The 72,089-nt window shown below is 44.9% G+C and overlaps 2 protein-coding genes and 1 pseudogene across 2 annotated transcripts; 2 read left to right on the top strand and 1 right to left on the bottom strand.

Moving 5' to 3' along the window:
* Positions 1–36,756: 36,756 nt before the first annotated feature.
* LOC123102373 (OVARIAN TUMOR DOMAIN-containing deubiquitinating enzyme 5) lies at positions 36,757–40,459 on the top strand. The gene is made up of 2 exons (XM_044523703.1): positions 36,757–37,097; positions 39,414–40,459. The coding sequence occupies exons 1-2, from the start codon at positions 36,979–36,981 to the stop codon at positions 40,276–40,278; spliced, it is 984 nt and encodes a 327-aa protein (XP_044379638.1). The 5' UTR covers positions 36,757–36,978; the 3' UTR covers positions 40,279–40,459.
* Positions 40,460–51,948: 11,489 nt separating this feature from the next.
* LOC123102370 (uncharacterized) lies at positions 51,949–54,733 on the bottom strand. Its single transcript, XM_044523702.1, has 2 exons — positions 54,370–54,733; positions 51,949–54,053 (listed from the first exon to the last, which is right to left on the bottom strand). Exon 2 carries the CDS (start codon positions 53,824–53,826, stop codon positions 52,294–52,296), a length of 1,533 nt encoding a protein of 510 aa, XP_044379637.1. The 5' UTR covers positions 53,827–54,053; positions 54,370–54,733; the 3' UTR covers positions 51,949–52,293.
* A 72-nt stretch (positions 54,734–54,805) lies between these two features.
* LOC123102371 (kinesin-like protein KIN-12F) lies at positions 54,806–68,271 on the top strand (annotated as a pseudogene).
* The last annotated feature ends 3,818 nt before the right edge of the window (positions 68,272–72,089 follow it).

Genomic DNA, 72,089 nt, shown 5'->3' with positions numbered 1-72,089 from the left:
GCTGGTTTGCGAGGAACTGGTTGAGGGTAGCAAACTGAGTTCGATTGTTGCCATTGCCTTGATTTCCTTGGTTGCGCTGTTGCAAGAGTTGCATAATCAGCTGCGTGTTGGCGTTGGTAGCGGCCATCACAGATTGCCATGCCTCCGGAGGTGGAGGTGGTGGCGGTGGTTCCGGATTCTGACGCGTTGGAGGAGCCATCCTGAAGAGGGTGACATCCGTTAGCATCTTGAAAGACATATATTCAAGCTGAATCAAATGGATCGAAATTGCAAAATATACCCTTAACATTCGAACAAGAATGAACAAATGAATTCCAAATTAAATGGTCACACTTCCATAAATTGAGAAGCCACTTAGATAGAGGTAGATGAATAAAACAACAAGGTACGTATATGAACAAATACTTGGTAAGGATTACCCAATCACAAACCAAATATCTGCGGAAGAAATACTAGAGCTACATGAATTCCCACCTATGAAACTCCCGAGACTTTCCGGTTATCCAATCAGGTGTTGGGGATACAGGGGAAGCATAATATCTCACCCAAAACTAGCAAATCCTACATCCAGCTATATCCATCCTTCAACACATAACCAAGAAACCTTCGGAAATCATTTACCTCAACCTTCGAAAAGCATCCGTTATACGAGTTATGGAAATACTCCCGAACTCCCGCCCCAGTACTGGGTGGCGTTGAGGTTATCTCACCAACAACTGCATAAAAGAGATTTTCGATGGTGGTGAAACTCAGGTATTCCAGAACTGCAATGATAAAATTGTGACGACAACACCTCAGGGCTCAACTCCCCGGGACACTGCCACAACCCCTAAATGTCAGGAGGCACCAAGAACAATGTTCTCGTCACAAAACCATCGGAACGATTCCAAGATACCCGCGTGATCCTAAAAACAATTAGTGGAATTTGAGAAGAGAAGAGTCAAAACTCTATGTTAGGAGGCCTCACCAGAGCGACGAAGGGACTGGGCAGTAAAAAGAATCCTACTCTCCGATATATATAATCCTATAAGACTCAAAACATTTTTCTAGACTCAACAACGCCAACAATTCGATCAAGCAGGGGGCTCCTAAGTCGGGGAAGGCTCTAATTACCAACTTGTAACACCCACGATGCGGCTATATCGCCCACATGTCGGAGCATGACTTAGAGGCATAACCACATTGTAGGCATGTCGCAAGAGGGTAATCTTTACACATCCCATGTACTGAATAAGAAAGAGGTACAGAGTTGGCTTACAATCGCCACTTCACACAATACATAAATATAGCATTACATCATCCAGATACAATCAAGGTCCGACTATGGAACCAAAATAAAGACAACCCCAAATGCATAAGATCCCCGATCGCCCCAACTGGGCTCCACTATTGATCGTCTAGAAAGGAAACGTAGTAACATCCTGAGTCCTCATCGAACTCCCACTTGAGTTCAGTCGCATCTCCTGGAATGACATCATCGACACTTGCATCTGGTTTTGGAAGTAATTTGTGAGTCACGGGGACTCAGCAATCTCACACCCTCGCGATCAAGACTATTTAAGCTTATGGGTAGGTCAAAGGTATGAGGTGGAGCTGCAGCAAGTACTAGCATATATGGTGGCTAAATTACGCAAAAGAGAGTGAGAAGAGAAGGCAAAGCACGTTCGAGAATCTATGATCAAGAAGTGATCCTAGAACTACTTATGTTCAAGTATAACACGAGGCCGTGTTCTCTTCCTGGACTTCGCCGAAAAGAGACCATCACGGCTACACACGCGGTTGATCAATTTTAATTAAGTAAAGTTTCAAGTTTTCTACAACCGGACATTAACAAATTCCCATCTGCCCATAATCGCGGGCACATCTTTCGAAAGTTCAAAACCCTGCAGGGGTGTCCCAACTTAGCCCATCACAAGCTCTCACGGTCAACGAAGGATATTCCTTCTCCTAGGACGGCCCGATCAGACTCGGAATCCTGGTTACAAGACATCTCGACAATGGTAAAACAAGACCAGCAAAGCCACCCGAATGTGCCGACAAATCCCGATAGGAGCTGCACATATCTCGTTCTCAAGGCACACTGGATAAGCAATCCGTACAACTAAAACCAACCCTCGAGTTTCCCCGAGGTGGCGCTGCAAGGGGCTCTAGTTTGGACCAACACTCAGAGGAGCACTTGCCCGGGGGTTTAAAATAAAGATGACCCTTGAGTCCGCGGAACCCAAGGGAAAAAAGGCTAGGTGGCAAATGGTAAAACCAAGGTTGGGCCTTGCTGGAGGAGTTTTATTCAAGGCGAACTTTCAAGGGGTTCCCATTATAACCCAACCGCGTAAGGAACGCAAAATCAAGGAACATAACACCGGTATGACGAAAACTAGGGCGGCAAGAGTGGAACAAAACACCAGGCATAAGGCCGAGCCTTCCACCCTTTACCAAGTATATAGGTGCATTAAAGTAAACAAGATATAATAATGATATCCCAACAATAAACAAGTTCCAACAAGGAACAAACTCCAATCTTCACCTGCAACTAGCAACGCTATAAGAAGGGTTGAGCAAAGCGGTAACATAGCCAAACAATGGTTTGCTAGGACAAGGTGGGTTAGAGGTTTGACATGGCAATATAGGAGGCATGATAAAGCGTGTGGTAGGTATCATGGCATAGGCATAGCAATAGAGCGAGCAACTAGCAAGCAAAGATAGAAGTGATTTCGAGGGTATGGTCATCTTGCCTGCAAAGTTCTCCGAGTTGACGTAAGCTTGATCCTCGTAAGCGTACTCAATGGGTTCCTCGATCATGTACTCGTCTCCTGTCTCTACCCAAAGCAAGAACACAAGCAAAGGGAACCACGATCAACCACGGTGCAATGCGCAAGCAACATGATGCAAAACATGGCATGATATGCGGGATGTGATATGCAATGCATATGCGTGCTCCGGGAGGAAAAGATTTAACCAGGCCTCAACTTGGAAAACTAAGAGTGCCGCTGGAAAGATGAGTTGATTTCGGTCAAAATCGATATAAAGATCATCGGAATCGGATGCACGGTTTGCAAATGGCAAGCAAAACAATAATGGCACTATTCTGCGATTAACAGCACGATGCCATCTAAAATGCATCAAGAAAATAAGCTACTGCACTCTAACATAGCAACAAAGCACATGGCAATGATCCACTCAAGAAGCTTGACAAAAGATGAACACTGAGCTACGGCTAAATCACACAATAGCAGGTTCAAACAAGCATGGCAAAAGTGCAAAAGATATCAGGTTCACAGACTTAGTGAAAATAACATGTCAGGAATTAACATCAGGAAGCAATGTTTAGAGCAAGATAACAACATGCTACAGGAACATATCATGGCAAATCAAGGCATGGCATGAAACTACTCAAAGCATATAACAAAAGTCCCTTAAAGAACATAAGTCAAAAGGGATTAGAAGACATGATGGCACCCATGTAAACATAGCAAGTATCGTTAACAGATTCAGACTTAGCAGAAAACTGGACATGGCAAAAACAGAGTTACGTAGGCATGTTTGCGAACTCGATGCACTCACCACAAGGCATTGCATGACAAACTAAGCATACGCCTAGCAAGAAGACATGTTCAAGTAGCTAACCATGGCAAGAACCAACTCCTAGCATGCATGGATCAACTACAACAACCTCGGCAAAATTGATTAGCACGTAAACAATCTGCCAGGAATATTTTATAGCAAACATACAGCAAGATTGAGTCATGCTAGGGTACTCCATAATTGCAAACAAAGACACAGATGGATAGAACATAACAATATCTCAAAATCATCCTTACTGAACATGCTCAAAAGAGGCACAGATCACTCTGTAGCAACACGAATACATGGCATAAAAATAACATCAGGGAAATGACTTAAAAGAATTCTAAGTCCCTGAAATCAGCAACATCACGAGAGATACTTTGCATGCTTGTGCTAGTCACCACATTGATCACAAAAATACATGGCATACACACCTGTAAAGATGGCATGGCATAGCCCAAAACACATGTAGGGCTCAAGTTCATAGGCAGCACACATTAAACATGGCAAAAATGACAAATGCCCATAATCTGTTAAGAAACAGACACTAACATTATATAGCACTCTTGCAACAGCATTTTAGGCATCAAGATGGACTCAAACAAGCATGGTGCAATGGGATGAAATGAAGAGGACATCCTAACGAACAATTTGATATATCACACGCGTAAAACGGAGCTATAGATGATGAGATATGGCCTGATGAACAGAGCAACATAATGCAAAAGTTTTGGGACTTGGAGAAATTCAACCTCTGGGAAAAAGTCAACGGGGCACGGGAACCGAGGCTCGCCAGCGCGGGGCTCGCCGGAGATGGCGGGGAAGGAGGTGGGGCTCGCCGGAGATGGCGGATCCGGCCGGATCTCACCGGATTCGGGCGCGGACGGCGAGGGCGGCGAGGTACGTGGCGGCGGGCGGTGGCGGCGGCCGGCGAGGAGGCGCGGCGGCCGGTGAGGAGGAGGTGTGGCGGCGCGGCAAGGGAGGCGGTGGCGACCGGGCGGAGGAGCGGGGCGGCGGCGACTGGGCCGCGGGGGCCGGCGGCGGGCCCGAGCGGGCCACGGCGGGGCGCGGGAGGTGTGGGACACGTGGCGGCATGGGATTCGGCTGAGGGTCGGTGCGGACACGTCCGGCCGGAGCGGACGTGTCCGGCGGCGCGGAGGAGCGGGGCTAGGGTTTCTGGACCGCGAATTTCGGAGGGGTGCACCTATTTATAGATAGAGGGAGCTAGGAGAGTCCAAATTAGGTGCGGTTTTCAGCCACGCAATCGTGATTGAACGACCGAGAGGATAGAGGGGGTTTAGCTAGGTTTTGGTCCACTTTGGAGGGGTGTTGGGCTGCAACACACATGAGGCCTTTATGGTTCCTCGGTTAACCGTTGGAGTATCGAACGAAGTCCAAATGGCACAAAACTTGACAGGCAGTCTACCGGTAGTATACCAAGGCCGCTTGGCAAGTCTCGGTCCAATCCGAGAATGTTTAACACCCACACATGAAAATAGGCAAAAGGGGACACCGGAGGACGTAGGAGTGCCGGAATGCAAAACGGACAACGGGGAAAATGCTCGGATGCATGAGACGAACACGTATGCAAATGCGATGCACATGATGACATGATATGAGATGCATGACATGGACAAAATGCAAAACGAAGACAAAACCCAACCACGAGGGAATATCATAACTTAGTGCCGAAAATGGCAAGAGTTGGAATACAAATTTGGCAAGTTACATACAGGGTGTTACACTTAGGCAAGGTGACCCCATCTCCCCGCTTTTGTTTAATTTAGTAGTGGACGTTCTTACTAAAATGCTGAGCAAAGCTGCTGATCATAGTCTGATTGCAGGGCTCTGTCCTGAGGTCTGCCCTGGTGGCATCATCTGCCTTCAATATGCAGATGATACCATCCTTTTCTTAGACAATGACTCCACACATGTTAGCAATCTGAAAATTGTTCTAACCTATTTTGAACAAGTCTCAGGCATGAGAATCAACTACTCTAAAAGTGAACTCATCCCTATCAACATGGATGATCAGGAGTTAGCTGACTTCCTCTCTATTCTAGTCTGTAATAAAGGTAACTTCCCCATTAAGTACCTAGGTATCCCTCTCCACTATGATAAACTGAGGAGAGAGGATATCCAACCCCTTCTGGATAAAATCATTAAAAGGATTGCCGGGTGGAGGGGCAAACTTCTCTCTTACAGAGGTAGATTGATCCTCATACAAGCTTGTTTGGCTAGCTAGCGTTCCCGTGTATCTCCTCTCCTTCTTCAAGTTCCCTACATGGGAAGTGAACCTCATCAATTCTCAGATGTCTCATTGCTTGTGGAATGATTTTGAGGGAAATAGGAAGCTACACCTTGCTAATTGGGCCCTGGTATCTATGAAAAAAGATTTTGGAGGCCTAGGCATACTTAACCTTCAAGAAATTAACATCTGTCTTCTAGGGTCTTGGATTAAAAGATTCTATGAGGAAGACCTGAAACCCTGGAAGCTTCTTATTGCCCATAAATATCTAGGAAATAAACCTAATATTTTTGTCCCTTCCTCCAACCCTAAGACCTCTAGATTTTGGAAAGGATTAAAATATATTATGCATGCTGTGAAATTTAGCTACAGATGGAACATAGGGGATGGGAGCAGAACTAGGTTCTGGGAAGATACTTGGTTTGGCACATTCCCCCTAGCAGTCCAATTTTGGCCTATTTACTCTGTCTGCAATGAGCTTAACAAAAGTGTCAATGAAGTTTGGGACGGTCAATGCCTAAAACTCTCTTTTAGAAGGAACTTTAGTGATAGTCTCATGGAACAATGGTTCCAGTTGGAGGAAATTTCCAAAAGCATTACCTTTACTGCCGAGCCAGATGCCTTGATTTGGCAGCTGGACAATAAGGGGAAGTATTCCTCCAGGTCCCTCTATCATGTTATCAACTTTAGAGGGGTTCAACCCGTGTTTATCCCTGCTGTCTCGAAACTGAGAGTTCCCCCTAAAATTCATGTATTTCTCTGGCTTCTCTCCAAAAACAAATTGATGACTAGGGATAACCTTAGGAAGAGACACATCATCAAACCCCTTGATTGTGTTTACTGCTTGGAACAAGAGTCTTGTTCTCACCTATTTTTTGAATGTATAGTTGCTAAACATCTCTGGCCCACATTGAGGAATATTTCTCTAGTCAGATTGGCTCATCCTTCGAATCTGTCACCAGATTCTGGATTGCTACCAAAAAGTGCTCGGTTTTAAATGCTATTAGCTCAGCTGTCCTTTGGTGCCTCTCGAAATATAGAAATGCTATGATTTTCAGTAACACCTCCTGGATTTCCATTCTGCGGGTCTTGAGGTTGATCAGGAACATGGTGAGGAACTGGGCGATTCTCTCCTCCGGATCGGACAAGGACAAGTTGATGAGCTTCGTGGAAACCCTAACAAGATCCCTCCAAAAACCGTTGGCGATCATGTGTGGCTGAACAAGGCTCGACCTGCTCTGGGGCTGGACCCGTGGGCTCGTCTCAAGATCTCTGATGAAGATGATGGGCACCTGGCACTGAGAAAGAGGGGCATCCACCATGCTACGCCTTCCAGCCCGGTGTCTCCGCTTGCTTACTGGTCGCCGCAGGCTGACACGGCCCCTCGGCTGAAGACCATGAAGGCTTCGCTGGACCCTCCTTGTGTTATTTGAGTGCTCTATCTGCTCTGCCTTTGGCACCGCTCGGGTGATTTGTGTTATTCAGAGAACTTGTTCATCCACCCCCCTAGTTTGTAGCTTTTCTACCTTTGCTTTCGAAATGCTCTTTGAGCTGCTGTATCAGAATATGTTGTGGTTTCGTTCTCAGCAATGGATCCGGGGAGATGCTCCCTGTTTTTCTAAAAAAATATTTTATATGTTATTTTATATTATTTTTATTGTCATCATATATTTAACAGATACTTACATATGTAAGAAAACAATATCCCACATCTTATTAACTTATAAAAATAATTTCTTAACAAATAAAATCTTGGGTTGTTTTGGCACGAAAATCCTAGTGATTGTGTACAAAAGCTTGGTAAGATTTAAGGACGAATGTAATAATATCACTTATTATTTAAATATATTTATAACAAAATGCTCAGCCCTTTTTTATTTTTTGATAACATTGCTGGCCCAACCCAACATTATAATTAGAATCAGCCCAGCAAAATCGTGTATTTCGAGAAAGTGCAAATGGCCTGTAATTTTTTAGGAAATAAAATAAATGGGCCGCATGGACACTACATTACTTGTTCACCCATCCCAGCTAATGGCTGTAACTCAAAAAAAGATCAAATTGACTGTAAATTCTACCACGCAAAAAAAGACTATAAATTCTGAAAAATGGGTTGAATACGTGCCACATTTTTGGAGGCTAAAATGTGGGCCAATAGATCGAAGCCAACATAAGTCGTTGTCAATTTAGTCAACAAATGATTCTGACATGTTAGCCGTTGGATTTACATCCAACGACCGGCATCCATCTTCAATCTCTCGTCTTCTTCCTCCAGCACCACCGGGACCACCTCCCGCCTCCTGCAGCTAGCAGCTCTGCTTAGCACGCTTCGCTATGAAGCGCTACTCCACCGTTGGCCAGGCCATCCCTCCACACCTCCTGTTCTTCTCCACCGACTACTGAACCACACCGCACTAGAACTAGTTAACCCTCGTACACCTCTCCGTCTGCACGGCATGTTCAACATGGTGAACGAACGACACCATCGGAAGTAGACTATGCGTGGAGAGGCTGATAGCTGGGTCCACGGCCGCACACAAGGAAATGCCTCCTTATTACGCGCAAAATAATGATTCCTGCACCTGACATCTGGGACCCACCGGAAGGGCCTTTGTATTTCGTGAAAATAACGTGCCCCCCGCTGACATGTCGGACCCACTAGCTATCTTCGCACGCAAGGAAGTGCCTCCTTATTACGCACAAAAAAATGAATATTCCCCCTACCAGCTGGAACCCAGCATAGTGGGAGGCTGACTTGTGGGCCTACCAAGTTGACAGGGACGGAGGGCTTTGTCAACTTAGTCAATATGAACGATTCTAGCTCTTGTTACCGTACGATGTTCATCCAACGGCAGTAGTGCTTCTTCAACCTCTGGTCTTCTTGCTCCAGCCGCCCAAACCAGCGCCGGTCGTGTCGTGTGCTCTTGCCTCCCGTGGCCGGCTGTGATGCCGCGGAGGCCTCACCGCCCCCTACTACTCCCACCGCTGGCCAGGCCATCCCTCTACTCACCCACACCCCCTCTTATTCTGCGGCGACAGCAGCCTCACACCGCAGCCAAACCAGTGAACCCTCGTACTCCTCTTCGCGTGGGCATCCACTGATGCGTCTTCCCCGGCTCCGAGTCGTCCCCTTCCTAGTCCTCGCCGTCGCCCATCGCCGTGGTGCTCTCGGTGCGGCGTGGTCAACGTGGTCAAGGAACGACTTCCATCGCACGTGGACTGTACGTGGAGAGGCTGACAGCTGGGTCCACGGCCGCAACAAGGAAGTGTCTCCTTATTACGCGCAATATAATGATTCCTCCACCTAACAGCGGAGACCCACCGGACGGGCCACCATATTTCGCGAAAAAAATATTTCCCCCTGACTGCTGGGACCCACCAGCTACATCATCGCACGCAAGGAAGTGCGTCCGGGCAAAAAAAATGATTCGCCCCCCCCCCCCCGACTGCTGGGAGCCACCAGCTACATCTTCGCACGCAAGGAAGTGCGTCCGGGCAAAAAAAAACGATTCGCCCCCTGACTGCTGGGACCCACGAGCTACATCTTCGCACGCAAGGAAGTGCCTGACAGTTGGGACCCACCTGGTCGAAGCGTACGTAGCGTTGTCATTCTGGTCGCGAACGTGTACGTACATATATATTGGTGGATGTAGAGGCGCGCACGTGTCGTAGTAGAGGCGCGTACGTGTCATAGTAGAGGCGCGCACGTAGCATGTACACGTACGTACAGCGGCCAGGGTGCAAGAAAGAAAATACGGCCACGTATGTGTACATACGGGCGAGGTCTCGAACGCCTACTCGCGCATACGTACGGCCAGCGCTCGTGTACATGGCTGGGTCGGAACGGAGAAACAGCGTCGTCGTCGTGTTCATGGGGAGGCAACGGAATGCGTCGTGTTCTTCGGGAGGCAACAGAATGCGTTGTGTTCATCGGGAGGCAACAGAATGCGTTGTGTTCATCGGGAGGCAACGGAACGCGTGGGAGCCAACCGTCTGGGTCGGAACAGAATGTGTGGTCGTGTTCATCGGGAGGGCTTGGACGGAACAGGCGATGGAAACGAGGCCTGAACGGGGTCCTGTTGATCAGGAGGGGTCTGGCGTACCGCAAAACGGAGGAAACTGACCTCCTATGGTCGAAACGGGGGTCCTGTTGATCGGGAGGGGTGTGGCGTACCGCAAAACGGACGAAACGGACCTCCTACGGTCTAAGCGGGGGTCCTGTTCATCGGGAGGGGTGTGGCGTACCGCAAAACGAACGAAACTGATGGGGAACGTAGTAATTTCAAAAAACTTCCTACGGACATGCAAGATCATGGTGATGCATAGCAACGAGAGGGGAGAGTGTGATCTACGTACCCTTGTAGATCGACAACGGAAGCGTTAACTTGGTTGATGTAGTCGTACGTCTCCACGGCTCAACCGATCAAGCACCGAAACTACGGCACCTCCGAGTTCTAGCACACGTTCAGCTCGATGACGATCCCCGGACTCCGATCCAGCAAAGTGTCGGGGAAGAGTTCCGTCAGCACGACGGCGTGGTGACGATCTTGATGTACTACTGTCGCAGGGCTTCGCCTAAGCACCGCTACAATATTATCGAGGACTATGGTGGAAGGGGGCACCGCACATGGCTAAGAATATGATCACGTGGATCAACTTGTCTCTCTAGGGGGTGCCCCTTCCTCCGTATATAAAGGCTCAAGGGGGGAGTGCGGCCGGCCAGGAGAGGCGCGCCAGGAGGAGTCCTACTCCCTCCGGGAGTAGGACTCCCCCCCTTTCCTAGTTGGAATAGGATTCGCGGAGGGGGGAAAAGAGGAGAGAGAGGAGGAAGGGGGGCCGGCCCCCTCTCCTTGTCCTATTCGGATCAAGGGGGGAGGGGCGAGTGGCCCATCTCTGGCCACCTCTCCTCTCTTCCACTAAGGCCCACTAAGGCCCATATACCTCTCGGGGGGGGGGGTTCCGTTAACCTCCCGGAACACTTCCGATATCCAAACATAGGCTTCCAATATATCAATCTTTATGTCTCGACCATTTCGAGACTCCTCGTCATGTCCGTGATCACATCCGGGACTCCGAACAACCTTCGGTACATCAAAACGCATAAACTCATAATATAACTGTCATCGAAACCTTAAGCGTGCGGACCCTACGGGTTCGAGAACAATGTAGACATGACCGAGACACGTCTCCGGTCAATAACCAATAGCGGGACCTGGATGCCCATATTGGTTCCTACATATTCTACGAAGATCTTTTATCGGTCAGACCGCATAACAACATACGTTGTTCCCTTTGTCATCGGTATGTTACTTGCCCGAGATTCGATCGTCGGTATCCTATACCTAGTTCAATCTCGTTACCGGCAAGTCTCTTTACTCGTTCTGTAATACATCATCCCGCAACTAACTCATTAGTTGCAATGCTTGCAAGGCTTAAGTGATGTGCATTACCGAGAGGGCCCAGAGATACCTCTCCGACAATCGGAGTGACAAATCCTAATCTCGAAATACGCCAACCCAACATGTACCTTTGGAGACACCTGTAGAGCTCCTTTATAATCACCCAGTTACGTTGTGACGTTTGGTAGCACACAAAGTGTTCCTCTGGCAAACGGGAGTTGCATAATCTCATAGTCATAGGAACATGTATAAGTCATGAAGAAAGCAATAGCAACATACTAAACGATCGGGTGCTAAGCTAATGGAATGGGTCATGTCAATCAGATCATTCAACTAATGATGTGATCCCGTTAATCAAATAACAACTCTTTGTCCATGGTTAGGAAACATAACCATCTTTGATTAACGAGCTAGTCAAGTAGAGGCATACTAGTGACACTCTGTTTGTCTATGTATTCACACATGTATTATGTTTCGGTTAATACAATTCTAGCATGAATAATAAACTTTTATCATGATATAAGGAAATAAATAATAACTTTATTATTGCCTCTAGGGCATATTTCCTTCAGTCTCCCACTTGCACTAGAGTCAATAATCTAGATTACACAGTAATGATTCTAACACCCATGGAGCCTTGGTGCTGATCATGTTTTGCTCGTGGAAGAGGCTTAGTCAACGGGTCTGCAACATTCAGATCCGTATGTATCTTGCAAATCTCTATGTCTCCCACCTGGACTAGATCCCGGATGGAATTGAAGCGTCTCTTGATGTGCTTGGTTCTCTTGTGAAATCTGGATTCCTTCGCCAAGGCAATTGCACCAGTATTGTCACAAAAGATTTTCATTGGACCCGATGCACTAGGTATGACACCTAGATCGGATATGAACTCCTTCATCCAGACTCCTTCATTCGCTGCTTCCGAAGCAGCTATGTATTCCGCTTCACACGTAGATCCCGCCACGACGCTCTGTTTAGAACTGCACCAACTGACAGCTCCACCGTTTAATGTAAACACGTATCCGGTTTGCGATTTAGAATCGTCCGGATCAGTGTCAAAGCTTGCATCAACGTAACCGTTTACGATGAGCTCTTTGTCACCTCCATATACGAGAAACATATCCTTAGTCCTTTCAGGTACTTCAGGATGTTCTTGACCGCTGTCCAGTGATCCCACTCCTGGATTACTTTGGTACCTCCCTGCTAGACTTATAGCAAGGCACACATCAGGTCTGGTACACAGCATTGCATACATGATAGAGCCTATGGCTGAAGCATAGGGAACATCTTTCATTTTCTCTCTATCTTCTGCAGTGGTCGGGCATTGAGTCTGACTCAACTTCACACCTTGTAACACAGGCAAGAACCCTTTCTTTGCTTGATCCATTTTGAACTTCTTCAAAATCTTGTCAAGGTATGTGCTTTGTGAAAGTCCAATTAAACGTCTTGATCTATCTCTATAGATCTTTATGCCTAATATGTAAGCAGCTTCACCGAGGTCTTTCATTGAAAAACTCTTATTCAAGTATCCCTTTATGCTATCCAGAAATTCTATATCATTTCCAATCAGTAATATGTCATCCACATATAATATCAGAAATGCTACAGAGCTCCCACTCACTTTCTTGTAAATACAGGCTTCTCCAAAAGTCTGTATAAAACCAAATGCTTTGATCACACTATCAAAGCGTTTATTCCAACTCCGAGAGGCTTGCACCAGTCCATAAATGGATCGCTGGAGCTTGCACACTTTGTTAGCTCCCTTTGGATCGACAAAACCTTCCGGTTGCATCATATACAACTCTTCTTCCAGAAATCCATTCAGGAATGCAGTTTTGACATCCATCTGCCAAATTTCATAATCATAAAATGCGGCAATTGCTAACATGATTCGGACAGACTTAAGCATCGCTACGGGTGAGAAGGTCTCATCGTAGTCAACCCCTTGAACTTGCCGAAACCCTTTTGCGACAAGTCGAGCTTTGTAGACAGTAATATTACCGTCGGCGTCAGTCTTCTTCTTGAAGATCCATTTATTCTCAATTGCTTGCCGATCATTGGGCAAGTCAACCAAAGTCCACACTTTGTTCTCATACATGGATCCCATCTCAGATTTCATGGCTTCAAGCCATTTTGCGGAATCTGGGCTTACCATCGCTTCTTCATAGTTCGTAGGTTCATCATGATCTAGTAGCATGACTTCCAGAACTGGATTACCGTACCACTCTGGCGCGGATCTCACTCTGGTTGATCTACGAGGTTCAGTAGTATCTTGTTCTGAAGTTTCATGATCATTATCATTAGCTTCCTCACTAATTGGTGTAGGTGTCACAGAAACAGTTTTCTGTGATGCACTACTTTCCAATAAGGGAGCAGGTACAGTTACCTCGTCAAGTTCTACTTTCCTCCCACTCACTTCTTTCGAGAGAAACTCCTTCTCCAGAAAGTTTCCGAACTTAGCAACAAAAGTCTTGCCTTCGGATCTGTGATAGAAGGTGTATCCAATAGTCTCCTTTGGATATCCTATGAAGACACATTTCTCCGATTTGGGTTCGAGCTTATCAGGTTGAAGCTTTTTCACATAAGCATCGCAGCCCCAAACTTTCAGAAACGACAACTTTGGTTTCTTGCCAAACCATAGTTCATAAGGCGTCGTCTCAACGGATTTTGATGGTGCCCTATTTAACGTGAATGCGGCCGTCTCCAAAGCATAACCCCAAAACGATAGCGGTAAATCAGTAAGAGACATCATAGATCGCACCATATCTAGTAAAGTACGATTACGACGTTCGGACACACCATTACGCTGTGGTGTTCCGGGTGGCGTGAGTTGCGAAACTATTCCGCATTGTTTCAAATGTACACCAAACTCGTAACTCAAATATTCTCCTCCATGATCAGATCGTAGAAACTTTATTTTCTTGTTACGATGATTTTCAACTTCACTCTGAAATTATTTGAACTTTTCAAACGTTTCGGACTTATGTTTCATTAAGTAGATATATCCATATCTGCTTAAGTCATCTGTGAAGGTGAGAAAATAACGATATCCGCCACGAGCCTCAATATTCATCGGACCACATACATCAGTATGTATGATTTCCAACAAATCTGTTGCTCTCTCCATAGTACGGAGAACGGCGTTTTAGTCATCTTGCCCATGAGGCACGGTTCGCAAGTACCAAGTGATTCATAATCAAGTGGTTCCAAAAGTCCATCGGTATTGAGTTTCTTCATGCGCTTTACACCGATATGACCTAAACGGCAGTGCCACAAATAGGTTGCACTATCATTATCATCTCTACATCTTTTGGCTTCAACATTATGAATATGTGTGTTACTACTATCGAGATTTAATAAGAATAGACCACTCTTCAAGGGTGCATGACCATAAAAGATATTACTCATATAAATAGAACAACCATTATTCTCTGATTTAAATGAATAACTGTCTCGCATCAAACAAGATCCAGATATAATGTTCATGCTTAAAGCTGGCACCAAATAACAATTATTTAGGTCTAATATTAATCCCGAAGGTAGATGTAGAGGTAGCATGCCGACCGCGATCACATCGACTTTGGAACCGTTTCCCACGTGCATCGTCACCTCGTCCTTAGCCAATCTTCGCTTAATTCGTAGTCCCTGTTTCGAGTTGCAAATATTAGCAACAGAACCAGTATCAAATACCCAGGTGCTACTGTGAGCATTAGTAAGGTACACATCAATAACATGTATATCACATATACCTTTGTTCACCTTGCCATCCTTCTTATCCGCCAAATACTTGGGGCAGTTCCACTTCCAGTGACCAGTCTGCTTGCAGTAGAAGCACTCAGTTTCAGGCTTAGGTCCAGACTTGGGTTTCTTCTCTTGAGCAGCAACTTGCTTGCTGTTCTTCTTGAAGTTCCCCTTCTTCTTCCCTTTGCCCTTTTTCTTGAAACTAGTGGTCTTGTTGACCATCAACACTTGATGCTCCTTTTTGATTTCTACCTCCGCAGCTTTCAGCATTGCGAAGAGCTCGGGAATAGTCTTATTCATCCCTTGCATATTATAGTTCATCACGAAGCTCTTGTAGCTTGGTGGCAGTGATTGGAGAATTCTGTCAATGACGCAATCATCTGGAAGATTAACTCCCATTTGAATCAAGTGATTATTATACCCAGACATTTTGAGTATATGCTCACTGACAGAACTGTTCTCCTCCATCTTGCAGCTATAGAACTTATTGGAGACTTCATATCTCTCAATCCGGGCATTTGCTTGAAATATTAACTTCAACTCCTGGAACATCTCATATGCTCCATGACGTTCAAAACGTCGTTGAAGTCCCAGTTCTAAGCCGTAAAGCATGGCACACTGAACTATCGAGTAGTCATCAGCTTTGCTCTGCCAGACGTTCACAACATCTGGTGTTGCTCCAGCAGTAGGCCTGGCACCCAGCGGTGCTTCTAGGACGTAATTCTTTTGTGCAGCAATGAGGATAATCCTCAAGTTACGGACCCAGTCCGTGTAATTGCTACCATCATCTTTCAACTTTGCTTTCTCAAGGAACGCATTAAAATTTAACGGAACAACAGCACGGGCCATTTATCTACAATCATACATAAACAAGCAAGATACTATCAGGTACTAAGTTCATGATAAGTTTAGGTTCAATTAATCATATTACTAAAGAACTCCCACTTAGATAGACATCCCTCTAATCCTTCTAAGTGATTACGTGATCCAAATCAACTAAACCATGTCCGATCATCACGTGAGATTGAGTAGTTTCATTGCTGAACATCACTATGTTGATCATATCTACTATATGATTCACGCTCGACCTTTCGGTCTCCGTGTTCTGAGGCCATATCTGTATATGCTTGGCTCGTCAAGTATAACCTGAGTATTCCGCGTGTGCAACTGTTTTGCACCCGTTGTATTTGAACGTAGAGCCTATCACACCCGATCATCACGTGGTGTCTCAGCATGAAGAACTTTCGCAACAGTGCATACTCAGGGAGAACACTTCTTGATAATTAGTGAGAGATCATCTTATAATGCTACCGTCAATCAAAGCAAGATAAGATGCATAAAAGATAAACATCACATGCAATCAATATAAGTGATATGATATGGCCATCATCATCTTGTGCTTGTGATCTCCATCTCCGAAGCACCATCATGATCACCATCGTCACCGGCGCTACACCTTGATCTCCATCGTAGCATCGTTGTTGTCTCGCCAATCTTATGCTTCCATGACTATAGCTGCCGCTTAGTGATAAAGTAAAGCATTACAGCGCGATTGCATTGCATACAATAAAGCGACAACCATATGGCTCCTGCCAGTTGCCGATAACTCGGTTACAAAACATGATCATCTCATACAATAAAATTTAGCATCATGTCTTGACCATATCACATCACAACATGCCCTGCAAAAACAAGTTAGACGTCCTCTACTTTGTTGTTGCATGTTTTACGTGGCTGCTACGGGCTTTAAGTAAGAACCAATCTTACCTACACATCAAAACCACAACGATAGTTTGTCAAGTTGGTGCTGCTTTAACCTTCACAAGGACCGGGCGTAGCCACACTCGGTTCAACTAAAGTTGGAGAAACTATCACCCGCAAGCCACCTATGTGCAAAGCACGTCGGGAGAACCGGTCTCGCGTAAGCGTACGCGTAATGTCGGTTCGGGCCACTTCGTCCAACAATACCGCCGAACCAAAGTATGACATGCTGGTAAGAAGTATGACTTATATTGCCCACAACTCACTTGTGTTCTACTCGTGCATATAACATCAACATATAAAACCTAGGCTCGGATGCCACTGATGGGGAACATAGTAATTTCAAAAAAATTCCTACGCACACGCAAGATCATGGTGATGCATAGCAATGAGAGGGGAGAGTCTGATCTACGTACCCTTGTAGATCGACAACGAAAGCATTAACTTGGTTGATGTAGTCGTACGTCTCCACGGCTCGACCGATCAAGCACCGAAACTACGGCACCTCCGAGTTCTAGCACACGTTCAGCTCGATGACGATCCCCGGACTCCAATCCAGCAAAGTGTCGGGGAAGAGTTCCGTCAGCACGACGGCGTGGTGACGATCTTGATGTACTACTGTCGCAGGGCTTCGCCTAAGCACCGCTACAATATTATCGAGGACTATGGTGGAAGGGGGCACCGCACACGGCTAAGAATATGATCACATGGATCAACTTATCTCTCTAGGGGGTGCCCCTGCCTCCGTATATAAAGGCTCAAGGGGGGGAGTGCGGCCGGCCAAGAGAGGCGCGCCAGGAGGAGTCCTACTCCCTCCGGGAGTAGGACTCCCCCCTTTCCTAGTTGGAATAGGATTCGCGGAGGGGGGGAAACAGGAGAGAGAGGAGGAAGGGGGGCCGGCCCCCTCTCCTTGTCCTATTCGGACCAAGGGGGGAGGGGCGCGCGTCCCATCTCTGGCCACCTCTCCTCTCTTCCACTAAGGCCCACTAAGGCCCATATACCTCCCGGGGGGTTCCGGTAACCTCCTGGTGATCCGGTAAAATCCCGATTTCACCCGGAACACTTCCGATATCCAAACATAGGCTTCCAATATATCAATCTTTATGTCTCGACCATTTCGAGACTCCTCGTCATGTCCGTGATCACATCCGGGACTCCGAACAACCTTCGGTACATCAAAACGCATAAACTCATAATATAACTGTCATCGAAACCTTAAGCGTGCGGACCCTACGGGTTCGAGAACAATGTAGACATGACCGAGACACGTCTCCGGTCAATAACCAATAGTGGGATCTGGATGCCCATATTGGTTCCTACATATACTACGAAGATCTTTTATCGGTCAGACCGCATAACAACATACGTTGTTCCCTTTGTCATCGGTATGTTACTTGCCCGAGATTCGATCGTCGGTATCCTATACCTAGTTCAATCTCGTTACCGGCAAGTCTCTTTACTCGTTCTGTAATACATCATCCTGCAACTAACTCAATAGTTGCAATGCTTGCAAGGCTTAAGTGATGTGCATTACCGAGAGGGCCCAGAGATACCTCTTCGACAATCGGAGTGACAAATCCTAATCTCAAAATACGCCAACCCAACATGTACCTTTGGAGACACCTGTAGAGCTCCTTTATAATCACCCAGTTATGTTGTGACGTTTGGTAGCACACAAAGTGTTCCTCTGGCAAACGGGAGTTGCATAATCTCATAGTCATAGGAACATGTATAAGTCATGAAGAAAGCAATAGCAACATACTAAACGATCGGGTGCTAAGCTAATGGAATGGGTCATGTCAATAGATCATTCAACTAATGATGTGATCCCGATAATCAAATAACAACTCTTTGTCCATGGTTAGGAAACATAACCATCTTTGATTAACGAGCTAGTCAAGTAGAGGCATACTAGTGACACTCTGTTTGTCTATGTATTCACACATGTATTATGTTTCTAGTTAATACAATTCTAGCATGAATAATAAACTTTTATCATGATATAAGGAAATAAATAATAACTTTATTATTGCCTCTAGGGCATATTTCCTTCAGAAACGGACTTGTGTTGGAGCGCTATGGTCGAAATGGGGGTCCTGTTCATCAGGAGGGGTGTGGCGTACCGCAAAACAGGACTCCACGGGATACTGTTCATCTCCACCGTCGACCTCCTCCAGCCTCCATAGGCTACCGTCGACCTCCTCAAGCCTCCACGGGCTCCTGTTTATCCAACCTCCACCATGCGCTACTCCACCGGCTACTGTTCAACCACCCCTCCACGGGCACCCCTCCACCGTCTACTGTTCATCCAGCCCTCCACACCACGGGGTCCTGTTCAACCACCCCTCCACGGGCACCCCTCCACCGTCTACTGTTCATCCAGCCCTCCACCACACCACGGGGTCCTGTTCATCCAGAGGAAACGCCACCGCTCACTGTTCATCCAACCCCCCCCAGCAACGCTCACTGTTCATCCCAGAGGCAGCATCGATCGGCTTTAGTTAGCAGCAGTAGTGAAGGAATCGCTCGATCAGGTTCAGTTAACAGCCATCGATCGATCGCTCGGGTTCTGAACGCGTAGCCTGTAGTGCAATCACTCGGGTTCAATTACAGCCCAATGCCTCGCTCGGGTTCAGTTAGAGCCAACACCTCGCACACACGCGCGTACATGTACGAGAGAAATGTGCATCGCTCGGCCCCCGACCTCCCACCGTAACCGAGAACTCCCCAAAATTTTCCTCCCCCTCGCTTCTACCACGGTTTTTTTCCGTCATGGATGGCCCAAAGAATGTCATGCAGCTGCGTCTCCAGCCCGCCCAGGACGAAAAGCCCATTTTTTGTCATGATTTTTTGTCATAGAAGTAGGATCCCACCACATCTATGATGATACCGGGTTTTGTCACAATTATCGTCATAGAAGTGTCATATGTATGACAGGAAAAAAATTCGTTCGGCCCAAAATGTCATGGATGTGTCTTTTTTTGTAGTGGTAGTTGCGGATGCTTGCAATGGGGTTTAATCATAAGTGGGATGTTTGTCCAAGTAAGGACAGCACCCAAGCACCGGTCCACCCACATATCAAATCATCAAGGTACCAAACGCGAGTCATATGAACGTGATGAAAACTAGCTTGACGATAATTCCCATGTGTCCTCGGTAGCACTTTCCTTTATATAAGAGTTTGTCCAGGCATGTCCTTTGCTACAAAAAGTATTGGGCCATCTTGCTGCACTTTATTTACACTTGTTACTTATTACTCGTTACCAATTACCTTATCACAAAACTATATGTTACCTATAATTTCAGTGCTTGCAGAGAATACCTTGCAGAAAACCGCTTATCATTTCCTTCTGCTCCTCGTTTGGTTCGACACTCTTACTTATCGAAAGGACTACGATAGATCCCCTATACTTGTGGGTCATCAAGACTCTTTTCTGGCGCCGTTGCCAGGGAGTGAAGCGCCTTTGGTAGGTGGATTTTGCTAAGGAAAATTTATATAGTGTGCTGAAATTTACTGTCACTTGTTACTATGGAACATAATCCTTTGAGGAGCTTGTTCGGGGTATCTTCACCCCGACTGGTACAACAAATAGTTGCTCCTCAACATACTGGACCTACTGAAAATGAAAATTTTTACTTCGAAATTCCTTCGGGTATAATAGAGAAACTGCTAGCTAATCATTTTGCAGGAGATGGAACATTGCATCCTGACTTACACTTAATCTATGTGGATGAAGTTTGTGGATTATTTAAGCTTGTAGGTATGCCTGATGATGTTATCAAGAAAAAGGTCTTCCCTTTATCTTTGAAGGGAGATGCGCTGACATGGTATAGGCTATGTGATGATATGGGATCATGGGACTATAAGCGATTGAAATCGGAATTTCACCAGAAGTTTTATCCTATGCATCTTGTTCATCGTGATCGTAATTATATATATAATTTTTGGCCTCGCGAAGGAGAAAGCATCGCTCAATCATGGGGGAGGCTTAATTCAATGTTATATTCATGCCCCAGTCATGAGCTCTCAAGAGAAATGATTATTCAAAAATTTTATGCTTGGCTTTCTGACAACAATCGCTCCATGCTCGATACTTCTTGTACTGGTTCCTTTATGATGAAGACTATTGAATTCAAATGGAATTTATTGAGAGAATTAAATGCAACTCTGAAGATTGGGATCTCGACGAAGGTAAGGAGTCAGGTATAACACCTAAGTTTGATTGTGTTAAATCTTTTATGGACACTGATGTTTTCCGTAAATTTAGCACTAAATATGGACTTGACTCTAAGATAGTAGCTTCTTTCTATGAATCCTTTGCTACTCATGTTGATCTCCCTAAGGAGAAGTGGTTTAAATATAATCCTCCCATTGAAGTAAAAGTAGTTGCACCTATTAAAGTTTAAGAAAAGACTATCACTTATAATGATCCTATTGTTCCTACTGCTTATGTTGAGAAACCACCTTTCCCTATTAGAATAAAGGATCATGCTAAAGTTTCAACTGTAGTCAACAAAAGTAATATTAGAACTTATACACCTCTTGATAAAGTTAAAGTTGAACCTAATATTGCTATGGTTAAAGATCTCTTGGCCGATAATATTGATGGGCATGTTATTTACTTCTGTGATGAAGCTGCTAGAATTACTAGGCCTGACACTAAAAATAAAAATAGACCTGTTGTAGGCATGCCTGTTATTTTTGTTAAAATAGGAGATCATTGCTATCATGGCCTATGTGATATGGGTGCTAGTGCAAGTGCAATACCTCATTACTTATACAAAGAAATTATGCATGATATTGCACCTGCTGAGATAGAAGAGATTGATGTCGCAATTAAGCTTGCCAATAGAGACACTATTTCACCAGTTGGGATTGTTAGAGATGTTGAAGTCTTGTGTGGGAAAGTTAAATATCCTTCTGACTTTCTTGTTCTTGGTTCCCCTCAAGATAGCTTTTGTCCCATTATATTTGGTAGACCCTTCTTGAATACTGTTAATGCTAAGATAGATTGCAAGAAGGATGTTGTTACTATTGGTTTGGATGATATGTCTCATGAGTTTAATTTTTCTAATTTCATAGACAACCCCGTGATGAAGAATTGCCTAGAAAAGATGAAATTATTGGTCTTGCTTCTATTGTTGTGCCTCCTAATGATCCTTTAGAATAATATTTGCTAGACCATGAGAATGATATGTTTAGGAATGAAAGAAGGGAAATAGATGAAGTATTCTTTAAACAAGGACCCATTCTGAAACACAATTTGCCTATTGAAATCCTAGGGGATCCTCCTCCACCCAAGGGTGATCCCGTGTTTGAGCTTAAACCATTACCTGATACCCTTAAATATGCTTATCTTGATGAAAAGAAGATATATCCTGTTATTATTAGTGCTAACCTTTCAGAGCATGAAGAAGAAAAATTATTGAAAACTCTGAAGAAGCACCGTGATGCTATTGGATATACTCTTGATGATCTTAACCACATTAGTCCCACTCTATGTCAACACAAAATAAACTTAGAGAAAGACGCCAAACCAGTTATTGATCACCAACGACGGCTGAATCCTAAGATGAAAGAAGTGGTAAGAAAGGAAATATTAAAACTCCTTGAGGCAGGTATAATTTATCCCGCTGTCGATAGTCAGTGGGTAAGTCATGTTCATTGTGTCCCTAAGAAGGGAGTTATTACTATTGTTGCTAATGATAAAGATGAATTGATTCCGCAAATAATTATTACAGGTTATAGGATGGTAATTGATTTCCGCAAATTAAATAAGGCTACTAAAAAAGATCATTACCCCTTACCTTTTATTGATCAAATGCTAGAAAGATTATCCAAACATACACATTTTTGCTTTTTAGATGGTTACTCTAGTTTCTCTCAAATACCTATGTCAGCTGATGATCAAGAAAAGACCACTTTTACTTGCCCTTTCGGTACTTTTGCTTATAGAGTATGCCTTTTGGTTTATGTAATGCACCTGCTACCTTTAAAAGATGCATGATGGCTATATTTTCTGACTTTTGTGAAAAGATATGTGAGGTTTTCATGGACAATTTCTCCGTTTATGGATCCTCTTTTGATGATTGCTTGAGCAACCTTGATCGAGTTTTGCAGAGATGTGAAGAAACTAATCTTGTCCTGAATTGGGAGAAATGCCACTTTATGGTTAATGAAGGTATTGTCTTGGGGCATAAAATTCCTGAAAGAGGTATTGAAGTTGATAAAGCTAAAGTTGATGCTATTGAAAAGATGCCATGTCCCAAGGACATTAAAGGTATAAGAAGCTTCCTCGGTCACGTCGGTTTTCACAGGAGGTTCATTAAGGACTTCTCAAAAATTTCTCGGCCTCTGACTAATCTATTACAAAAATATATTCCTTTTGTCTTTGATGGTGATTGTGTAGAAGCATTTGAAATACTTAAGAAAGCATTGATTTCTACACCTATTGTTCAGCCACCTGATTGGAATTTACCCTTTAAAATTATGTGTGATGCTAGTGATTATGTTGTAGGTGTTGTTCTAGGGCAAAGAGTTGATAAGAAATTAAATGTTATTAAATATGCTAGTAAAACTCTAGACAATGCCCAGAGAAATTATGCTACTACTGAAAAAGAATTTTAGCAGTTGTTTTTGCTTGTGATAAGTTCAGACCTTATATTGTTGATTCTAAAGTAACTATTCACACTGATCATGCTGCTATTAAATACCTTATGGAAAAGAAAGATGCTAAACCTAGACTTATTAGATGGGTTCTCCTGCTACAAGAATTTGATTTGCATATTATTGATAGAAAGGGAGCTGAGAACCCCGTTGCAGACAACTTGTCTAGGTTAGAAAATGTTCTTGATGACCCACTACCTATTGATGATAGCTTTCCTTATGAACAATTAAATGTCATAAATGCTTCTCGTACTGCTCCATGGTATGCTGATTATGCTAATTATATTGTTGCTAAATTTATACCACCTAGTTTCACATACCAGCAAAAGAAAAAGTTCTTCTATGATTTGAGACATTACTTTTGGGATGACCCACATCTTTATAAAGAAGGAGTAGATGGTATTATTAGATGTTGTGTACCTGAGCATGAACAGGAACAGATCCTACGCAAGTGTCACTCCGAGGCTTATGGAGGACACCATGTTGGAGATAGAACTGCACATAAGGTATTGCAATCCGGTTTTTATTGGCCTACTCTCTTCAAGGATGCTCGTAAGTTTGTCTTATCTTGTGATGAATGTCAAATAATTGGTAATATTAGTAGACGTCAAGAAATGCCTATGAATTATTCACTTGTTATTGAACCATTTGATGTTCGGGGCTTTGATTATATGGGACCTTTTCCTTCCTCTAATGGGTATACACATATTTTAGTCGCTGTTGATTACGTTACTAAGTGGGTAGAAGCTATTCCAACTAGTAGTGCTGATCATAACACCTCTATTAAGATGCTTAAAGAAGTTATTTTCCCGAGGTTTGGAGTCCCTAGATATTTAACGACTGATGGTGGTTCACATTTTATTCATGGTGCCTTTCGTAAAATGCTTGCTAAATATGACGGTAATCATAGAATTGCATCTCCTTATCACCCATAGTCTAGTGGTCAAGTAGAATTGAGTAACAGAGAGCTCAAATTAATTTTGCAAAAGACTGTTGATAGATCTAAAAAGAATTGGTCCAAGAAACTTGATGATGCATTATGGGCCTATAGAACTGCATACAAAAATCCTATGGGCATGTCTCTGTATAAAATGGTTTATGGTAAAACATGTCACTTACCTCTTGAATTAGAACATAAGGCATATTGGGCTATTAAAGAGCTCAACTATGACTTCAAACTTGCCGGTGAGAAGAGGTTGTTTGACATTAGCTCACTTGATGAATGGAGAACCCAAGCCTATGAAAAAGCCAAGCTGTTCAAAGAAAAAGTTTAAACATGGCATGGCAAAATGATACAAAAGCGTGAGTTTAATGTAGGTGATTATGTGTTGCTATACAACTCTCGTTTATGATTTTTTGCAGGAAAACTTCTCTCTAAATGGGAAGGTCCTTACGTTATCGAGGAGGTCTATCATTCCGGTGCCATAAAAATCAATAACTTCGAAGGCACAAATCCAAAGGTGGTGAACGGTCAAAGAATTAAACATTATATCTCAGGTAATCTCATAAATGTTGAAACTAATATTATTGAAACCGTAACCCCGGAGGAATACATAAGGTACACTTTCCGGAACGTTTCAGACTCCGAAAAGGAATAGGTATGTGGTACGGTAAGTAAACCGACTCCAAAACAGTTCTAATGGCAATTTTTCTCCGTTTTGGAATATTTAGAAAAATAGGAAAATAAGAAGCAGACCAGAAAGGACACGAGGCTTCCACGAGGGTGGAGGGCGTGCCCTACCCCCCTGGGTGCGCCCCCCTACTTCGTGGGCACCTCGTGCGCTCACCGGACTCCGTTTTCTTGCACGATACTTCTTTTGGTCGGTAAAAAATCACTATATAATCTCCCGAAGGTTTTGACCACCGTATCACGCAAATATCCTCTGTCTTTGTTTCGAGTTGTTCCTGCTGCAGATTAGAGCAATATGTCGTCCCAGGATTCGGAAGGAGAAAGCTATGTGGCTGATTACCTTGCATCTCCTAAGGTCTATGGGGACGTGGAGCATTGTTGTTGGACTACGGAAGAAGAAGAGGACTATGAACCCAAGGGAAAAGAGGAGACGAGCTCGGATGAAGATGAAGTCCCATTACCTCAACCTAGGGACATGCATGTGGAGTTCAAAAAGTCAAGCCTCCCTGATAGAGCAAAGAAACCTAAGATCGAGTTTATCCCTTTTCGCCTCTTGCAGTAAAACAAACAGGAATTATGCAAGAAGACATTAAGCCTTGAGCAGGAGATCGATGATCTAAGGGATCAAAATTCTATCCTCAAGTGCAAACTAAGGAAGAAGCCTACGCCATCAACAAAACCAACACCTTCTTCACCGACAAAGAAGAACTGAGCATCGGGTATGGGCACTCCCCTTGGCAACTGCCAAGCTTGGGGGAGTGCCCCGGTATCATATCACCATCACTTTTATCTTTACCATTTTCCTTAGTTCGATCTTTTTGATAATATCTTGATCTAGTAGAATAAAGTTTTAGTACGATCTAGTTTGTGAGTTTTTCTTTATGATCTTCTTATGTAATTGAGTCTCTGAGCTATATATAATAAAGATTAATGTTGAGTCAAGGGCTTAATTATTTTGCTATGATCTTGAGGGAATAGAATAAAAGAGAAGAAATAAAGAGATCATATGGATCTTATGGAGAGTAAAGAGCTCACATATAAAGAGTATGATGAATAAAAGTTGTTGAGAGTTGACAAAAATAGTTTTGGTCATCGTTGCAATTAATAGGAAGTAATAAAGAAAGAGAGGTTTTCACATATAAATATACTATCTTGGACATCTTTTATAATTGTGAGCACTCATTAAAATATGACATGCTAAAGAGTTGACGTTGGACAAGGAAGACAATGTAATAGGTTATGTTTTCTTACATCTGAGATAAATTATATTGTCATGGATCATCCAACATGTTGAGCTTGCCTTTCCCTCTCATGCTAGCCAATTTCTTTGCACCAAGTAGAGATACTACTTGTGCATCCAAATATCCATAAACCCAGTTTTGCCATGAGAGTCCACCATATCTACCTATGGATTGAGTAAGATCCTTCAAGTAAGTAGTCATCGGTGCAAGCAATAAAAATTTCTCTCTAAATATGTATGACCTATTAATGTGGGAGAAAATAAGCTTTATACGATCTTGTGATATGGAAGAAATAAAAGTGATGGACTACATAATAAAGGTTCATATCACAAGTTGAAATATAAAGTGACATTCTTTCGCATTAAGATTTTGTGCATCCAACTATAAAAAGCATGACAACCTCTGCTTCCCTCCGCGAAGGGCCTATCTTTATTACGTTACCCCTCGCCCTATATAGACGCGCATCCGTTTTTTCAGAACAGCTAATTAACCCGCCGGGTACTAGACAAAAAAACCCACCCCACCCATACGACTCACCCCCGGTCTCACCTTCTCCAGGCTCCCGGCGTGGCTCGCCCCCACCTTCTCCCGCTCCCCACCTTCTCCATGCTCCCGGCGCCGCCCGCCCCCACCTCCTCCCCGTTTCCCAGCATCGCCCCGCCCCCACCTCCTTCCGGATACCGCCACCGCCCCGCCCCCACCTCCTCCCGGATCCCGCCGCCGCCCCGCCCCCACCTCCTCCCCGTCTCCGGTGCCGCCCCTCCCCCACCTCGTCCTGGATCCCGGCGCTGCCCCGCCCCGCCCCCACCTCCTCCCTCGCTCCCGGCACCCCCCTGCTTCCACGCGCCACCGTTGGCCCCCTGCTTCCACGCGCCACCGCCGGCCTCCTGCTTCCACACGCCGCTGCAGGCCTCGCTGCTTCTAGCCACCACTGTCGGGAGCCACCATAGCGCCACCAATCGCCATGACCAGTCATCCCTACCGCCGCCTTGGCGACCTACCCCCACCCCCCGCAGGGGGCCATCGCTTCGTGTCACCGCATCCGGTGGCCACCGTGTGCCGTCCAACTCGGCAGTCCAACTGCTTGCTCCACGGTCGGTCGCTCAAGTAGCTGCGTGCAGGCACACATCTCCACGGGCGACAAGTTCTTCATTCACAACTTGTTGCTGCTGCTGCACCTTCTCCTTCGACCAGGCTAGGTAAATTGTTCAGGTACCTTGTGTGTATATTATGCACCTTAGTGTTCAGTAGAAATTTCATCGTGTTGGTGAGCTCACATACTACTATTCAATCAGTTCGAAAACGTAAACTTGGGAAGTTTGAAAAAACAAAACATTCAAGGGGAGTTTGTTGGGGATAACAAGTCGAAGTTCAGGCGTCAAATGTGAAAAAAGAATTTCTTCTAATCTAGCATGCTCCCTCCAACATATTTTCATTTCTACTGTAGCTTGCTATAAAGATGAAACTATATAAGTACACTGTGCAAAAACTCAGTGGTTCAAATGTGAAAAAAGAATTCTTCTAATCTAGTTCCCACCGTGCATTTTGTGTGTGTAGAATTTCATCTAATCTAGTTCGAATTTCATCTAACATCCGGCGACGCACCGCGCCCTTGCCTCCCACCTCCGCGACGGACCATGGATCTGCCTCCACAGGGGCGGCCACCGGTGGGAAGGCATAGCATCGGCAACAACCACCTCTGCCCCTTCCTGCTCCTCCCCGTCGCGCGACGACCACCTCTGTCGCCTCGGGATCCCAGCTGCATGCATTCAAGAGCAAGAGAAAAGAGAGGTTAATTGTCCGTCCACACTGCCGCTCCTCCCAAGTCCACACTAGTTTTATCACAAAAAGGAGAGGATGTCTATTTTACTTCCTGAAACACAAACAAGGTGTTCTCAGTTCAGTACGTGAGCTATCTCAAGTTCTTAGAAAACATATAAAACAATACGGTGTTTGTGCAAAAAATTCAGACTGTTTTCTAATTATACAACAGTTTACTATATGGTAGAATTGTAGTTGTTCAGTAAAAAGGTTCACTACCCGAACTGGGGGATTTTCTATCCGTTTTGTCTTTCTTTTCCAACTAAAAGTAGTAGCAAAATGTGAACTGAAGCTGTTGTGGAACAAATTAAGAATAGTTGCCTACTTTTTTGCCGCCGCTACCTTGCCACCTACATTAAAGCTACTACTACTGTTGCTGCTGCTGCTGTTGTTGCTGCTGCTACTGCTACTGCTACTGCTACTACTACTACTACTACTACTACTACTACTCCAACCTGACGACCTCCACGATGGAGGTCGCCTCACAGCCTAGCGACGAGGTAACTCATCTTCCTTGTGCGTCCTTCGTCCACTGTGCGCCCTGCTGCCCTCGACCTCCTTCCTCACAGGCATGCTACCCCAACTTTTGTTTTGATTTTCAGTTCAACTTGTGTGTTCTTTTCAGTGCATTATGCTTTAAATGTGCAGAGTCCTGAGGCAAAATGATACATTTTAGTTTGCTTTGCCGCAAGGGCATTGCTGAAACTTAACTTCTGTCTAAACCTATAACCATCCATTTCCAAAATAGATGCTTTTGAAAATAGATGCTAGTTTACTTTGCATAGAGCTTGCAGCTTATGTTTGTGTAGTTTGAACTTAAGCTGGTCTCGCTCTCGTACTTCAATTTTTTTCAGTATTGGTCTAGTCAGTATGGTGAAGATGAAGCTCCTTTTTGAACTTCTCCGGTTAATATACATGCACTTGGTTATCTTTTTACATGTACTAACATCATCTCATTCGGAGTTGTTCGTGTGCTTGTAACACAAATCAGTTCAAATCTCAAGAGAATTAAGCTCAAATAAAAAAATACAAAAGTTCGAAGCCGAGATGTTTGCATATGTTTTGTTGAATTGAGTTCCTTCCTAAAAAACACTAAATATGTTTGCATATGTTTGCACATCTTTTCAGTACAAACTTTTAAAAAAGTTTCTTTCTGAACTTCTCAAAATTATATACATGAACTTGATTATCTTTTTAACATGTATTGATATCAGCTTCGTTGGATTTTTGTGCGTGTGCTTGTAACACAATCAGTTCAAATCTCGAGAGACCATAAGTTCAAGTTCACTAGTATTTATAAATGTTGGTTGAAGTACTAGTATTTACAAATTTCTTATAATCTCCACAGGTCGGAGGCCGTACATATTTCTTATTCCTATTGCTATAAGATCAAGTGATCAAATGCTATAAGCTCGCATGTTATTCTCCAATTAGTTCAAGTGATCATTGTTTTATTTTATTGTGTATATGTCTAAGAGTAGACTTTGTGACCTGAACTTTCTACTTACTACTTAGAGAAGGTCCCTTTTGTGGCATGAACTTTCTTTGTATTGCTTAGAGAAGGTCCCTTGGAAAAGATGACTACCTTTCCAAGTTGGATTATCCTCAAACAGTTTATATTTTGATGTGGAATAGGAAAATAGGTTTTCTTTGGAGTGTGTTTTACAATTAGAACCTTTCAGACTTCATATTCTTTGAGTATGCAAAAAAACAAAGGAAAAAAGCTGGCTACCTGCGTATAGTTTTTATAATTTCCATGGGAAACTAATATTCATGCACCTCTTTGGTGGATGTTTTGATATATTTCCTTCACGAATTGTAGTTGTCGAATGGTGTTACACAATTACTATTCTAGCATCATTGTTTATATTGTATTCTTTTAGCATTCTTGCAACCCTATTAACAACATTTTTTGTGCAGTGTTTGTCGGTTTTTTTATTTATGGACAGCTTGGGCTTGCTGGTGCAGAATCAAAGAAGGCCAGTGAGAGGTACTAGTAGAAGAGGAAGAAGTAATGTGAAAATGAGATAAATGTGAGAAGACCAAGTACAAAAGCGTGAGAGGGATTCAGATTTTTTTTCAGATTCTTGCTATACACATACCTTTGGTATGTAGATGCACTGTAATGTATCTACAAAGTATGAATGGTTAATACCTCAATGGTGCACTATGCATCTTTGGCAGTTTTTATGCATTTTTAGTCGTTGTGCAGCAATTTAATGGTGCGCTATGTACTGAAGTATGTGTTCTCAAATCCGGGAAGTTCATATGTACTTTTACATTGGCTCATCAAGGTTGTGTGCATACCATACAGAAATCTGGAGCAATTTGGCAAAAAGTATTTACATCCATTCAAACTCGAGGATACGACAAGTTCAGAGATTTTTTTTCACAAAAGTTTGGGGTTGATAATTAGTTCAAATGATCATTGTTTTCTTCATTGAAGAAAATAAAAAAGAAGTACAAAATATTTATTACAAAAATCATGAAATTGTTCAAGTCGCAAAAAAGGAAGTACATACCTTCGTTGCAAAAAATGTTCGAGTTTGAATGAAACAAAAAGAAAACATCCATCAGTTCAACTAGTGAAACCATGCAAATTCAGAGCTGATGGTGTCGTCAGTTTGGACGAGAAAACAAATCTAAAATTGTAATCCCAAAAAAGGTTCAGTTATATAAGTCCATGTCTCGACGGGAGGTCGTTCAAAACATCCGGAGATATAAGTCCACTGTTTTATTATGCAAGTTAAAAAAATGATGTCCCATCTATGAAAACATGCTCAGTACAAACACATACAGAGAACATTTCAACTACTCTGTTTTCGAACGAAAAAAATAGAATGCTCAGTACAAACATAAAACTGCGCTCTGTACTAGTACTCTATTTTGAAAAAATATCATTCAGTACAATGATATAAACCATGCAAGTTCGACGACTATGATACCATAAACATTGGAAAATTACGAGGAAAAGCCATACCAAAAAATGAGAGTAAAGTCTAGTCGAAAGCACGCTCAGTACTTCCTTTCCATCAGTGGCAATGCCCCTGAACTTGGCGTAGACTGGTAGAACTTACCGGCCCTCCACACTTGCACTGAAGACATTTAAACGAACATGAAATGAACCTCCTAGAATTTATTTTGTAAACTTTTCTCAAGGTACACATGTTTCCCTAAATTTGCAAGTGGATTTTCTTCTTTCTTTTATCAGATAACTTGCACATATAGATCTTCTTTACAAAATTATACAAATCATGGCAGCATTATCATGCTGAGATGAGTTATCTAATAGATCATGGCAGCATTATCATGTATTTATGAGACTATAATATCTAACCATCAAACCTGAGCATTATCATGCTAGTGCCCCGCACAGCTACTCAACTGCTTCATGCTATTGTCCCGCTGCTCACCAATACACTTGTCGCCTACTCACTGTCGTTGGATGTACCCTGCACACACACAACAACCATCAATTAGCATTCACAAGTTCATGTAAAAAGAACAACAAGTTCATGTGCAGTAACATCACAAGTTCACAATGAAACCTAAAAAGTTATGTACTTTAAAATACTTCATTTATACAAAATGAACTGCTAAAAATTTGTATATTGAACTTATTATAGAAATTCATCACATACACAAAAATTTATATATTAGTACCATCGCTGATTTGTTGACAAAGGAAAAAAATCTGTACTTACCCCAAGTGTCTACCATGTGAATTTGCCAAGGTATTTTTTTGGGTAAACCTTTTTACCTAGTTGTTCCTACTTCATATGAACTTCCCAACATTTTTTGTGCAGTGAACTTGCTATCCCGGACTACTCTCTTCCCCTACCAACCTAATAAAACATTGATATTTTGGTCGAGTGCTCTAGTACTGAACGACTCTCTTCCCACTTTGTCAAAACTCTCTTCCAACTCTGTTAAAACTCGGTACTTTTCTCGACTCTTGTATTTGAACTACCCAGAATATATTAATTGAACTCTTTTAAAAGCATTAAAACCAAGCGACGATGTGGCAGCTAGGAACGGAAACAAAACAAAGAGAGCTAGTGAAAACGCCCTGCACCGTTTGCTTTGGCGATGGAGCTAGGCGAACATGGCAGAGGCTGGTGGTAGTTTAGAATAGAGCGGATGGCTGCTTTTGCGAAGATTGTAGAAGGGATTCAACTTGGATGGCAGCCATCGCTCTATTTGGACTGAAAAGGATGTCACGGTTGTGCCTGGGAGGAAGAAAAGGGGTTTGCCTGGGCAAAAGGCCGACCACGGTCCCATTTACTAGAAACATAATCTGCTAATTCTCACCATTTCCATTTTTGATCATATCATGGTCAAAATGGGTTTGATCCCATTGTTCACCAAAATACTACAATGGTTCGTCATCTAAAAGTTGGCAACTATGCATCAAACGTTATAGTAGAGGTCTTTAACATTTGCCAGTGCTTGAATTATTCGAGCACCTTCCGAGTGACCTACAATGAGATAAGTTGTGAAAATGCTTATTAAAATTGATTCTACTTCCGTATTTGAGGGGCAAAAAACAAGAATAATAAGTAAAAGCAGGTTACCTTTCCTTTGTAAGATGCCACCATCAACAAAATGAGGACCTTTACACACAGAATAGCAATAGCGTTCTGAAGTAGCCGATTAGGAACCTTAGAATGTGTTACTAGTGAGTTGGAAGCAATTAAGTAGCAGGCTGTTTATAATCTGGAGGTGTAGTAGCCTCTTGTAGCCTCATAGGTCATGTATCTGCAGCACTTTCTGTATAAATTCTGTATATAGCTTGTAGTTCCTATAAAAATGCTAGATCATGATTTACTGTACTGCACTGTAATATAACGATGCACTGCACTTGATAACAATGTATGCATTGTTAGATAACGATGAAACATAGCATACTAGTCCAATTGCGACTACTTTGAATGGGCTCGATTTTATCAACGAGGACCATGTACTGGTTTAAACATTAATTCCTATTTTTCACATGTTAGTCATTCTTGCAAGTTTATTTAGAGAGGTAGTAAAACAGGTGAATGGGTCAGTACAACCGAACCAGCTAAGCTGTTTAACTCCAAATATTTTGTGGAACTGATCAGATATCATATCTTGATACATGGACTTCAGAGAAAAATGATACTCAGGACCTTCAGCTAGCGGAGGCCTTGAACTACAGCGGGTGGAGTCTGTGATCTGTGGCGTCCAGCATAGAACAAAGACAGTAGATGGCCTTTTTTCAAGTGGGGAAAGATGGCGCAGAAACGACTCTAACAACAATGAAGCATCTGGCTTCACGCTTGGAGAACTGGGGACGCTTGCGCGCCTTCTTGAGACCTGCCTTCTTCCTTTCGACGACACGGGTGTCTCTCGTCAGCAAGCCTTCTGACCTCAGAGGGACTCTGTTAGCGGGGCTGATCTTCAACAGCGCATGCAACACGCCGAGGCAGATCGCCTGGGCCCGGCCAGAACGGAGCTCTGCCGGCCACCCGGCCACGGGCTCGAAATCGGGAATCGGGGCCGGTTGCACCACTCGCTTAGGAGAGGCGAGGAGGAGGGGGCTGATCTTCAGCAGCGCACACAACACGCCGAGGAAGATCGCCTGGGCCCGGCTAGAACGGAGCTCCGCCGGCCACCCGGCCACGGGCTCGGAGTCGGGAATCGGGGATGGCCGCACCACTCGCTCAGGAGAGGCGAGGAGCAGGAGGAGGAGGGGGAGGGGCGTACGAGCAAGAAGTCATTGGAGTAGCAGTCGGGGATCTTGGGCGCGTCGTCGTCCTGGATCTTGTGAGCGCCGCCAGCACAAGCAGCAGCGCCGCCGTTATCGCCCGTGCGCCCCGGCGTCCATCGCCGCGCCTAGGTTGGGGCCTGGGTTGCCAGGAGGGGGGCGGGCGGGTGGAGGGATCGGCCGCGAGTAGCTTGGTCGGCGGCGGAAGTGGCCGGCGGAACGGGGCTCTTATTTAATCTTTTAATAAAAACGATGAGTGCAACGAAAATAAAAGCATTAGTACAACTGCTCGACTTCATCGATTCAACAAAAGGTAACAAAATAGTATTCTGTTACGCGTAACAGAATAGCCCATGTGTGTGTGTATATATATATATTGCTGTTTTAAAAATGATCATGATGCCTTCATGTCCGTATTTTATTTTTATCAACACCTCTATCTCTAAACACGTGGACATATTTTTTAATTTTGGCTTTCGCTTGAGGACAAGTGAGGTCTAAGCTTGGGGGAGTTGATACGTCCATTTTGCATCATGCTTTTATATCGATATTTATTGCATTATGGGCTGTTATTACACATTATGTCACAATACTTATGGCTATTCTCTTTTATTTTACAAGGTTTACATGAAGAGGGAGAATGCCGGCAGCTGGAGTTCTTGGCTGGAAAAGGAGCAAATATTAGAGACCTATTCTGCATAGCTCCAAAAGTCCTGAAACTTCATGGAAGTTATTTTCATAATATATATAAAATACTGAGCGCAACAAGTACTAGAGGGGGGCCACCCACTAGCCACGAGGGTGGGGGGCGCGCCCCCTACCTTGTGGGCACCCTGGTGGCCCTCCGATGCCCATCTTCTGCTATATGGAGTCTTTCGTCGAGGAAAAAATCATAAGCAAGCTTTCGGGACGAGACTCTGCTGTCACGAGGCGGAACCTTGGCGGAACCAATCTAGGGCTCCGGCAGAGCTGTTCTGCCGGGGACACTTCCCTCCGGGAGGGGGAAATCATCACCATCGTCATCACTAATGACCCTCTCTCATCGGGAGGGGGTCAATCTCCATCAACATCTTCACCAGCACCATCTCATCTCAAACCCTAGTTCTTCTCTTGTATTCAATCTTTGTATCCAAACCTCAGATTGGTACATGTGGGTTGCTAGTAGTGTTGATTACTCCTTATAGTTGATGCTAGTTGGTTTACTTGGTGGAAGATCATATGTTCAGATCCATTATGCATATTAATACCCCTCTGATTATGAACATGAATATGCTTTGTGAGTAGTTACGTTTGTTCCTGAGGACATGGGAGAAGTCTTGTTATAAGTAGTCATGTGAATTTGGTATTCGTTCGATATTTTGATGAGATGTATGTTGTCATCCCTCTAGTGGTGTCATGTGAACGTCGACTACATGACACTTCACCATTGTTTGGGTCTAGAGAGAGGCATTGGGAAGTAATAAGTAGATGATGGGTTGCTAGAGTGACAGAAGTTTAAACCCTAGTTTATGCGTTGCTTCGTAAGGGGCTGATTTGGATCCATATGTTTCACGTCATGGTTAGGTTTACCTTAATACTTCTGTTGTAGTTGCGTATGTTTGCAATGGGGGTTAATCATAAGTGGGATGTTTGTCCAAGTAAGGACAACACCCAATCACCGGTCCACCCACATATCAAATCATCAAGGTACCGGACACGAATCATATGAACATGATGAAAACTAGCTTGACGATAATTCCCATGTGTCCTCGGGAGCGCTTTCCTTCATATAAGAGTTTGTCCAGCCTTGTCCTTTGCTACAAAAAGGATTGGGCCATCTTGCTGCACTTTATTTACACTTGTTACTTGTTACTCGTTACCAATTACCTTATCACAAAACTATCTGTTACCTATAATTTCAGTGCTTGAAGATAATACATTGCTGAAAATCGCTTATCATTTCCTTCTGCTCCTTGTTGGGTTTGACACTCTTACTTATCGAAAGGACTACGATAGATCTCCTATACTTGTGAGACATCATTACCACGCGCTAAGTACAACTTGTCAAGTAGATTTGTTGTCGTCTCCCTCCTCGTGCCTCCAACCACCTTCAAAAGGGAAAATGGTTGGGTGTCGTGGCGACTACAAGGTGACATGGTCGTGGTCACGACTGCCCTATGCAACGCCCGACCTCTATTGGAAAAGGAAAGGCGTAGAAGGCACTTAGGAATGCTTAGTCATTAGGCAATTACCAAACGCTTCGCCTAGGGCATAAGCAAAAATCTAGGCATGGCAAGAAAGAAATTATTCATATTGCACCGACAGACCAAATTGGCTATCTTTCAATCACAACGGTTGATAGTTTACTCATTTACATTTAGAAACCAATATATATATATAATATCCCAAATACAACCTGGCAATCAAAATTATATGTTCGCCTAGGTTGTGCCTAGGGCATTTAAGCACCACTTAGGCGCTAGGCGAAGGTCAACCGCCTCGCTTACGCCTAGCACTTTTTCCAACCCCGGTTCGGCTACTCCTACAAGAAACGCATGTGCTCCGCCAATGACAAGTGTCTAATTTGGTAAATAATTTTGCACTCCATACTTCACACTTTTTTTGAATTTCTATGATGCATGAATGTGTTGATGATTAGTCTATTGGCGAATGTGTATGATGTACGAATGCATATTTGAATGTCTTGATGATTGTTAGTCAACTTTGAACATGTTGAAATATAAATGTCAAGATGGGTATTTTTAAAACTCGGGATGCAGGTAGATATAAATTTAGACAGAAATATTGAGACGGTTGCGGGTTTGGGCACACGTTACTCACACCCATACTGCCATGTTGATGGCTATTGCGGCCGGGGCCGGTGGAACTGAGAAAATTTCCGCTTATGAAGAGTTTGAGCGTCAGTTAGGTTTCCAGCGCACACGACCGCGCCTTAGTCTATCGTCGTGTCCAAATATCGCGTAGCTTCCGGACCTGGGCCCCCAAAGTTAACCCACCTTTGGCTCCCCAGCTCTTCGTCCTGGCCGGAGTCTCGCGCCGCCGAAAACCCTCCTCCTCCCGCCGGAGCCTGCCTGCTATCTCGGGCCGAGGGAACTCTTCCTCCTCCCACCCATCCACCCGGACGCGGTTCCTCTCGCTGTAGGCAGCCCTAGCCGGCTAGGCCCGCGCCAAGCCGATGGACGAAACCCTAGCCGCAGAAGCCGGTGCCGCCGCCGCCGCCGCCGCCGCGACGGAGGAGAAGGCGGTCCCGGAGCGGGAGACGGAGACGCTTGAGGAGGTCATCTCGAGGCATAGGTTAGCCTCCCTGACCTTGCTCTGTTTCTTAGCGCTTTAGGCTCTATTTTAGCTGGGATGTGGATTTGTTAATCGCTAACTAGTAAGCTTGTTCGCTGGTTTTGTGCGAGATGCGCGTTGGTCTTGTTGATTTACGAGGCTGCGATGGTCCTAGCCATGCGTTTAGTGATAATTCTGGTCGTGCCTGTGAGGAAACAAAGATTAATTTTTCTCATAACTTATATTAGTTCATTAGATTTGTTGTTTAAGTTTGTCCCTGGAATAAGAGAAGCTGAGAAAGATGACACTTTCATCTTAACCACTAGTAATCTTGGGTTTTGCTTCTGAGCGAGCAAGTTCACAGTTTGCAGAGCTAGCATCTTATTATGTTACTAAGGCATTTTGATTATATGTGTTTCTACACTGTTTTTTCTAGTTTTCTATCAGTGTTGCATTGAATTATCTTGGGAAGTTGAGATAACATGTGTCCCTGTTCCTAGATGGCTATAATTCCTCTTAGGCTACTTGAACTAAAACTCTCATTAACACATGAAAATAGGTCACCTGTACAACAGTGCATATAAGTTGCACATAAGGCATGCAAGTGATGTAAGCCTGACTTTTATGTCTTTCATGTAATAATTGAAACGCTAAATTTGATCTGTTTAGCGACTGGCTACATGTTGAAGGTATCTTTTATGTCCTTCATTGATGATGATTAATGAATGATGCCTAATGCCCAATATTAGCATCCTCGTTTCACATAGTGAAGTTTTAGTTAAATATAGCCGCACAATGGAAGTTTATTCTTGTTTAGATCTATTTGTATATACGCTAATGTCATAGACCAGTGTGCCTTGCTGCTAGGGTGACTGCAACTTAGCAGTACTAACACTCGGATAATTTACTCTACACTTAGCATTTAGCAGTAGTGTTTCGAGGAGGTCATCTTGAGGCATCAGTTAGCCTCCCTGACTTTGTTCTGGTTCTAAGCGTTTAGGCATTTAGCTGACATATGGATTTGGTTAATCTTAATTAAGCTTGCTCGTTGGCTTTGTGCGAGATGCATGCTGCTCTTGTTGAATTAGGAGGTTGCAATGGTCCGAGCCATGTGTTTAGTGATTATTATTGGTCCTGCCTGTGAGAAAACGAAGATATAATTTATCAGGGTTTTAGTTCACAACTTTGATCAGTTCATTATAAATTTGTCGTTTTTGTTTGTCCCTGGAATAAGAGAAGCTGAGAAAGATGACATTTTCATATTTACTACTATCTTGGGTTTTGCTTCTGAGCGAGCAAGTTCACAGTTCCATAGAGCATCTCATTAGGTAACCAACGCATTGTGATTATATGTGTTTCTACACTACCTTTTTGGAAACCAATACGCCCGGTTTTGCATGACCGATCAACGGTTGAGAGCCTGTCACGTGCTATGGACAGGTGCAGCATGTTGGCGCATTATCTTAACCGTACTAGTTTCCCTATCAGAGTTGCATTGAATTATCGAGCGAAGTTGAGATCACATGTTTCCCTGCACCTAGATGGCAATAATTCCTCTTACGCTACTTGAACTAAAACTCTCATTAACACATGAAAATAGGTCACCAGTACAACAGTGCAGTGCATGTAAGTTGCACATAAGGCTTGCGATGGAAGCCTGACTACTATGTCTTTCATGTAATAAATGAAACGCTATATTTTATCTGTTAAGGGCTTTTCACAGGAAACATACACCAGATACATGTTTCAGGTATCTAGGAGTTCCTTCATTGATTGATGATTAATGAATGATGCCTAGTGCCCTACTATAAGCGTTCTCATTTAATAGGGTGAAGTTTTAGTTAAATGCAGCCATACAGTGCAAGTTTCTCCCTCTTTAGGTGTATCCGGTATATGCTGCAGTATGTCATAGACCAGTGTGCCTTGCTGCTAGGGTGACTGCGACTTAACAGTAGTAACATTCGTTTCTGTACAGGACTACCCAGATTGCTTTGACAGTGGAATATTTCATGTGTTGAAATACAATAGTTAATTCTGTCCAAATTCTAAATTTGAGATAATATCATGTAAGTTATTTGCCATCAACTGTCTTATTTTAAACCAACTAATTTGAAGGATGATGGATGATTTTGTTATTAGGGTGAGCACTTGTAAGAGTTCTTGGCTTAGCTTTAGTTAATCTGTTGAAAATTGAAACATGTCAACAATGAATAAATAAATGTGATTCATTTTGTTACTTTGTTTTCATTGTTAAATTGTGCTTGTGTAGCTCACGTCTCATCCTTAATTTATTTTCCTGGTATGTCTAAGAACGATTACTTTTTATATATGTAACAGGAAGGAGAAATCCAAACTCCAGGATAAGGAAACAAGTCTGAAGAAAGCAGCTGCCAAAGGCAGCAAAGCTGAGCAGAAGGCCAAGAAAAAGCAGGTCGAGGAAGAGATATCGCGCCTCTCAGCTGCATTAGAGGCGAAACATGCTGCAGAGCTTGCTACTTTTGGGTACAAACCCGCAGAAAGCTCTGAAAAGGGGAACCTCGACACATTGGTGAAGGCCATAGCTGGCGTTTCTGTTTCTAGCAATGCAGATTCTGCGAAGCCGGGGAAGGCTGCAAAACGGCGAGAGAAAAAGGCAAAGGAAGAAGCTGCTCGAGAGCAGCGAATTCAAGAAGAACAAACCAATCTTGTCAGTGATCGCATGTTAGAAGACGGGAAACTTGGAAGGAGGCTTGAGCCCTTGGGGCTGACCATTCATGAGATAAAGCCAGACGGCCATTGCTTGTACCGTGCTATCGAGAACCAGCTGTCACTCCATTCCAAGGGCACTACACAGTACAATCACCAGGAGCTACGGCAAATGACAGCCAAGTATATGAGAGAGCATGCTGCAGATTTCCTCCCATTTTTCCTATCGGAGGGCAAAGCCGAATCTGGACCAGACCCCTCGGAGAGCTTTGAAAAGTACTGCGAGGAGATGGAGTCCACCGCTGCTTGGGGTGGGCAACTCGAGCTTGGTGCTCTGACACACTGCCTAAAGAAGCACATCGTCGTATACTCTGGCTCCTTTCCGGATGTAGAAATGGGCAAAGAATACAACAAGTCAGGACCAGGAGGTGACCCTAGCATCAGGCTTTCCTACCACAGGCATGCCTATGGCCTCGGCGAGCACTACAACTCGGTGATACCCACTGAGTTATCTTGAGGCAGGAAACCAAATGTACTTGGCATGTGTTTATCCATGAGAAGTCTTTCTGGTCATTCTCTGGTTGAGTGTACCAAATCATAGAATATGTTTAAATGGGATTTTACTTCCCAAACAATTTTGCCTGTAAAACGGTTTTGTTTACTTATTTTGCTGTGGCTGCGTACTGTGTTGACTCTTCTCATCAGCTATAGTATGTTTCCTTCCTATAAATTACTGATATGCATTTGCCTCTGTACTTCTTGTTTGCTTACTTATAGAAAGGCAAAGGCAATCAGCATTGTCATCGTTACTTTGGGTTGGTAGCTAATTACCAGCTTCTATTTGGTTCAGTTTGCTGCAATCAGAAATCATAGATCGGCGGGGACAGTATCTTGGCTCCTGGGAAATCATATGCATGATCCTGGACAAACAGTAAAATTGTGAAAAGTAGTTTAAAAATTCCGAACATACATGTCCGTATCTTGATAAAATTACATCTACGGTAACTGAACTTATCTTAGGGTTTAGTTTGGTCACTGTATTCACGAAACATGAAGTTACGGTCACTGGACTCGCTGAACCGGGTTAGCGTATGGTAACTCGTATCATTTCGGCTCGTATTTTGCACACGTGGACGTATTTGACCCAAAAAACAGTTTGACTCGCCACCTGTACTTCCTCCGGTCCTTTTTACTCTGCATATTAGGTTTGTCCGAAGTCAATCATATCCAACTTTGACTAAGTTTATATAAAAAATTATAGACATTCACATAACAACACCAATATCATTAGTTTCATCTTGGAATATATTTTCATATTATATTTATTAGATATTATAGATGCTAATAATTTCTAATATAAATTTGGTCAAACTTAGCAAAGTTTGACTTTCGGCAAATCCAATGTGCAGAGTAAAAAGGACCGGAGGGAGTACATGACACGTCCATTTCATAAAGAAGTGAGCGTGGACGTATTTAACCCAAAAAACGGTTTGACTCGCCACCTGTACAGGACACGTCCATTTCATAAAGAAGCGAGCGATCACTTTCCTAAAAAAAAAGAAGCGAGCGACCACGGCGCAGTTTTGCATATTTCCCCCTGCCCATTCGGGACGGCTCGGCTTCTCCCCAGAATTCATATCACCGTCTAAGGAAAGAAAGGGGAGGCGATCGTGGGAGGTGATCGGCTAGGGTTTCGTCACCGCCGACGGAGCCATACGCCGATGGAGCGACGACGGCCCGCGGGTTCGCCGACGAAGCGAGCTAAACATGGTGCCTCGTCGCCGCGCGGAGGGAGACCCACCCCCTGTCTACAATAAGCATCTCTGAAACTCTGAAACCCTCTGTAAAACCCCCAACCCTTCTCTCTGAAAGTCGTTAATCTCACGGTTTAGATGGTGCACACTTGTATTTCCTTTTAGATAGTTGATATTATTGCTAGTGTTTGTTCTAGGGCTTTTGTTCTGCTAGCGATTTTTGCTTGTTAACCTAGTCATTAATATCGTTCTGTTCATGTGCAGAAACAATCGACTATGCATCGAATTTCAGTCTTTGCATCAATTTCGATGGTTATTTCCTTGGAGTTGGTAAAAATCATGCATATGTGAACGGAAAAAGCATATGGTATGATTATGTTGAGGGGGATGCACTGACTGTGGATAAGTTGAAAGATTTAGTAGAACAAGTGGATATGAAGTTCAGGGAAGACTACACATGTATTACTGTGCCTGGGAAACCAATGAACGAAGGAAGCCTTGTGAAGATAACTTGCAATGACAGTTGTTTGAACATGAGGGCACATGTGACATTTGGACACAAGTACCTGCAGATGTATCCTGTACAGGTGGCGCTCACTTCTTTATGAAATGGACGATGTGTCCTGTATAGGTGGCGAGTCAAATCGTTTTTTGGGTCAAATATGTCCACCTGTGCAAAATACGAGCTGAAACGGTACGATTTACCGTATGCTGACCCGGTTCAGCGAGTCTAATGACCGTAACTTTATGCTTAGTGAATACAGTGAATACAGTGACCAAACAGAACCCTAGAGACAAGTTCAGTTACTGTAGATGTAATTTTCTCCCGTGTCTTCTATGAAATGGCATATATTGTGATCTGAAAAAGACATCAGTAATATTTGACAAGCCAGTATTCTTTTGACAGGTACTCCCAACGTATGAGCGATGAAACAAATGTTGGAGATAAAGGAAGAACAAACACCAATGCAGGTAAATGGCCACATCTCACATAGCTCGAGGCCATTGTGGCCAAGGCAACCATGGCATGTCACGCAAGTTTCAAGTAACCTCATCTAGAAGCAAAAGTTTCAAGTAACCATGCTGCCTGCAGTGGCACTGCAGAAGCGCAGACTATGCCATCATGCATGCATGTGTATAGCTGAAGCTGGCAACAGAAATGCAGGTGCTGCACTGATGGACAAGGTTTCTGAGGAACATTCATGTGATTTTTAGGGCATGCGAAAGCTGATGATAACATGCAGATTATGGTGAAAATCAAAAATACAAATGACCTAGGAAACAACGGCATCTTAGATGCATTTCAATCGCTGGTCTGAGATCTCAAGGAACCAAAAACATTATGCCTTCTATCTCGTTAAGTCGGCAGAATCTGAAGAATGATTCCTATTAGACGTATGATAGGAAGTGTTTCCCTACTAGTAACCTCTTTTTCATTGTTAGAGGTGTGACTAGTCGTCTAGTCTACCGCTACCCTAAAATGGGCCTAGCTCTCGCGGTGGTCCTCATCCGGGTCGTGGTGGCCACCGAGGGGCATGTTTACGCCGTCAATGATGGCGAAGCTACAGCATTGCCGTGTGAGACATGCAACACAGGCATACACACATGTGGCTCCAAAACGATCTGTGCCAGCTTCACTTGACCGCTGGAGCTGACCGTAACTTTCACTCTCCATCAAACATGGAAGGTTCCAGTTCAAAAAAAAACATGGAAGGTTCTGAAGACTATTCCATGACAAGTACTAGGTGCTCAGTCTTTTTTTTCCTTCAGATGTTTTTTTTTAGAAAAGGAGGTCTACATCTGGGAGATGCATACGACCACTTTATTGATTATTCTCGAGGACCTTATAAAGTATTACAACAATGTGCCTGAATCCATCATCTTGGCAACATATGCCGCTACTCCTATCCAAAATGATGAAGGGGTGCTAGCTGGGCCACTATCCAAACCACTCACCTAAGCCTAACATCAAAAGCCGGAAGCCGAAACTCATTCGGAAGCCCCAGCCGAGCCACATACCGGGTATGGGGCACAATCCGGTCAGACACACTCGTGTGTCGTCGCCGCCATCTTCCACAGGTCTTCAGATCATATTAATGCTTCTACCTTGTCTGGCCACTCTGCCATCGACGTCACCATGACGCCAGACAGCAACCTCCTCCTGCGCGAGCCCATCTCCGCACGTCGGACGCCGAGTCTCCACAGCGCCATGCCATCGATCTCCGCCGCCATCAAAGTTTGGGATGAAACACCGCTCCACCATCCCTCCAGCCATCACTTGCTCCAAGACGATGCCCCTAGAAGGGAAAGCGATAGAACGCCATCATCATCCGATCCAGAAGACCCAGATCTGGGGTTTCCCCCTGAGCACCCCGAACCTGATGGCGCAGACTGCCAACGATGCCTCGACCATCGGCAGTAGCTCCACCAGACGAGCGTCGCCTACGTCGCCGCAGCCTCCAAGATGAAGCTGACCAGAATGCATGTGTCGACACCGAACCGCCGCCACTTCCACCGCCGCTTGAGCAGCCCCCGAGCAACGCCTTCAGGAAGGAGCACGCCACCGTGGTGTCGTCGTCGCTTGGAACAGGGGAGGTCTGAGGTTTTCACCTGAGCTCCTGGGAGGGATGGAAGGAAGGAGATCCTTTCTGCAGCCTCCAACGAGGGAAGCAACACCCAAAGGCACTGCCATCGGAGTGGCCGCCACGCCGACCAAGAGATTCCCCTGGAACCCTTCCAGCCACCGAATCTGTAAGGCCAGCACCCAAGAACGGTGACCGAAGCCACCAAGGGCCGGATCCGCTACAGATCGGAGTAGATCGGGGTCGAGGACGAACATCACCATGGCCACCAACATCCAGCGAGGAACCGCCGCCGCAGCCGAAACCCACCACCTCCCCGCCATGGACACAGCTACCCCACCGACAGATACAGGCTATTTAAAGTGCTGCTACAAGCGCAGCACAGTACCAGAGCCAATTCCTAGCATAGCCATGGAGCCACCCTTGTCTTCCAAAATATTTGCCTCTCTCACCATAATACTGATGATGGCTACCTCCGTCGCCCTTGTCTCGGCCGCCTCGCTTGAAAAACAAGCAGGAGCACTCCTTGCCTGGAAAGCCACCCTCAGCAACCATAGCCAAGTCTCCCTGGAATCATGGGGAAACATGTCGTCAGCGCCTTGTAGTTGGGGTGGAATCCGGTGCGCTGCACTGACAACACGACGACAGCGGCATCGGGGCCGGCCGGTGATCACCGGTGTCTCTCTACGGGGATTGAAGCTAAGAGGGTCGCTGGAGTCCATGGACTTCTCGGCCTTGAGTACCTTGGCGACCCTCGACCTCTCGCACAACCAGCTCTCTGGGAGCATTCCTTCAAGCATAGAGCATCTTAGAGAGCTCCATGCTCTACTTCTGCACGGCAATCAGATAAGAGGCTCGATTCCACCTGCTTTAGCAAACCTCACAAAACTAACAACCCTGCGTCTTTCCAACAGTGAGCTTGTTGGGTCAGTTCCTCGAGAAATTGGGAGTTTAGGGATGCTGAAAGAGCTCAATATTAGTGTAAACCAACTTGAAGATTATATTCCAACTAGTATAGGAAATTTAACACAACTAACAACGCTTCATCTTCATAGTAACAAATCCATCGGATCCATTCCTCGGGAAATAAGAAATTTGGTAAACCTGGAGGATTTGATACTCGGATTGAACAAACTTACAGGATCCATACCAGTATACTTGGGAAATTTGACTAAATTCACGACTTTGCTTCTCTAGGGTAACGACTTGTCTGGCCACATTCCTCAAGAACTAGGTCATTTGATAAACTTAGAGAACTTGTCGCTTTCTTACAACAAACTAACAGGCCAAATTCCTCCAGAACTAGGTCGTTTGATAAACTTAAAGAAATTGGGGCTTGGTGAAAACAAACTAACAGGTCCCTTCCCAAACAATCTATGGAATTTAACCAAACTCACTATATTATACTTTGGTAATAACCAACTTTCTGGCCACATCCCACCAGAGCTAGGTCGTATGATAAACTTAGAGATCTTGTTTCTTGGTGAAAACGCATTAACAGGTTCCCTTCCAAACAATCTATGTAACTTGACCAAACTCACTATATTAGAGCTTTTTAGTAACCAACTTTCTGGACACATCCCTCGAGAGATAGGTCGTATGATGAACTTAGAGATCTTGAGCCTTAGTTACAACACATTAACAGGTCCCATCCCAAATAGCATACGGAATTTGACTAAGGTCACTGTCATAGATTTAATGTTCAACCAACTTTCTGGACACATTCCTCCAGAAATTGGCAGGTTAACAAGATTGGCTAGGTTCCAAGCTTCCATTAACAATCTCTCTGGTGACTTGCCATCGGGTATTTGTGGGAGAGGCCAGCTGCAGTATTTCACCGTCAGTGGCAACAACTTGGTTGGTCCCTTTCCTACAAGCTTGCTAAGCTGCAGAAGCCTAGTGAGAGTTCGCCTTGAGGGAAATCAGCTGGAAGGAGATATTTCTGAGATGGGAGTTCACCCGAATCTTGTATATATTGGTATCAGTTCAAATAGACCATTTGGTCAACTTTCTGATGGTTGGGGTGAGTGCTGCAACCTTACCACGTTGCGTGCCTCAAACAAAAATATCACTGGATTCATACCACAAAGCATAGGGCAATTATCACGGTTGCAGATACTTGATGTTTCCTCAAATAAACTTGAAGGACAAATCCCACCAGAAATTGATGGTCTATCGGCATTGTTCAATCTGAGCCTTGGTAATAACTTGCTTCAAGGAGGTATACCACAGGAAATTGGAACAATAAAAGAACTGGAGTATCTGGATTTATCATCAAACAACTTGAGTGGGTCGATACACGGGTCCATTGAGCATTGCTCCAAGCTTCGCACTCTGAAGTTGAGCCATAATCACCTCAACGGCAGCATTCCTATCGAACTAGGGATGTTGGTAAACCTACAAGATTTGTTTGATCTAAGTGACAATTCATTCGAAGGCAAGATACCGAGTCAGCTAGGCAGCCTAAGCATGCTCGAGAACTTGAATCTTTCAAACAATGCATTGAACGGCAGCATTCCATCATCATTTCAGAGCCTAATCAGCCTCTTATCCATGGATGTGTCATACAACAAACTGGAAGGGCCGGTTCCACGAAGTGTGTTCTTTGAAGATGCTCCAACTGAATGGTTTTTGCACAATAATCAACTCTGTGGTGTAGTTAAAGGTTTGCCCTCTTGTGAAATTACTCAAAGTCATGGACAACATAAGAATTACAAAGTTGTTTTACTAGCTATAATTCCTGATCCAATAACTCTTGTGCTCATCACCACAGTAGTAACCCTATTGAGATATAAAAGGAAGAAATATAGCGCAGAAAGTGGTAATGACTTGGAGCAGACAAAGTTGTTCACCATCTGGAACTTTGATGGACAAGATCTGTACAAGAAAATTGTTGACTCCACGGAGAATTTTGGTGATAGTCACTGCATTGGAACTGGAGGTAGTGGGTCAGTGTATAGAGCTGAGTTACCTAGTGGTGAAATATTTGCGGTGAAGAAGATCCATCTGATGGAAGATGATGAGTCATTTGATCATGAAATAGATGCATTGATTCATATTCGGCATCGAAACATTGTGAAGTTATTTGGCTACTGTTCTACACCTCAGGGAAGATTTCTGGTGTACGAATACATGGACAGAGGAAGCTTAGCAGAATCTTTAAAGAACAAGGAAAGTATAGCTGAATTGGATTGGATAAGAAGGTTAAATATAATCAATGATGTTTCTCATGCTTTATCTTACATGCATCATGATTGCTTTGCACCGATAGTCCACAGAGACATATCAAGCAGCAACATTTTGCTTGATCTGGAATTCAGAGCATGCATCTCTGATTTTGGTATAGCCAAAATACTATCTGCGGATGATTCAAACTGCACAAGGCTTGCTGGGACAAAAGGGTATCTTGCCCCAGGTAAAATGAACTCTATTTCTGTTAGATCTGTGTGTTGTTATGCTTTCTTTCTCGTCCGATCAAATATGAAATTTGTATGTTTATTCTGCTAAGGGTGCCAAGCAGTAGCGAATAACATACTAATTTGTACAAATATCCTTTTTTTTGTTTAATCAGTTATTCTATCATAGTTTTGTTTATCAACTACACTTTGTTTGTCTCTACTCTCTAGTCTGTACAATCTACATTGCCAACAGTGATTGAGCCGATATGTTTAGCAGTTGGGTAATAATAGACCATTGTTGTCTGGTCCTCTAGATTCAGTTTCTTGAAGTGTCTGAGAAATCTAACCCTTCAATATTGGTGTGGCAGAGCTTGCATACTCAACAAGGGTGACAGAGAAATGCGACATCTATAGTTTTGGAGTGCTCACGCTCGAGTTGTTCATGGGACACCATCCAGGTGATTTTCTTTCATCCATGCCCGATAAGAGTACATCACTCAAGGATTTGTTGGACATCCGGATCCCACTCCCTGCAGCTGAGGTCCGAAGCAAAGTATTCAAAGTGATCGCGTTTGCTGTTCGGTGCATAGAACCCAATCCATCACGCTGTCCAACAATGCAGCAAGCAATCAAGGTGTTCACTGCAGCTGGAGGACCTGATAATCATGTTGATCATCTGCATACTGGCATTGTTATCCCTGCCTGCTGGTCGTGAATGTTCTTAGCAAATTGATGTTTTATGCGTCGATTAGACACTGTTTGTAATAAATCTTCGGTACGACAGTTTATTGCATCATTAGCTTCGCGCCACGTACTATGTATGTTGGTTGTAAGCGATGGAGAATAACCAGCTAGTAGCTACCTTTAAATTTTTGCATAGCAGGGCCCCTGCTATGTCTTCAAGGCAATACTAATATTTCATTTTCATCCTTTGTTGGAGGATGTAGGAGCCCATTCAACTGGTAATTTCATATGCCCGAGTTATATTGGCGTGCTGATTTCTTTTAGATCCTTTAGTATGTTGCCGTTTAAAACTGTTACAAATATTTAGCCTTCAACTGGTACAGGGCAGGGGATAGAAATGGTATAAAGCACTAAAGCAGTAGCCATCAGAATGCTTCTGCAAGGCATATAGTAGTTCTCAACAAAGGAAAGCTACTTGTAACAGGACAAAATGTGGATCACTGTTTTTTTCTTCTGAAAAGAGGCAAATTAAGCAGCCCCCAAGCCCCCTTCAACTACTTCTATTTTTGAAAAAAGCAGTACGGTCGCACACACACTGGTACGAACGCACTCATCCTTAATTGATTGGCCTGCAGGTTCTGAACAATTTATAGAAAAGCACTCTGCTGCCAGTTGACTAGTTAGGCATAATATATTGCATTATCCATCGGAAGTGATCTCAGCTTGGTAAATTGTGCTTGTGTAGCTTACCTCTCATCCTTAACTGATTTTCCTGGTAACTTGATTTTTTGATAATGGAAATATATTAATATCAAGCGGATATCAATTACACCCGGCCTCTGCAAAAGAAAAAAGAAAAGAAAAACGCCAAACGGATCAGCGAAGTAGGAGGAACTACCACCACCAGAGACCCCACAAGGACTGCAAAAAAGGTTCTCCAAGAACGACGCCTCCAAGAAGGAAACCGTGCACCAACACAGTCGTCGCCTGATCACAGATCATGGGTTTTCACCCTGAAGAAAGTCTGACTGAACTCCAAGCAATGCCTTCAACAAGGAGACGAATAGAGATCCGCCATTGCCAAGTACAACCAGTGAAGGTCAGACCAAGGGTTTTCACCCCGGAAGTCTGAGACTTTGTGCCCAAAGAGCACCACCAATAAGAAGTCCACATGTGTTGTCGCGCCTGCTAGCCGGTACTCCTGCAAATCGCCGATCATCTGGTCCACAATCTTCACCACAACCAAACTCGCCTCCGTCGTCATTTGAAATCTCGAACTCCACATGAGCCATCAAGATCCACTGGTCATTTGATCCGGCACATCCATCTTGAGATTCCCCATCATTGTTAGCACCACGGTAATTGCCGGTAAATATGCCTTGGCGTACCTCAATGGTGCCGACAAATCAGAGTGTGATAGGTCCACAAGAATGACCGAGGACAGCGACAGAAAATTAGGCCGATTGCTGGTGCGGAGATCCGGTCAAGGAGCTTAGCCTCACCAACCCCGCAAAGCAAACCTGCCATGTAATGTCCGTCCTGAGCCTGTTGTTGGGGACGATCACTCTTGGCACCCGACGGTCCATGTGTCGTGGCAGCTGATTGCCGGCAACTCCATGGACACCTCTGGCACCCACGAACTCACTCCGGTCGCAACTCTGCGTCGCGTGGACCAGACGTATGTCCGCGAGTGGCTCATCACCCGGTGGTCCATGTGCTGCGACGGCAGATTGCCGGCGACACCACGGACTCCACATAACCCATGAACTCTGTCCAGTCGTAACATGGCGTCGCGTGGACCAGACCCGCGTCCACGAGCGGCTGCCGGTGCTCTGATGATCTGACCGCCACCATCTTGTGTTGTCGGCCTCACGATCCGGCAGCCGCCGTCCTGTGTCATTGTCCCCACGATCTGTCTGCCGCATTACTGCGTCATGGCCTTCCGATTTGGCAGGTCACCGGCCTTCCGATCTGGACGTCGGAGTTGGATGCACGTCTAGAGCAGCAAGCCACCAACGATTTGCATGGAGGTCTAATGCATCCTTCCCCATGTACATGCATACAGGCGCTGGGGTATGATTGTGCCCGCAGACTTGATCTGGCCGCCGGCTGAAGCGCAAGCCTAGATCAGATCTGAGACGATTGGTTCAGTGAAGAGTGTCCAGGCTAATGAAAAAAAAAGAGGCAGTAGCGCCCCGCCGCCGCCGTCCGCCGTGGCACGACCTCCTCCGGCGGCGGCAGGGGGAGGAAGGTCAGCGAGGGGTGGCCGGCGGCTAGGGCGGTAGGGTCCCCCGAGTCGTCCGGCACGGACGATGCGAGGGCTGGGAGGACAATAATTTACTTATCCTGGTAACTTGATGGTGTTAGAAATGGTGGAGGATGCTTTGTTTCCTGTTGATGTTACATGGTATCTGAGAATGATTACCTTTTTTATATGTAACAGGAAGGAGAAATCCAAACTCCAGGATAAGGAAACGAGTCTGAAAAAGCAGATGCCAAGGGCAGCAAAGCTGAGCAGAAGGCCAAGAAAAAAGCAGGTCCAGGAAGAGATATCACGCCTCTCAGCTGAATTAGAGGCGAACCATGCTGCGGAGCTTGCTTCTTTCGGAAAAAAGCCGACGTTTGAGGGGCTTTCCTTAATTCATACTATACTTCCTCCGTTCATATTTTCAATATGGACTATATACTGATTGAAATGAGTGAACAAATACACTAAAACTTGTCTATATACATCCGATTTAGAAACATGTTATGGAGTAAAACATCTTATATTTGTGAACGGAGGGAGTACTAACTAATTTTATTAGTATATCCAAAGAGCCTGCAGATTTATTTATGACTTGGTTGATATGTGATTCAGATGCAGGACTAGCAAATTGTGACATACATTTTCAATTGTAAAAGACCATTCGATTCACTTACCTCGGTTCATATGGCCAACTACATGCATGTTTGTTATACTCCTGTCCTGTCTAATTAGTCATATTTCGAGAACAAAAATATAGACATTTTGGAGAATGAAAAAGGCAAAGCTGGTCAGTCTATTTGATTGAGCTGCTACGTACAGTACATGAGATGAGAGAGACCATCCACTCTACGGGGAAGCCCATATGTCACACCACACACGGATCACACAATCCATATTCTTCTTCCTACACTTGCTCACTGAGAAGAATGTATATGCATAAAATGTGGCTGAAGTGTGTATGCACACACAGTAAAAAATCTGTATATGCAGGAACAACCTAAACACAGTAAAAACACAACATTACTAGGTGTTGCAGGAACCAACAGGAAAACAAATTTACTAGGTTGGCACAAGTGTGTATGCATGCACAGTAATTTTTTTGTTATTGGCCACAATCTAAACACAGCATTCTATTAATCTGTCTCTGCATCTTGTACTCCAGAAGGTGGCAACAATCTAAACACCAATGTCTTGTACACCGGAAGGTGGCAACAATCTAAACACCGATGGACAAGTTCTCCGAGAAACATTGATGTGATTTTTCAGGCATGCGGAAGCTGATGATAGCATGCAGATCATGGTAAAAAGTAAAAATACAAATGACCTAGGAAGCAGTGGCATCTTGGATGCATTTCAATCACTGGTCTGAGATCTCAAGGAATCAAAAAACATTATGCCTTCTATCTATAAAGAGCTTAACTCAGCACATCACACACGACGATAACAATGGCAGCAAGTATAAACATCAGCTTTTAAACCTCGATCTATGAAATTCATGCATTCTTGTCGAAACAAAGTATGTAGAATCCAAATAAGGAGCAGGCTGAAGTATGTAGGCATGGAACATATAGGTATCGTACACTTACAGTACCACCCAAAAGACGACTCCACGCACAAAAGGATAATATCAGTCAAATCTCTCCCCATTCTAGATCAAACACACACAGGGAAACCCACCAACGAAGTTAATCAACAATGGCCAGCTTATGTCTCGGTCCCGTCGAGTGGCTGCTGGGCTTAAGCCTGAAGGTGAGAGAACCTGAGGACACTCCGATCTAGCAGAAGTAGGCAGCAGCTCATCGTACCACAAAACTAGACACTGAGAAGTAGAGTCTGTTGCGTCAAACCGGCGGGACAGGAGGCCGCCTAGAGTCCGCAGGAAGCACTAAAACTCTCATCGAGAAGAGCCAGAATATCACTGTGGCGAGCGTCGCGGCGAATACTCTGACCAATAGAAACCACAGCCAGGTTCCGGATATCCTGCATCTGTCTCTGCATCTGCTCAAGGATAGCCGTCTGGCGATCAATCTGTCTCTGCAGCATGGGAGGAACGTCATAGATATGACCAGCCAAGCCTCCTGCCTCTGCGAAATGACCACCCGACCCTCCTGGCTCTGCGTCATGAGCTCCCTGCTGGCCAGATCTGAACTCATCAGGAACTGGGGGTGGCGCCATATGTTGGCCAGGATCTGTGTCAGCTTCCCCATTAGTGGTGTCCCCAAGAGCTTGCTCCTGTATGCTCGGGATAAGTGTTTGGTCCAACTCTACATGCTCATGATCATCAAATCCAGCTTCCATCTGGGCTGGAAGTGACCTGGTCACGAGCCTCCTCTTGTCATCGGGCTTTGGAGCCTTGTACGACTTGTCATGCTGAAGTGCCCTATTCTTGAGCCTCCTCTTGTCATCGGGCCCCGGAGCTTTGTATGGCTTGAGGTGCTGATCCAAAGTCTTTTTCATGCCATCCTCAAGCCACCCTTTCTTGTCAAACAAGTGAATGAGATACGGGGCATAGGGCAGCCGACGTTTGATTTTCAGAATAGTGTCCTGCATCTCTGCAATCATCAAATCTACTATGTCAACACGCTTTCCTGACCTCAACAAGTGCAGAAGCCAAATCTCAACTGTAGATAGGGACTCGCGGCCTCCAATTCTAGGACGGATCGTCACCCTCACAACTGTGTTTACAACAGCTGCTTCATGGTTCAACTCACTTTGGTCCTTCCAGAACTCTGTCACGGCATGAGGTTTGATGTAAAGGTGGCGAATGTCCTCTAGAGGTGGCAAGTGAACTTCATCACCGTTCCCATTGGGGTATGCCAAGGTGTGCACTCGGACACCACCGCAAGACAGGCCAAGAGACCCGGCGAAATCATCCCTGGACAACTCACGCTGTTGGTTCCCAAACATGAACTTGATACTCGATCGGTCTGGGTGAATCCATAGTGTGGCGTAGAACTGACGAATGTGCGAGTCAGCCCAGCTGAGGTCCTGCCTCTCTAACAGCTTGTCAAGCCCCGGAGTAGCTGCAAAGTATCCACGAACATCAACATCTGCGCCAACACTCTGGTTGACTGACGACCAGTCGATCCACCTCATATCGCTGGCCTGTGACTTGAGAGCAAGGTACAGGTCCTTGTGCACAACTGTCCAGAACCGGCTGCTTGTCAAGCGACGATCATGTCTCTGAGGTGGGAACCACTCTGTCTCCGCGACAAGCCTGAGCTTCTTCATCTTCTTCAGATTGTATTTGGAGTAGTCCACGTCAGCCCGCAGACTCGGGAGAGTTGAGCGCGGACGAGAGGTGGTGGCTGAAAAGGCAATTGCACTAGCGGGTGAAGATGCCTTTGATTTAGACTCAGCTCTAGTTGTCCTCTTCCCTTCCATTTTATTTTTATCCATGTCCACAGGCACAAGCACACTCACAGTACCCCCGGCCTCGACAAAACCAAGGCAGATGATGATTACACAAAGGGAAACACCCTTTGTCCCCAACAAGCAGAAGCCACCACCTTGTTAAGAAGCACAACCCTCGGCCCAGATGCTGGCAATCTCCAACAACCAACCGAAACAAACACAGCTTCACACACAGCCGCGACCACTGCTCCTTGGTCCCTCCTTCAATCAACCTGAACACAAGCCACAGCGTACAGGGTAATTAATTAAGCCAGTGACGTGTTAATTGTTCAAGCTACTCCCTTCGTCCTTATACAATAATACACCAACATTTATGCCATCAAATTAGTAGCATTAGATTCATGGTATAATATATTTTCATTATATATCCATTTGGTGTCACAAATATTGATATATTTTTGCAGAAACTCGGTCAAACTCCTCCGGCGAAGTTGGAAGTACACTCCGACGGAGGGAGTAGCTAGCTAGGGTTTCGGTTGTTGCCAAAAATTGCAGAGAGTGAGCAAGTAGCAAGGGACGGGGGCGAACCTAACAAGCACGACCCGGCCCAAGGAGAGTGAATCAAACCCCGCACCCCGTGGGAAGGAGAGCAAACGGCGCCGCCGCCGGCGCTGGAGCCCACGAGGACCATCGTCGGCGGCGCACCCGACGTCGCAGGAAGGCGCTGCGGCAGCTGGGTACCTTGCTGGAGATGATCGATCGGCGACAGCGGGGAGCCCTGCGGCGAGCGGGGGCGGCGGAGCGCGTCGCAGGCGAGAGGCGTCGGCGGCGGCGTCGGCGTCTCCTCTGCTTCCAGGAGAAATAAAAGCAAGGGTGTGGTGGGGTGGTGGCCTGGTGGGAACGGGGAAGTAGCTTCGTTGAGGACTTTGGTCGGCGCGTTTTGAAATTGGGCCAACAGAGAAGACAAAACCACGGTAGTAGAAGCTCAGCTCAGCTTTAATTAACCGAGTGGGGTCCCATTTTTACCCCTCCTCGCCTCCTTCCCTTGGCCGCGGCCATCACTTCGAAAGAGGGAGAGAGAGTTTGGGGGCGGCCATCACTTCGTCCCTCCCCGCGTTCTCCCTCCGCCCATCGCGCTCGCCCGCAGCCTCTTCGCCGGTAGCGCTCGTCTTCCCCGTACCCGCATTGTACTTTCCCGTCGCATTTCGTGGGGTCCGGACGGACTGCGTGTGGGTATTCAATTGGAGGGGAATCGAGGGGGGTTCGTCGGGGACTGGATTGCAATTGGTGATTGGGGATTCTCCTTGCTGTTTGTTGTTGGTTTTATCGGAGTTCGATCGAATTGTCAGAGGGACGGGGACGGGGGGCGGTTGTGGATTATCGTAGGATTTGCGACCAGGGTTAGGGTTTAGGGATGGGAGGACGGAGATTGTGATTTTCTACATGCGTCTATTCAAATCCGTTTCCATTTTTTGGGCGTGGAATTAGGGTTCAGTCAGATATAATATATGCAGTTTTCATTTTTAATTTTTTTTGTGAAATGCCCATCCGATCCTAGTCTGTTTAGATGTGCTCTTGACTGTAGGCTGAGAACTCTCTGCAGTATATATTTTTCGGTTCGGCGATATAAAATATCGTTGTCACCGCCTCCTAATTTTGGACGTACTATATGTGTTGTTTTCACATTTCACCAGCTCTCTGGTTTTCTTCATTCTTACATTCGATTTGGTGCTTGTGCAGAATGGTGGGCGGTCTCCGTGGATCTCTCTGCCGTACTCCGGCGAGGGCTCCTGAGGCGGAAGAAGCCCGTGACGGCAAGACTGTTTCCGAACTCGTCCATGTCATCGCCAAGGACTCCACCGTGGCATCCTCCCGGCCTCCTCTGCTTGCCGTCCATACACCGGCAGCACGGTTGAAGAGGAAGCTGGAGTGGCCCGTGGAGACGCCGAGGCTCCCGTCCTGGAGACGGTTCACACCACGTGGCGAGGAGACGCCGTCGTGGGCGAGCCCAGTCCCCCGTGGCACGATTGCCGCCACTCCTCGTGGGCATTGTGTTAAGACTGCCTATGGGGGGTCTGTGCAGCGGAAGCCAACTACGAGCGCGAGGAAGCCGGCATGCATCGTACAGAGGAGTGATGGTGCCCGGGGGCTCGGGTCGGGGTTCTCGATGGCGGTGAGGTGTCTGCCGGCAACGGTGGTAAATTCCACGGAGGTGCCGCATTATGAGCTCCAGGAGGACCCCTCGTTCTGGATGGAGAACAATGTGCAGGTACGCCCTACCGCTGAATTCTTTTTGCTGCTACCTAGCACCTAGTGCAATTGTATTGGTTGGTTGGGGAGTATGACAGAGCAAGTGCATATCGTTTACTCATTCATCACAATTAACCATAATTCATTTATCTCATCTAGTATACTTAACGATGTCTGATTTGGAAAGTTCTCCTGCTATTGTGCCCTGTTTAAGAATTCGTCCGATTAACCAGTTAACTTGCCGATTAATCCCTACTCATAGGGTCACCGACTAGCCGATAAACTAATTAATCGTCCGATTAATTGATTAATTCGCCGATTAGCTGATTAATCCCCTACTCACCAGCCAACCGAGCAGCTACCAGTTAACGATTTCCTCAACAATGCTATTGTGTACTGTCCAAGAAACGCGTTCTTTGATATTTTCCCCTTCCTGTTTCCATTTATAACTGGCAAGTGTGTATTTGAGTTCTGAATTCGAGTCAGCGCACATGTTGGAGAGTCAGCTTTGCTATACGAATTCTTTACATCTGTGGTTTAATATCCAGGTTGTTATCCGTGTCCGTCCTTTAAACGACACAGAGAAAAATCTTCATGGTCACAGTCGGTGCTTGAAACGAGAAAGTGCACAGAGCATCACATGGATTGGACAGCCAGAAACCCCTTTCACATTTGACCACGTTGCTTGTGAGTCAGTGAATCAGGTCAGCTTCGAAACAGTCTGATTGATGCTCTTGTGCTAATTATTGGATCGTGATCAAAGTTCAGCTTCAAAACGATTTGATTCATGCTCTTGTGCTAATCCTTGGATTGTGATGAAACCTTGAATTTGCAGGAAGTGCTTTTCCAAGTTGCTGGTTTACCAATGGTTGAGAACTGTATGGCTGGATACAATAGCTGTGTATTTGCTTATGGGCAGGTATATTGTTATAACCTTAATTTTTCTTACTTATAATGTAAAGTTATATTCAGGCGGTTAAACATTTTAGTTGTTTGCAGACTGGAAGTGGGAAGACACACACAATGCTTGGCGAAATCAGTCAGTTGGGAGTGAAGCCTGGTCCAGAATGTGGCATGACACCACGTATTTTTGAGTTCTTGATTGCGAGAATCAGAGCGGTAATTTTTCTTCCTCTGTTGATTGATAACACAAGACTTGTTGCTGATGACATTCTGATGTGTCTTATACTGCTATGGATTACAAATCTGTTATGTGATTCCTGAGATTGCAGGAAGAAGAGAGCAGGAGGGATGAGAACCTTAAGTACAACTGCGAGTGTTCTTTCCTGGAGATTTACAATGAACAAATTACAGATCTTCTTGACCCTTCATCCACAAATCTTCAAGTATGCTTTCTTGCTGTTGCTTTAAGTGTATGACTTAGTAGTGCGATGTACTAAGCATGAAACTTGATGTGCAGCTCCGAGAAGATACGAAGGTTGGTGTCTATGTTGAAAATGTGACTAAACGTGAAGTTACGTGCGTCAGTGACATCATAACACTTTTGATGCAGGTAAATACATTTGTTCTAGGATTTTTTTTTCTTCTTGCAAGTATCCTATGATGACTGTCTGTGTGCATATGCCTGAAACCTACTGCAGGGTTCTGCGAATAGGAAAGTGTCTATGACACATATGAATCATGCAAGTAGCCGCTCCCACAGTGTTCTCACATGCACTATTGAGAGTAGGTGGGAGAAGGATTCCATATCTAACACACGGTTTGCACGACTGAATATAGTCGATCTCGCCGGGTCTGAAAGGTAGATCAATATTCTCACTTGCCTCACAATTTATCTGGCCGGGTCTGAAATCCCAATCCGTTGATATATGCATTTAAAACAGGCAAACATCATCTGGTGCTGAAGGTGAGAGGCTGAAGGAAGCTTCTAATATCAACAAATCATTATCAACAGTCAGGTTCGTGATTAACACTCAAAATCGCAAAACATATTTTAATATGAAAAAGGATTATTTACGCTTTTATTCAGTCATGGCTACTTTCCTGGATTGTGAATTTCAGCCATGTGATAATGAGTTTAGTTGATCTTACACATGGAAAGAAAAGGCATGTTCCTTACAGGGACTCAAGATTGATGTTTCTTCTCCTGGTAAGAACCTCGAGATACCAATACCATGCTATTGTTTTACTTGTTGCTGTTTTCCCTTGATGTCTAGCTAGTGTCATTCTACTCCCTTCTTTGCTTACAGGATTCACTTGGTGGAAACTCCAAGACATTGATCATTGCAAACGTCAGCCCTTCGTTGTGGTAATGAACTTTGTGACTTTGATCCAAACTGAAGAAAGCATGAGATCTTGTTTGGAATGCTCATACAACTTCTTGTGTGTTCATGTAGTTCAAGTAATGGAACACTCAGTACTCTCAAGTTTGCTCAGCGTGCAAGGCTCATTCAGAACAATGTATGTATTTCATTCTTAAGTCAGTTTCTTTTGTTACAAATATATTGTAGGTTACCATTACTTGAAATTTCTATTCTCTTCAAATCTGAAGGCGGTTGTCAATGAAGATGCTATAGGGGATGTGCGTGCTTTGCAAGATCAGATACATGTCCTGAAGGTTATGTCTGCAGAATTTTAGTCCTACTTTCGTTCTGTATAACACTGCTGTAAACTGAAAGATTATTTTATCAGGAGGAGCTTGCTGTCATCAACCTTGAACATGTGCCTCGAACACATGGAGCCCTTGAAACTGAAGAGCAGCGCAAATCTGAGGTTGTTTGTCATCTATGTAAGGACAGGGAATCTGCCATTTGCGAATTGCAGATGCTGCGGTCTCAATTTACCAAGCTTCTGCAAGAAAAGGAAACTGCGGAAGAATGCCATCTCCAGTCAAAGAACCATTAAAGATTTAAGTTCTGAGGTCCTTGAATTGAAGTCAGAAATAATTGACAAAGAGAAGGGCTATGAAGCTAGAATGAAAGAATTGGAGATAGATATGCAAGAAAAGGATTGCGATGCCACAGCAATACTTATTTTATGGCATAAAGAGAAAGAGGTAACATCTTGAAAGGCCATTAGGTTTCCATTGAAGTTGTCATTGCATAATTCGTTTTGTGTCCTCCTGAACAAATTAAACAGTTCGACTTGTAAAAATTAGCATATATTCACAGTAGATTCCTTTCTATTTCCAGTAAGGATTTTACTAGATTTTTTATACAAGTAGGTAAAGCGGGGCGAAAGCCTTTTTCGGTTAAAATGGTTTTAATGTGTAAAGTAATAGGTAGTAGGAGAGTGCTTTATGGTGCTCTATGGATTTTTGCAGAAATATATCCTTTAGGTTATGTGACATACTGACATTGCCTCATACAAAAGTTTACTATTGCCAGGTTTATTCTTCAAGAAATTTTGTTTTATATTTTAGACATGAAACAAAATTATCAAAGAACTCAAAAGAACCTATGGCGTAATTTAGCATCATCTGCTGAATATCCCTGAGTCCTAACTGTTAGAGTTATAATATAAGTCATGTACCCTTTTGTATTTATCCCATTGTATAAGGGGTTTTCTGCATATGTTACACGCCTGTACATGTATATATATCGGCCTATGGCCTCATGGGAATACAAGTTGCATATTCCTAACATGGTATCAGAGCTAGGTTAATTTTGTCTGCACGTTGCAACTCGTGCTATCGATTCCCAGCCGCCTGTCTCATCTCGCTCCCGATCGAAGCCCTCGTCCTTGATCTCCCGAGTCTCCTGATCGAAGCCCCCGACGATCGGATCGATCTCCAGCCGGCCCTCCCGATCGGATCTCCCCAGCCATCCCTCCCGATCGGACTCTCCCCAGCTGGCCTCGCTACCCAGCCGGCCCTCCCGAGAGGCTCGATCTCCAGCCGGCCCCTCCCGATCGGATCTTCCGATCCGGCCCTCCCGAGTGGATCCCTCCCCAGCTGGCCTCGCTCCCCAGTCGGCCTCGCTCGACGCTGCTCCCAGCTGCAGTCTCGCTCCCAGCCAGCCCCAAGCGACGTAGGGGCCCTGATCTCCTGCTCCCGCTGATCTCTGTTAAAAAAATGTCTGCTGCATCGGGCTATGTTGCTGTCCCTCGCTGTCCGGTGATCTTCGATGGTACTAACTACACCGAGTTTACTGGTTTCATGCGCATTCACATGCGTGGCATCTGTGTCTGGGGTGTTCTTTCTGGCGAGGTCTGCTGTCCGCCACGTCCGGTTCCTCTGGTGGCTCCTACTCCGCCGACTCCATCGGTTCTTCCTACGGATGCTAATCAGGCCGCCAAGGATGCGGCTAAGCTTGCTGATGAGGCTGCTGATCGTGCTTATGATGAGAGGGTTTTGGCTTATGAGGAGGCTCTTCAGACGTATCATGGTGCTCTGACTGTTTACACCCAGTGGCTTGATGATGATGCTCGTGCTACAGCTGTTCTCACTGCTAGTGTTCTGCCTCAGTTTGCTTCTGAGTTTCTGGGTCTTCCTACTGTCTTTGAGATGTGGACCCGTCTTCGTCAGGCTATCAGCCTTCTAGTGATGCCTTATACATTTCTGTGGTCCGTCAGGAGCATGCTCTTCAGCAGGGTGATTCTACTGTTGATGACTTCTATGCACAGAGTTCTGCTATCTGGCGCCAGCTTGATTCTCTTCGCAGTGCTGGTTGTCGTACTTGCCCCTGTTGCCAGGCTGTCCAGGCCAATTTGGAGTTTCATCGCGTCTACGAGTTCCTGTCTCGGCTCCGTAAGGAGTTTGAGCCCCGACGTGCTCAGTTGTTTGCTCGTGGCCGTATTTCTCTCATGGAGGCGCTTTGTGAGATTCGTGCTGAGGAGACTCGCTTACGTGGTGCTGGTTTGCTGGAGGTTCCTTCTGTGCTCGCTACTCGGGCTTCTTCCACGCCACCTGCTGCACCGACCCCTTCTCGCTCGAGTGCTCCGCCGCTTTTGCCCACTCCTTCTGGAGGCTCAGGTCGCCCCCGTCCACATTGCGACTACTGCAACAATGATGGTCATATTGAGTCCCAGTGCTACACGAAGAGGAAACACCTGCGCAAGGCGCGATCATCATCTTCTGGGACTTCGTCATCTACCTCGACAGCTTCCGCCATTGCTTTGACTAAGCAGGATATTCTGAGACTTAAGCGTCTGCTCGCGGCTTCAGGTTCTTCCTCGACGGGTACTGCTGGTTCTGTGACTGATGCTTCCCGCACTAAGCAACCACCCTCTACACAGTCAGGTACATCCCCATGGGTTCTGGACTCTGGAGCTTCTTTTCATATGTCTTCTCATTCTTCCACTTTGTCCTCTCTTCGATTGCTGGATTCTCCTGTTCATGTCTTCACTGCTGATGGTACTCCACTTTCTGTTGCTAGTAGAGGCAATCTTTCCACTCCTTATTCTGTTCCTGATGTTGCTCATGTTCCTCGACTCACTATGAATCTGTTTTCTGCCGGTCAACTTACTGATTCTGGTTGTCGCGTCATCCTTGACGTTGACTCTTGTTCTGTCCAGGACCGTTGCACGCACACTCTGGTTGGGGCTGGCCCTCGCCGCCGTGATTCTCAGGGTCTTTGGGAGTTGGACTGGCTTCATGTTCCTTCCGCTGCCACCACCATCGCCAGTTCCTCCGCTTCAGTCGCCTCCGTTACTGGTTCCTTCCAGCAGTGGCATCATCGACTTGGTCATCTGTGTGGCTCTCGGTTGTCGTCTTTAGTTCGTCGAGGTCTTCTGGGGTCTGTCTCAGGAGATGTCTCTTTAGAGTGTCAGGGTTGTCGTCTTGGCAAGCAGATTCAGTTACCATATTCACATAGTGAGTCAGTGTCTAAGCGTCCTTTCGATTTAGTACATTCTGATGTATGGGGTCCGGCTCCTTTCGCTTCGAAAGGTGGTCATAAATATTATATTATTTTCATAGATGATTTCTCTCGTTACACATGGCTTTACTTCATGACTTCTCGTAGTGAGGTGTTGTCTATTTATAAGCGTTTTGCTGCCATGGTTCATACTCAGTTCTCTTCACCCATTCGTGTTTTTCGTGCTGACTCCGCTGGCGAGTATATCTCTAAGATGTTGCGTGGTGTTCTTGCTGAGCAAGGAACTCTCTCAATTCTCTTGTCCTGGTGCTCATGCTCAGAATGGTGTGGCTGAGCGAAAGCATCGACATCTTCTTGAGACGGCTCGTGCATTGATGATTGCTGCCTCTCTCCCGCCTCATTTTTGGGCTGAGGCCGTCTCCACCTCCACCTATCTTATCAACATACAACCTTCCGCTGCTCTACAGGGTGGTGTTCCTTTCGAGCGTCTTTTTGATCGTTCTCCCGATTATTCGATGCTTCGCTTGTTTGGTTGTGTTTGCTATGTTCTACTTGCCCCTCGCGAACGCACCAAACTGACCGCTCAGTCTGTTGAGTGTGTCTTCTTAGGCTATAGTGATGAGCATAAGGGCTATCGTTGTTGGGATCCTATCGGTCGTCGGATGCGTATCTCTCGAGACGTGACTTTTGACGAGTCTCGTCCCTTCTACCCACGCACATCCTCCTTGACTGTTTCAGTGGAGGATATCTCTTTCCTCACTTTTCCTGACTCACCTATTACCCCTGTCGAGCCTGTGCCTATTCGTTCCACTCCCTCTGCTTCTCCACCTCTAGTCGATTTGCAGCCACCATCTTCCCCGGTCTCCTCGCCTAGCATGTCACCGGATTCTACACCTTCATCTCCGGTGACTTCTTCGTCGCCAACCCCCGATTCTACCTTGGCGATTCCTCCTTCTATTGTTCCATCTTTTCCTCAGCATTACACTCGTCGTTCACGACCTGTGGATGCCTCTGTGGATGAGTCGTCATCTTCCTCTCAGCCTACTTATGGCTTGCGTTCTCGTCCTCGTCCGCCTGTTGATCGCTTTGGATTTCCCACCGCTGGTGCTGCTGTTCTTGAGCCGACTTCTTATCGTCAGGCTGTTGTTCATCCTGAATGGCAGTTTGCGATGGCAGAGGAGATTGCTGCTCTTGAACGCACTGGTACCTGGGATCTTGTTTCTCTTCCTCCCGGAGTCCGTCCCATCACTTGTAAGTGGGTCTACAAGGTTAAGACTCGCTCCGATGGTTCTCTTGAGCGTCACAAAGCTCGTCTTGTGGCTCGTGGTTTTCAGCAGGAGCATGGTCGTGATTATGACGAGATTTTTGCTCCCGTGGCCCATATGACCATTGTTCGTACACTTCTGGCCGTTGCCTCTGCACGCCACTGGTCTATATCTCAGCTTGATGTTAAGAATGCCTTTCTTAATGGTGAGCTGCGTGAGGAGGTGTACATGCAGCCACCACCTGGGTATTCTGTTCCTGATGGCATGGTATGTCGTCTTCGTCGCTCTCTCTATGGCCTTAAGCAAGCCCCCCGCGCCTGGTTCGAGCGTTTTGCCTCTGTGGTTACTGCCGCTGGTTTTTCAGCAAGTGTTCATGATCCAGCATTGTTTATTCACCTTTCTCCTCGTGGTCGGACTCTTCTTCTTCTCTATGTTGATGACATGATCATCACTGGGGATGACCCCGAGTATATTGCCTTTGTAAAGGCCCGTCTTAGTGAGCAGTTTCTTATGTCTGATCTTGGACCTCTTCGCTATTTTCTTGGGATTGAAGTCTCTTCTACCTCTGATGGCTTTTTTATATCCCAGGAAAAGTATATCCAGGATCTTCTTGCTCGTGCTGCTCTTATTGACGAGCGCATTGTTGAGACTCCTATGGAGCTCAATGTTCACCTCCGTGCTACTGATGGTGATCCTCTCCCTGACCCGACGCGTTATCGCCATCTTGTTGGCAGCCTTGTCTATCTAGCTGTCACTCGTCCGGACATCTCTTATCCGGTTCATATTCTGAGTCAGTTCGTCTCTGCTCCCACATCGGTTCACTATAGTCATCTGCTTCGTGTTCTCCGATATCTTCGGGGCACGATCTCTCATCGTCTATTCTTTCCTCGCTCCAGTTCTTTACAGCTTCAGGCCTATTCGGATGCTATGTGGGCTAGTGATCCTTCATATCGCCGTTCACTTTCTGCTTACCGTGTTTTTCTTGGTGGTTCTCGTTCGAGTGCCGAGGCTGAGTTGCGAGCAATGGCTCTTTTGACGGCAGAGGTGACTTGGTTACGGTGGTTACTTCAGGATTTTGGTGTTTCTGTCACTATACCGACTCTGCTCTTATCTGACAGTACAGGTGCTATTAGCATTGCGCGCGATCCTGTGAAGCATGAGCTCACCAAGCATATTGGTGTTGATGCTTTCTATGTGCGCGCTAGTGTGCAGGATCAGGTTATTGCTCTTCAGTATGTGCCTTCCGAGTTACAGTTGGCGGATTTCCTAACGAAGGCCCAGACTAGAGCACAACATGGCTTTTATCTCTCCAAACTCAGTGTTGTTCATCCACCATGAGTTTGAGGGGGGGTGTTAGAGTTATAATATAAGTCATGTACCCTTTTGTATTTATCCCGTTGTATAAGGGGTTTTCTGCATATGTTACACGCCTGTACATGTATATATATCGGCCTATGGCCTCATGGGAATACAAGCTGCATATTCCTAACACTAACCATCTTCTGGCGAATGATAAATAGTGAACTCTGTGAAATTTCATGTGGTTGGCTCAATTCACCACTGTATTGGCCCTGCAAGACATGATGGAATTCGATGTGGTTGGATCAATGCATTTGTTAATTTATTTTGGCATACAAGCAACAAAGAGCATGTATTCGAGGATAAATAGTTATGTTTAAAAATTCAGTTTGTTGAGTTGGTCGATCATTATTTCTTGTTTTCAAATGTGATAATTCTTTCAGGCACTTGAATTTGAGCTCTCAGAGGCAAAATGTCTTGCACAACAGAAATCAACTGAGGCATCAATTCTTTTTGCCAAGTTTCAAGAGGCACAGGTTCTTTTTGCGAAGTTTCAAGAGGCACATGCAACTATAGCTGATGCAGACTCTACAGTGAAGGCACTTGAATTTGAGCTCGCAGAGGCAAAATGTCTTGCACTACAGAAATCAATTGAGGCATCAATTCTTTTAGCCAAGTTTCAAGAAGCACAGGCAACTATAGCTGATGCAGACTCTACAGTCAAGGCACTGCTGGAATTGAATGAAAATGCAAAACATCAAGCAGAGAAGTACAAGCAAAAGGAATCTTCATTTACTATTGAAAAGGATGACTTGCTAAGTGAGGTCAGTAGTTTGAAGATGCTGCTGGATGTGAAGGAACTAACTTACCTGGATATGGAAAATAAATTTTGGATCAAGCCTACTTGAAGCAAATGCGGTAGCTCTTGAACTGGAAGATGGCATCATACACCTGAAGAATTCGCTATCGGAGAACCTTGAGTTTGTTTCGTCTGCTATTGAATGGATGAAGTCAAAACTTCAGCAGTTTGCAGAGTTGGCAAGAGCTTGGTTGGAGGAGAATTGGTTAGAGATAATTGGAAAAGATTATGCTGTTTCTGTGTTACACCTCTGCCATATGGGGATTTTGTCGGCGAGAATTACTGGGCTGCATGCAGAAAATGGTCTCCTTCAGCGTGGGATCCGCGAATCTGATTCTTCGATATGTATGCTGCGAGAGCACAATGATAAAGCAAAGAATGAACTGGAAATGTGTAGTGTTCTCAAAAGAAAGTTACTACTCGACATCAACAGCAGGTTTTGTCGTATTGCAAAGAAGGAACAAGAAGCAACTGCACTGAGCTCAAGATTGGATTCTTTCAGGGAGAAAGTTATGCATTTGCAAGCACAAGAAGACGCAATATTGGCACGGTCAGGTTCCATGTATAATGAGCTATCCGTTTTGACTGAAGAGATTGATGCTACCAACAGTAGTTCTTTGGCAGCTCAATCCAAAGAAAAAGAAGAGCTGCATAACCAGTTGGACAATGCTTTGTTTCTCAATAGAATGTTAAAGGACACAATGCTTGAGATTGTGAGTCTGCCTGAAGTGAACAGTGGTATACCTGCAAATGATATTAGCGGGTGCAGTGAATTTGAGTTGTTGTGCAGCTGGCTTGTAAACTACCACCATGAGTCGGTTATGATCAATACAATTAAAAATGATATTGAATCTTTTGTTTTTGCTTCAGAATTGGAGCAACATAAGGTACAACTGCAAAAACAGAACCTTATGTTTACTGAAGTACTTGAACGGATGAAGACAGAAGTAACTTTGTGGAGAGTTGACCAGGATTTGGGCAGTGTTGTAATTTATGATTTACATGAGGAGAACAGTAATATAATGATTGATTTGAAGAACCTGAAGCGGGACAAGGATGAAGTTATGGAAAGGCTACTTGCGATGAGCAAGGAAAACCCAAAACTTAGATATGTAGTTGACTCCTTAGAGTCCAACATCAGATCCTTGCAAACAGATCGAGATGGAAAAGCCAAAGCTCTTATGGAGTTGCAATGCTCCCATGCAGCCTTATGTAAAGAGCTTGAGTTGAAAGCCAAGGTCATTGAACTCGGAATTTCAATTGAAAATGCTTTGAAGTCAGATAATGATTCACTGAGACATGAAATGCTACATATTCTGCGCAAGGACAAGAGGATGGTTGATTTGGTTTCTAATATTGATATGGAGAAGTTATCTGTCTCCATTCAAGCATGTTTGGAACAAATTACTGCTCAAGTACAAATGTACATTGATGAACAATCGACCATGATGATGAAGTTGTCCAATGACTTAAACTTGGTTCAATTGTCTGTTGAGGAATTGAGCACCCATAATTCCTCTTTACAGTCTGAACTAGCTAGGAAAGATGAATTGGCAAAGGGCTTGTCATTTGATCTTAGCCTACTACAGGAGTCAGCATCTGTTGCAAAAGGTCAAGCAGATCAACTTATTGAGTTGGCTGAAGCAATTAAATCATTAGAACATGAGGTTGCTTCTAAATCACATGATCTTGATAATCTTGTTTCTGGAAGCCAACCACTAGAAGCTCAAATCATGAAGAGTAATGAAAAGATTTCGGTGCTAGAGGAGCAACTAGCAAGTACAGTTGGTGAACTAACTGCAGTTTCTGTGGAGAACACTGAATTGAGATCTCAGCTCAACCATATTGCATGGATCAGTTACTCTAGGAAAGAGGAGTTGGCCCATAGAAGTAATTCCACTGAAAGAATGGAAGAAGGGTTGATTGAGCTGAGAAATTTACTTGATGAAAGGAACAACTTATTTCAAAATTTGCAAAATGACTTCTCCAAGCTTTCCGATGAGAAACAATACTGTGACTCTCAGGTGCTTATGTTGAGAGAGAAGCTGGAGATGGCTCAGGCAGTGGGCGAAAAAAGTGAAGCAATTGCTATGGATGCTTGACAGGTGCGTATCTCTTAATACCGCTTGCGTTAATTTTCTTGTATAACCCTTCTGTTGTACTTCTACAGATAGCGGATGAAAGGAAGACATATGCTGAAAAGAAGGATGAAGAAGTAAAATTATTGGAGAGGTCAGTTGATGATCTTGGAAGTGATGTATGTGCTCTGGAGAACCTGGTGAGATGTGTACTTCTACTTCAGTGTTGATTCATTGTTACTTACTGCTGTAACTTTTCTTAACAATAATATTTCCCTTAAGGTGCGTGACATCAAGAAGGAAGCAGAACGACAAAGAATGCAGAGAGAAGAATTAGAGGTGGAGCTGCAGAAAGTCAGGCAACAAATGTCAGCTGTACCATCCTCTGGGGAAGCAGGGAGTTCTGTGGAAGATAAAAGGATTGATTTAACTTACTCATTCAGGTATGCAAGGATTCAAATTTTTGTTACCAATTCCAATGTTGTAAGGTTAACATTTGCCTTAACTTTCTCCTGCAGACACTCAAGAGATGTACATAATGAGAATGAACTTGATGAGCAGCAGGGGAATAATCACCAAAGCATCGAGCTTCCTGATAAAAGGGTTACAAAAATCTCAAGGTCAAAAACTGAGCTTGACATGCACTGTACACAGCAACCCATGTCTAATGAAGATCCCAGAGTGCAACATTTTATGGAAAAACTGAAAAGAAAGCAAGCTGCAATTCGGAAGGCGCACAACTACAAAAACCCCTCACTAGATTTTAGCTGGGTCAACAGCTTGGGGTAGCTGGGTCAAAATCAGGACAATTTTTTTGTCTAGCAGGATGTTGTTGAATGGCAGCAGCGTCTTGAAAGTAGATGGAGAGTATAGCTTTGTCGTCGTACTTATGATTCTGCTAACTTGATTGATGGTGAAAACCTAACTTGAAAATTGAGTTAAATAATGCAACGTTGGGTTACGGAAAATGAAAGAATTTTACTTATTGCAAATGCATTTTTATTTAGTATCTCCAGTGCCGAGACAAAATTACCATGCTTTATGCGCTTCATTATGCCTGTTGAAAAAACAAATCTCTGAAAGATTCTAACCTGATTATACCTGACTGCCTGGCTGGTTCAGTCCTGATAAGTGACTGCTCATGCCCTATTCTGTTCACTGAATTTGGCAGCAATGCAGGAGAGTCTTCCCTATCTGTGGTATTCACTCCAGGTCAAGTCCTACTTCTTTTGTGTACTGTGAGTTTATTTCCCATAAATGTACATCGGGTGTTAAATGTGAGTAGGGCACCTTGTCATAAAGGGACAAAACTTGAACTTGACATAAATATGTGGATAGGGTATCTGAACATTTGATACTCGGATTCCGAGCTCTGTTGCTGTCTTTGCTATCCAGTTGTCAGTTGCACCACAAGATACTCTGACAATCTCCTACGACACTCTAGTTATTAGACTGTACTGAAAGCAGAGAATGATTCTAGCATATGTCAGTAGATTCCTTGTGCTTAGAAACCAAAAGTTGTCGGTCTTATTATGTCATGCTTTCATCTGCAGCATTTGAGTGACTTTTTGAATGAGGTACGTCTGTACAGTCAGTATGGTGTACTGTTCATACAAGGTAGTCTGTCCTGTATGTATGGCCTGGGCTTGGGTACCTCAATGGCATTGTGGCCACTTCGCTGCAGAAGCATTGGCTCGTGGAGCTTCTTACCAAAGGTAAGAGCATCTCCAACAGCCGCCCAACGCGTGGCGCGTTAAAAATTAGTATACAACGCTGGGTTAGCTAGCTTTTGCGCGCAGCGGTGTGCTGGCTCCAACGGCCGCTGCAAAATAAAGCGCGCCCGAGCCGCTCCAGCAGGCGCGCTATATTTCATCTTTTTTTCCTTGACACCTACTATGTGAACTACGATTCGATACACATTTGGTTTCGATAGTACAAATGTGAGATAGTTCGTCACATAGCCTGCTTCTACGATACAAAATAGTGCATAGATAGTTCGTAGTCTTCTCCTACGATAGATAGATAAAACTAAAAACTACTACTACTCGTCAATCTTCGACTCGGACTCTGCCTCGGTGATGTCCTCCTCCGACGTCTGAGCGTAGGCGTCAAGAAATCGCTCGTCGCTGGAGTCCCAGGACGGCGCATCTCCTAGCGCGATGTTGAATTTAGCGACCGCCTTCTGCGTTCGCTTGTCCTCGTGATAGGCGGCTCGCTCCTCCCTCCTCCCCTTCCTCTCCACCCTCCTCTCGGTGAAGAACTGTTCCTCGTTGATGATTTCTTGCAGGAAGCATTGGTGCCACATCGCCATGGCTTCCTCGTCCATCTCGGCCAGGCTGAGATGGTGCTCCCGCCTCCAGTTCTCGCGACGATCCTCGTCGGTGATAAGCCGCGGGGGAGGCGCCAACTCCTATGCCCGCTCCCGCTTCACCATGTCTCTGAAGTTCATGTCCACGCCTTAGCTTCGTATGCGCGGGCGCCATCCTGGGCGGTGTCGAAGGTTTTGAGGCAGAGGCGCACGTCGCCCGACCGAATCTCGGCGGAGTAGTTGCCGGACGGACGCACGCAGACGCCGCGGTAGCCCGAAGCTCCCTGGCGGCATGGTGGCACGGTGGTGGCGTGTCGGCGGCGAGGAGAGAAAGCGGTAGAGGGAGCGACGAGAGAGCGGCAGAGGGTGCTGCAATTTTATAGGCGCGCTGGACGCGGTGCGCCAAATCTAGCACGCGAGCTGCTGCCTTTCCCCCTGCGCGCGAGTTTCCCGCCTCTGCTGGAGCGCGCGAAAACATCCCGCGCACGCTAAAATGCCAGTTTACCGCGCGTGCGCGTCTTTTGGCGCGGCTGTTGGAGATGCTCTAAGAGGCTTCTTGTCTTTCTACTTTCTGGATTTTCAGATCATGCAGGGGCATTGCTGAGTGCATGGCTGACTTCTTATTAGTGCCCTAAAAGATGGCTCTTGTATGGGGTATTTGTGATACATGTTGTATTGGGTATTGTTAAATGTGCTTCCTGAGAAGAGTAGGATTGAATGGTAGTACTCTTACAAAAGTGGCTCTAGTTCTTTCGAATACTTGTAACTTTCTGTCTCCCTTCTTTGAACTATTTGCCTGGGCATGGCCAATGCATAGCCTCATGGTGATGCTTCATGTGCCATGTAGGATTGGATGTTAGGAAAGTAGGTTCAGATAGAGAAGCAGGATCCTCTTCAAGAGGCAGGTGCTTGGGACGGAAAAGTGTGGTCCGATGTAAAAAGCTGAAAAAGTTGAAGTGAGAAGTAGAGATGCACATGCATTAAAGTTTCTATTTTCTATTTCTTGATGAGACCCACTAGTAGTAGCTTGTATTGGGGAGAGAAAATCAGTGTAGTTGCCTCAAGCTACTTTTTCTCATGGGGCATATGTACCCATATGCCACCATTGTACATGCCCTAAAACAATATGATTGATGCCAGATGCTGGTACCACCGGCAATGCTATTTGTTTCTGTTGGAAATATAAGCAATTTTCCGAATGATTTTATTAACAGAAATACTATATAAAGCATGACTAATATAGTAGAGATAAAACAAGTCATGCGTTCGGACAGAGAGAAGGTAAAGAGCATCTGCATATATGAACTTGAAGTAAACACATCTAGAACAGACACTAGATGAAGTTGCATATATGAAGTAGAACCTAACACATGTAGGGCGGAAAGTAGAGCAAAGAACTATGTCATGACATCTAACAGAAAGAGCAAGAACACGTACGGGACAGCAGCAGTGGAAGTGCTGGACTTGGGGTTGGTGTCCTCGCCTGCCATGTCGTCGAGGAGATCGTGGACGTCGGGGAAGAAGTCGTCGTCGGGGAAGTAGTCATCGGCGACCGGATCGTCCGTGATGAAGCAGCCAGTAGTCGCGCTGAGCGCTTCCCAAAAACCTTATCACCCTTCTCCCGTACATGACTCAAAAGGTGTGGTTTCGGAGGCCTACTGTCCCGACCTGCGGTGCACACCGCAAGCCGGGATGGGGAAGATTGTAGCAGCAGCGCAGTACTCAGGAACTTGTGGCGAGAGGACGAAGAAGTTCTGGTGCGTCTCTCTGGGAGGAGCGACCTCCCTTTTATAGGCGCAAGAGAAGGAGGCGAGAGGGCAACGATGGGAGGCGAAATGAAGAGACAGAGACGAAACGAACAGCCAGCAGCCGAAGGGCTGCACCGTTCGCATTCGAACTCCACTTTCGCAAAAATCTTTTTAGCTTCCGCGTGACCTTTCGTATACCCGTAGTGCGTGGCAAAAATTTAGATATCGGCTCGGCTCATTCCCGCAACCTGCGGCGCGGCGCGTCGTGATGAGGCGAGGCATGGCGAGGCGGGTGGCGGAGGAGGAGCGCGCGTGGATATCCCTCTTGTTCTCATGCTCGTACAAGTGGGGAAAGAACCTCCCTTATAAGGAGGTCCAACTCCCACTAAACTAGCAATGTGGGACTAAACTTTAGTAGTATCCCTTGCCTTGCACAAATGGGCTAAGTGGACCTCTAGGATTTATTAGGAATTTCTGAAATAGTTATTGGGCTGCCCAAAATAGACTAAATTCCAGCAATCCCCCACCAGATCCTAGAGGCACATAGAAATTTGCCTTTGGTTCCAAAACACTGTTTTATATACCGGTACTGCAGTGGAGACTGTTAAGTTGAACTTCCACCTAGAACTCTATGCTACACTAGTAAGCAACTTGAACAGTGGACTGGGCCTTGAACTGCAAGTTTTCTGCGAATCTAGCTTCACATAAAGCCTTGACCGATACG

This window comes from Triticum aestivum, chromosome 5A (assembly GCF_018294505.1).
Source record: "Triticum aestivum cultivar Chinese Spring chromosome 5A, IWGSC CS RefSeq v2.1, whole genome shotgun sequence".
NCBI classification, from domain to species: domain Eukaryota; kingdom Viridiplantae; phylum Streptophyta; class Magnoliopsida; order Poales; family Poaceae; genus Triticum; species Triticum aestivum.
This window is presented reverse-complemented; position numbering and strand designations above follow the sequence as displayed.

What these genes read in the sequence shown, in the direction of transcription:
- LOC123102370 (XM_044523702.1), bottom strand. Translation starts at nt 53,826, where the DNA reads ATGGATAAAAATAAAATGGAAGGGAAGAGGACAACTAGAGCTGAGTCT.
- LOC123102373 (XM_044523703.1), top strand. Translation starts at nt 36,979, where the DNA reads ATGGACGAAACCCTAGCCGCAGAAGCCGGTGCCGCCGCCGCCGCCGCC. An exon ending in GAGGTCATCTCGAGGCATAG is followed by an intron (nt 37,098 to 39,413) that starts GTTAGCCTCCCT and finishes TATATGTAACAG; the next exon opens with GAAGGAGAAATCCAAACTCC.